The sequence below is a fragment of the Perca fluviatilis genome, chromosome 5, assembly GCF_010015445.1.
Source record: "Perca fluviatilis chromosome 5, GENO_Pfluv_1.0, whole genome shotgun sequence".
In the NCBI taxonomy this organism is placed as follows: Eukaryota; Metazoa; Chordata; class Actinopteri; order Perciformes; family Percidae; genus Perca; species Perca fluviatilis.
The window spans coordinates 34071328-34132226 of NC_053116.1; the positions used below are offsets into that span (position 1 = coordinate 34071328).

General features: G+C 41.4%; 3 protein-coding genes across 3 annotated transcripts; all 3 read left to right on the forward strand.

Moving 5' to 3' along the window:
• The first annotated feature begins 7463 nt into the window (after window positions 1-7463).
• nsfl1c (NSFL1 (p97) cofactor (p47)) lies at window positions 7464-21781 on the forward strand. The gene is made up of 9 exons (XM_039801553.1): window positions 7464-7630; window positions 8395-8495; window positions 8720-8797; window positions 10389-10554; window positions 11570-11665; window positions 13863-13972; window positions 14125-14262; window positions 16766-16936; window positions 20589-21781. The coding sequence occupies exons 1-9, from the start codon at window positions 7529-7531 to the stop codon at window positions 20749-20751; spliced, it is 1125 nt and encodes a 374-aa protein (XP_039657487.1). The 5' UTR covers window positions 7464-7528; the 3' UTR covers window positions 20752-21781.
• Window positions 21782-26288: 4507 nt separating this feature from the next.
• fkbp1ab (FKBP prolyl isomerase 1Ab) lies at window positions 26289-35980 on the forward strand. The gene is made up of 5 exons (XM_039801753.1): window positions 26289-26457; window positions 26639-26686; window positions 31048-31160; window positions 32136-32298; window positions 34565-35980. Exons 1-4 carry the CDS (start codon window positions 26421-26423, stop codon window positions 32262-32264), a joined length of 327 nt encoding a protein of 108 aa, XP_039657687.1. The 5' UTR covers window positions 26289-26420; the 3' UTR covers window positions 32265-32298; window positions 34565-35980.
• Window positions 35981-36693: 713 nt separating this feature from the next.
• Window positions 36694-56168, forward strand: sdcbp2 (syndecan binding protein (syntenin) 2). Its single transcript, XM_039800762.1, has 9 exons — window positions 36694-36849; window positions 41980-42031; window positions 43690-43786; window positions 47009-47109; window positions 49430-49594; window positions 51021-51196; window positions 51978-52149; window positions 52682-52773; window positions 54412-56168. Exons 2-9 carry the CDS (start codon window positions 41981-41983, stop codon window positions 54464-54466), a joined length of 909 nt encoding a protein of 302 aa, XP_039656696.1. The 5' UTR covers window positions 36694-36849; window position 41980; the 3' UTR covers window positions 54467-56168.
• Window positions 56169-60899: the final 4731 nt, after the last annotated feature.

The following is a 60899-nucleotide window of genomic DNA, read 5'->3' on the forward strand; positions in this document are numbered from 1 at the left end:
CACCAGACACACCAGAAAAAAAAATCAGAAAGGCATACTTGTCTACTGACAATGGGAGAGACAATGGTTTAGGCAGAAGACGTTGAGATTTGGTCTGAAGTGAAGTACATAAATCCCCTTTTATGAAATGTTATGAAAGCAAAACTAATGACAAAAGGCACAACTCCAGCCATCGTCACTGGATTTTTTGATATGTGAGCGTGCGCACGTAGACATAGCACATAGCGTTACGTTGCACATTATGGCAAAGGGCAGGGGACATGCAGCATCTGTATGTATTATGCAGAATTGTGTCTTCTGTTTTATATGTATTCCATATCTTTATATCTTGTTTTGCTTATTAAACGAAAGTTATAATACAATATAAGTAATAATAAAATGACAAGAAAAAACAACATTACAACATCAGATGTTGTGTTAGGTTTCATTAGCTGCTTGCACCAGAAGATGTTGTTATAAACCTGATGAAACCCTTTAATGCACATGGGCTAAATATATTAAAACATTCTTTATTCAAGAGTTAAATTCACACATCTGCTCTGTCCACTGTAAATAAGTCAATTAAACACAAATTACAAAGAGTGGCCCTCTATCCACGTTACCTGATTTCGACTTGAAAGTGCACAAGACAGCACATTCAGTAGGCTATATTTTCTATTTAATAAACTACATTGATTATTTCCCTCTACATCTTTCACTGCCTTCATTTGCAGCTGGTCTGTCAGCTGTAAATCATTGTGGGTTTAATTAAAACTTTTTCGCTGGTGTGTCTGTGTGTGTGTGTGTGTGTGTGTGTGTGTGTGTGTGTGTGTGTGTGTGTGTGTGTGTGTGTGTGTGTGTGTGTGTGTGTGTGTGTGTGTGTCCCTCCGTTACATGGAGGGAGTGGTGGGTGCTTGACCCTGAGTGACACTGGGATGTGGAGGGATAAGAATGCACAGATTAAAAAGAGGAAATGTAGTCAGGAAAAAGGGAGAAAGGAAGAGACAAAGGTGTGAATATAAAGGAAGAGGACATAGAGAGGAATTGGGAGGCAGCTTGCTGGTTGTAGTAAATCTCTCTCTGGCAGTGGAGAAAGGAGAGAGCCATGTCCAGATTTATGGCTGCCTGCTGGGTAATAAGAGAATGGATTGGATCCTTTTCAATTGCCCCCTTCACAGCGTTGTAGTGCCTGCAGCCTGTATAAGAGCAACCTCACTGCTGCTATGATGATCTACAGGTATATACTCTATGATCTGCTACAATATGCAGACCATTTAATCCAAGGTAATTTACAGTGGATACACTCTTGTCATATGTAGGTCAGTGGCTCCTGTCTGGTCCCCACAGACCCGGTTCTGCCAACTCTATCAGAGGATTGTCTGCTGTCATGGAGATAGAAATGGAGCTGGCTCTGGTTTTTTGGAGAGAGAGACAGGCAGACTGACAGTTTTCAAGTATGTGCACGTGCAGAGAAGCACCTTTTGAGATGCAGGCAACACTAATGGGCTAGTTAAACAGAGTAATGGCAACAGAGATAAAAAAGTCGCTTCCTCTTTCCTTCTTCCTGTTGATACCAGACTGTTTTTCCTCCCCTCACTGTACAGCCTCATGGGCTAAAGCATAACACACAGAGATAGAAGTAGAGATGATATTGTCTGGATGTCTGCCCTGCCCTGTGTAACTCAAGGGAAAACTCAGAGTGATGATTGAGAATGTAGATATAATTTGCCTACAGCTGCAGCCTTGGGTTATTGTGATGGAAAGTATTTGTTACATTTATTAAAGTACACCTGCATCATTTTTTGGCCACTTTTAAGTGGATATGGCAAACTTGTTAGCAAACAATTATCAATTACGCATCTAGCAGATACAGAGCAACAATAGAATTAATTCAGAGTTGTTTTTCTGGGCATCTGACAAGTGTAAAGCATGATTTATGCTTCTGCGTTAAATCTACGCCATGGCTACGCACATAGGTACGTAACTTTTTTCTGCTACAGATTTTCCGCCGTGGTCAGAAAGCACAGGGGAGACACTTTGTTTCTCTCACTCCCTCTAGAGTCAGTACTCGCGCTAATTGCCGTCACTCGCTCTACCGCACGCTCACACACACACACACACACCCACACATGCCTGCTGTTCTCTTAAAGCGATTGATGCACACACAAACGCACAACTATAAACTTCAGGCCACTTACGTAGGCTACGGCGAAAGTTCTGCGTGGAGCCTCCGCAGGACCATAAATCACGCTTTAGTCTATTCCTTCTCTTTTCAGCTCTGTTTTGGTCTCTACCAACTCTCGAGGGAAGTATCTGGTTCTTTAGCTGCTAAATGCTCCACTACGTTCACCAGCTAGTCTCTAACTGGGTCTGTGTCTCGGAAACAACACTGATGAGAGCTGTGAGAGTAAACCGAAAAACAGTAAAGTTGCAGCGTGGAAAGCCAATGATTTTTTATTATTATTATTATGAATTCAAATTCAAATAAACTTGAAATCAAAAGGTGACTAATGCAACACAGGAATGAACTGTAGCTACAAATCCAAAAGTCTATTAAGCCTAAACCAGAACCTGCGCCGCATAATCAGACGTATCGTCCTGATGTTGTTGAGAGTAGTGTTAGAATGTGAACATAACTTTTGTTTGTTTAGACAAAACTCACCTTTAAGTAAAGTTTTGAATGCAGGACTTTTACTTGTAATGTAGTATTTGTACACTGTGGTAAGATGAAGGATCTGAGTACTTCTCCTACCACTGTAAATTGATGTCGTCCTGTTTTGAGACGCAAATAGCTACCGCTCATCTAGTCAAGTGTGTGAATCTGTTTAGGAATCAGGAATTAATCTTAGTCAAAAAAACAACAACACGACCTGCAGCTCTTTGGTTCTCCCATGTTGTTTCTCATCTGTTTTCAAGACTCTTTGGTTGTTGTTACTGCAGATATGATTGGTCTATGATAACATCACATGAAGGTTGAACCACCACAACCACCTTCTTCTAGGGCCCCTTTGTCAATACTAAATTACTTTCCTGCATGTTTAACCCATTACAGAATGATGTAAGGTATGTCCCAGTCGTATTATGTCAACCAGATCCTAAGAAATAGTTCTGACAGTTTGTAATTATGGTTAGGCTTTTGATGGGTGGGAACAAAGCCCCACGTTGACAGTGACCCTCAGGGCAGCCATTGTTGGAGCTGACTTCACCTGGACTTCAATGGTTGGGTTTGTCTGGTGGTCTAAAAGGTTCTCCCAAAGGGAAATACCGATGTAACATTGTGAAAGCACTAGTGGTTTCAACAGACTAAAGCACTGGTGTAGATGACATTGATACAAGCAGAATCATAGTATCATAACACGGTGTCTGAGACTCCTCTGGCTCTTTGTGACTACATATAACACCAAGATCATAACAGCCCGTTGGCTACAAATTCTGTGGTGAAGTGAAAGCATGAATATGATGATCTATGTTTGGAGAAGAAAACTCAAAAAGTTGTGTTGCATGATACAAATTTAATTATGAGGCAACACAGATAGCCAATTGGATTAGGAGTTATTGTCAAACATGTTGTTCTATTACAGTTAAAGGCCAGCATCACCCATGTGTGCTTCCCATACATCATGTGCAGTCTGGTTTTGGGATTCCTCTCTACAGGACCAGTGGTTTGTGACACTGTTGACCTTTAGCAGGGTAGTTAAGTTAACGCAAGGCCTTGACCCCTCAGACAGCATCGTCACTCTTACTGCCTGCCTCGAGGCGAGGGAGATATATACTGTTCTGCTGCACTCCTGCAGCAGGAGGAGGACAAACAAGAGAAGGAGAATAACAAGTCAAACAGCAAAGGGGACCAGGTTTAGTGTAAGTAAGTCAGTATCAATCAACAGTTGTGGTGATGCATGCTCAGGTCAGAGCGACGCCACGCATTTCATTATATAAGCAAGAGATAAACTTGACTTATTATAATGAGGCTCCTATGTGTCCTCCTTCCCCCTTTGCTTTCCATAAAGTATTATTCTAAAGTGCCCTTTGGTCAAAAGGTTAGATGCTTTCCTGAAACTGACAAGCTGTGATCGTGGTGGAGTGAGACTAGGGCTGCAACTATCGATTTATCTGTCAATTATTTTCTTGATTTATCTATTGGTTGTTTGGTCTGTAAAAGACATATTCAGTTTGCTGCCATAGAGGAGTGAAGAAACTAAAAACACAGATTAATCGATTATCAGAATAGTAGGCGATTCATTTAATAGTTGACAACTAACTGATTAATCGATTAATGTTGGCAGCGCTATAGGTGAGACCCAGCCTTTACTAACTAACTGTTAGGAGTCATAAACAATGCTGTGTTCCTCTTTACGACATGGTACCGTTGCCTGAGGGACAACTTGTGTGTATGCAATTTAGAGGGGTGGGGGACAGGGAGGTGGTGGGATATTGTCGGGTCTTAGGGGTTTATGGATGCTTGTCCTAATCGACCTTCTCCAACAGCTTCACTTTTATGAGCCGTCATTTCACCTGACTGTCACGGCGCTCTGATGGTCATTGACCTCCAGCAGGTTAAATAATCGTGCTAGGCTGCGTGAGGTATCTTAGAACAGGAGTGTGTTTTTCTTCTAATCTCAAAGTGCAAGAGGTTAGATAATCTGAATACTCACGCAAGATGTGCTCTCCTTTTCTTACATTTTGAAACAAGTTGGATTTTCAAATAATCTTAAACCTACATTGTGTAATTTTTTGAGTTGATTCTTAGGAAAAAAACCTTTGTTCTTTCACAAATGTGCTCATTCATGTGTAATTACTTCCACCAACTAATCAAAGTATTCTCGTAAGCGTAGAATCAGAATCATTCAGAATACATAGGAGCGACTCGCTCGAATGATGCCAGCCATGTAGCGCCTCCATCTTTAAAATACATTAGCCAAAGAGGGACGTACCTCTGCATTTCGCCCTCTTACACCTATTGGCACCGTGACAAATGCCAGGGGGAGACTACTCGCCAGGGAAGTGAAAAAGAGAATTAAAACGACAACGTGACAGGCAAAGCAACAAGACCAAAGTTAATACTGGAGTGGCTAGAACAGCTGCGTGTAAACGATGGAGAGAGCTAATTTCGGGTTCGGCCACCGTAGGAGGAAGGGCTAGATTTATTTATTTTTTTCTCTCCATATGATTAAACTGTTTTCTACTACTTGTATTTGCATTTGTAATTTTGGGAAAGACCCTTATTTTACATGTGTGCACTAACTATGGGGCTGGAGGCGATTAGCTTAGCATAGAGACTGGAAGTAGGAGGTAAAAGCTAACCTGGCTAATGCTCCGATCACACTGTGACGCGTTGCTAGAAACGCGTCTCCCCGTAAAGAAAGGAGTTAAATATTTGTAACAACAAATCTTTTATGACGAAAAACGAAAGCTGAAAGGTTGAATATCCTGTAAACAATGCCTGTAGATTTCTGAGATCTCCTACTTTTAAGGTAGTTAAAAAATGAATTGGACATCTTTCTTAAATCCTGAGACAGGCTTATTAACAGAAAAAAACTTAATTTATTATCTTACCTCTTAATGTAATTCTTAATTTGCTTTTATCAGTATTTGTGGCAGTCATGTCTGAATGTTACAAAGATTTGGAAGTGAACGACCAAGCGTTCGGCAACTTGTGGACCTTTCGCGCTTTACGCTAAAACCGCACTGTGCTTCCATTTTCCATTACAGATTTTAGTACCGCCTCAGTACCATATAATGGAAGAGCGCCATTAGTGTCCACTGTCTGCTTCTAACCTATTGTAACTATACACTGGTTGTAATATTACACTACAAAAACACCAGCCTCGTGGGAAGATAAAGTAGGCTTACACACATACATCAACACACATATGCCTTCTGGGTATCCTGAGGCGACATTTAATGCTGTCAACCTGTCACCTGGGTTATGGATGTCTTACTGTGACTCTTGTGTTTTGTCCTCTCTCATAACTTACAGTATTAGTATGTGACAGGCTTCAGGTACACAGTTGCTGCACAATAACCTATTTCCGGATTGTCACTTTTGCTTTTAGTGCTTTGTCTCGTTTCTTTCTCAATTTCTCTCACATACACACCTTTTCTTGCTCCTAAAGTGTCTATCTGTAGGTTTAAACACATTTCTCTTCTTGCCATTGCCTTCGTTGTCTCTTTCACTCTCTTGCCCCGTATCTGGGTGCTGTTGCCTCATCCTACAGACCCTGAAGCTAAAAACATCCAAAGGGGAAACAATATATGATTACCGCCACTTAGACCTCCTCAGTGTAATACACTGCATTTTTCGCTGGTTTTTAGCATGTTGTTTGTGTGCATCTGAGGAGAGATGGGGGTTGTGCTTTACGAGGTGAGGTGACAACATGGTTTTCTCACTTTGCTACAGATTAATTAGCCTTGAAGATCAAACACCCCCTCCCCCCCTCCCCAAGAAACAATTAAGACACTCCCAATCTGTCTATTACTTTGTGCCATCTGATGACCAGCCTGCCAATAGACACCTTAGCGGGGATACAAATGTATCTCCCATGGGAATATTCTCTCCATCTGCTTATTACTGAAATCAGAGGCACATGTTTACTAGAACAGTTTTGTCAAAGGTGAGGTGTCCCACACTTAAATCAGCAGTAGGCTTGCCCTAGAAGACAAACTAGAGATAGGAGCTATAAACAAAGTGGGATGAAATGCAAATTAAGATCGTATTGCTGTATAAGAAGCTCTGTGGATTCACACTGAGGTGTCACATCTTAATGCGATTGTATCGGATCAGATTAATGAGATGAGATGAGATAAAACCATAGTAATGGCTATAAGCAGCCTCCGACTGAATGAAAAAGAACCTAGAAATCATTAGAGAAAACAGACTCGGTAGATAGTGAAAGTAGATGATGAAACTATAAATAAAGTAGTTATATTTTTGAGTGGATTAGCAACATCAATAGTATTAGCCATTATCAACTGGACAATAACCCAAGCAAAGGTGCTAACCAGTGTTGTCATTTGTTACATAATTTAGCTGTAATACAAAGCTATACATTATTGGCTCTTCACCATCCCTTGTGTCAAAAATATAGGCCCACAAAACATACAGAAAAGTAAGTCTTATGTAGTCCTATGCACCCAGACATACTGACACATCTTCCTCTATGATCCATTAGTGAATAGTTAAAACCTTTGTTCCAAACCATAGATGCACACAGACAATGTTCATTAGTTAGGCTACTAGGCTACTGTAGTTTTGTGTAACCTGTGGATACATTGCCACCTAGTGGTCAAAACAATGTTAGCACTAAGCAGTACAGCACAGTACAAAGTTCATTATCAAAATTAAACTGACTGTAGAGCATTAAGATTAAATATAGTCGCGCATAATCCTTAATAATACACGCATTTTAAACTGAAAGTTAGCCTGTTTATTTCATTCGAAGAAGACTGTCTTGTCTTGTCTCTGTCGTTGGTTTGGAACCAGATAGGAACCATCATCTGTTGGTTGTTTCCCCAGGTGGAGGCGGACGAGTCACTGAAGGAGCAAATCAAAATGGCGAGCCAAGAGGAGTCTGTGAGGGAGTTCGTAGCTGTTACTGATGTGGATGAGGAAAGGGCCCGGTTTTTCCTGGAGTCCGCCGGCTGGAATTTGCAGGTACGTCTTTTCTGCGTTTTCCCGTTGAGTCGCAGCGTACTGCACGATGGGAAATCCAAAGGAAACAGCGGTGACATGACATGTGTTTGACGAATATAGCTTGCGGGCTAACGTTAGCCTGTGTTGCCGGTAATTTGTGCAAGTCACCCTTTGACAATGGCCTGACCACTCTCTGTCACCAAACAGCACGGCCGTTTACAGCTAGTTATCATGTACAGCCACTGTTACTAAAAGGTCCATTCCTGATGGCTCGTCACAGGGCGGGTTGCCGTTAACGTTACGCTAGTCTGCTGAGGAGTCCATTGAGCCGTGCTAGCTAGCGTTAGCCCGTAACGAGTTAACGTTATTAGATTGATGTTAGTTAACCTGGTAAAGACCATTGGTTAGCTTCTGAAGCTGCAGTATCAGTTGCCCCGTTGAAGTTCGTGGTTAGGAAAACGTAAATGAACGCCTATCCACTCTATTTGTAGACCCACATAAAGAAAATGAAACTGAATGACTGTTATGATTCGAGTTTTCTCACTCGGCTAGCGCTTCCACTATTGCACGTTAATAGAGAAAGAGACAATACACCTAACAGCTGGGATGCTCTGGTGTCACTATGGATTTCAGACGAAAAGACCTCAGATGTGGACCGAGTCGAGTTATCTAGCTCTTAACTGAGATGTTGTCTGAAAAGTCCTGTGACACTTGTTAGTTAGTTAGTTGCCGTCGATAAGCTGTCTAGCAGGGTTTCTTTGTGACATTATTTCGCCTCCTCCCAGCTTGCACTCGCCAGTTTCTTTGAGGATGGAGCCGATGACGACATAGTGACTCTTCCTCAACCTGAGGGAGGCTCCTCGGTGTCCCGGTCTGCTGGGCCAAGGTAATGCTTACACCCTGCTACTGTTTTTATTTAATACCATAAATAGGAAAATGTATTGTCACACATATAAAACTGCAGTTCAATGTCCATAATTGGCTGTAATTCTACATAGCTGTGTTCACAGCTGCACACCTTTTAAAGACTCATTGTTCATCAATTTTAATTTCGTAATAAACAATTGCTATATAGAGTTAAACAACCCTGCATTTTTTCTTTGTCATCAGCACTCAGCCCAGAGTCACATCCTTCAGAGATCTGATGCATGAGGCAGAGGAGGAGAGTGATGAGGAGGAAGGCCAAAGGTAATTTTATTCCCAGTTTTGTCTGTTTATCTATCTTTAGTGAATGTGTCACTCACTTTTACAGTGCCAGATGAAAAAATAAGGCAATCTTAGATACCAGAGTTTTAAAGTTTGATACAATAGTAGTATAAAAAAACAATACTTTTTCCTCTTTCCTTTTTCAATACCACGGCAAAATGGGGGAATGTCTGAGACACACAACATATATTATCAACCTGCACACAGTGCTGGTACAGAAAAAGTCCCTTCTAGAAGGCGGAGCGTTACTTTACGAGTTGCACCTGAATGCACCATGAAGTCCCATCGGTACGCTTTACCATTCATTGTTTGTTTACATAACTCACTGGGAAAGCAAAATGTTGTCACACCAGTGACTTCAGGGAAGCAGGAGCATTTTCCAGTTCTGTTTCTCCATCTTCTCACCTCTGACTCTGAAAGTGGTGTCTGGAAAGTGCCGCAATAATATCGTATCGTGACATAGGTATCGTGATGATATCGTGATGATATCGTATCGTGAGGCCTCTGGTGATTCCCACCCCTAAATCAAGGAGGAAAATATGAACGTTCTCTAAATGTGAACATAGCAGAGCTGCTGTAAGACAGACAGCTTCATTTGTAAGATCGGCCGAGAGACGCTCGAGAAACAGCAATTTAACTTAATTAGGATTATTTCAGAATCTAAAGGTCTAGTTCTGTTCACTCTGTCCAGTCTATAACTACAGTTAGTTTTGCTGCTTAAATATCCGACGATATCAGCTGCAGAGGCAGTTCTGTGCGCATGGAAACTTTTACAAACAGCATCTCTGATCATTAAAGTAAAAAAAACACTTAAATACATTAATACAATAGGCTACATCATTTAAAAAGCAACGGAGCCTGCAGAGACTGCCAGGGTCAATGCAGGTCTCTAAATCGGAGAAAATAATTCGTTCTGGTGGGTAGAAGGTGGTAGATGTTAAGCTTATTCGGACAAAGAGCCGATCGACGCAGATAGTGTGTTTCTGTTCATATAATATATGCCTATCCTTTATATTTGTATAGTTCTACAACATTTTTTTGTGTTTTACACTAAATACATAGCCACTATTAAAATAGCCCCACATCATCTCATAGCCTTCACCATACCTAGAGATTGGCATGGTTTTTATTTCAGTTAGCCTAATATCTGGTTTGATTTGCATTGAGAGATGATTTTATGGAAAGTACCCCATGCCAATCTCTAGGTATGGTGAAGGGTATGTGATGATGTGGGGGGGCTATTTTAATTCCAAAGGCCAAGGGAACTTTATCAGGATGCATAGTATCCTGGATACATCATTTTAAAAATAAAAATCTGCCTGCCTCTATGGGAATTTAACATAGGGGTGTACTTACTTATGCCCCCTGTATTTTAAGCAAGAACATTTATTTAGTTACGATACATTATTCATTCACAAAGACAATTGGTGTCCTTAAAGGTTGGCTTTTTCCTCATTTTTTTACTTAAGGCATTAAGATCAATTTCCAAAAGATAATTGTTGCACCTTTTTGTTTGCTGGTTTACTGACATTGTGGAAGAATGACTTACTATCTTTTATTGACACCCTGCCAGGTTTTTTGCGGGGGGATCAGAGCGCAGTGGGCAACAGATTGTTGGGCCTCCCAAGAAGAAGAGTCCCAATGAAGTGGTGGAGGATTTGTTCAAGGGGGCAAGGGAACATGGGGCTGTGCCCCTGGACCGGCCTGGGAGAGGGCCAGGAGAGCACAGCAAAGCCAAGGTAAGGTGAAACTCAAAAGATGTTTCCCATTAATTACCTGGACTGTGGCTGCCCGGCGTCTAATTTCTCCACAGTTCAACATTGACCGAAAGGTATTTGGTAACACTTTACTTGAAGGTATCTACATGAGTGACATGACACATGACACATGAACCCTAACCTGCTAACCTAACTAACTTGTCATGACAAAAACCGAATGCATTATGTCATAAACGTTTATGACTTGTTTATAATGTTTATGACACGTTCATGCCAGTGTCATGTCACTCTTACGTAGATACCTTCAAGTAAAGTGTAACCAAATATTTTTACCCTTCCCATAGTAACATCAAAATCTCTAACGTTGTGTTTTGCGCCGTTGCTTCAGCAAAAGCATTTCTCACTCCCAGTCAGCTTTGTGGGCATGACTTTTTTTAGCCATGTCATCACCATTTATGTGTTTATGCAGGGTCCAACAATAGAGGTCACCTGATGGCTTGGCCTGGGGCCAGTAAAAAGTTACGTCAGGCCAGTCAATACAATCAGCCTGTTGCTCTATCGGGCCAGTGCTCCAATAAGTACAAACAATCATTTCATTTAAATACTTTTCAAGACATTGCTTCACGTTTTAAGTTAATACGTCTGCTCTACTTGCCTAGACTTCGCTCTGCTCCGAAGGTGTCTGTCTCAATTTTAGCGGCGGCTGGTTTGACCCGTAAACCGTCTTTTTGCCTGTCTGTGCTTCACGGGTGGTATAAATTAAGAAATCCCACTGAATTGTGAGGGAATTATACACGTATATTTTTAATATGCATATTTCAGGATCAATAAAATGGCTTACAGTAGTTGAGTGTTAGCTTTTCCTGCCTCTTATTACTGACCGAGTCAAGGCTCAGGCGGATGGGAGGGGGATTTGTTATTGCTCAAACAGGTGGGTCAGCAGTTTCATCAGCTTCTTTTTGTGTTTGTAATTCGTCGTCCTCTTGGTGAGTCTGTTGTCTATAATTAGTTTTTACTCTCTCCTCTCACCATTTAGGCCTTCATCGGCGGAGGCTACAAGCTAGGCGCCGCTCCTGAGGAGCAGTCAGCCTATGTGGCTGGAGAGAAGCGTGGCTCCAAAAGCCAGCAGGATGTGAGTACAGATCCTGAAGGATCCTCCTTCTTTTTTTTTTTTGCACTTCTTGCTTTGTTTCTGGCATCGTTGGTACTAGTCAATAGAGCTGAAGATCTTTGCCTGTACCCAAAGGGACCCGACGGGTTCGGTCTTAATTTCTATCATTTTACACAGGCTCGGGCTTGCGCCCCAGGTTGCGCAGTAAATGAGCGGTCGATGGATGCTGAGGAGGTGAAACGGAGGCTGGCCTCTGGAGGACTTATTTCATTTCTTTGTTCCAACTTCCAAGTGGCCTATAGCCTACGTTAGTCATGAATAAATTATGTTAAAAATGTATAAATGACTCATTCTTGGCAAAAGAGCTGTGGGCGTGTGCACATTTGAATAATGTCGGAATGTAAACGGGTTCGGGCTTTTAAAAAGCTGTCCATCAAATTGTACTGCTCGGGCTGAATTCTGTCGGGCCTAACTTTTAAGGCCTGATTACAGCTCTACTAGTCAAGCCCTCTAGGTGGCTCCTCAACCTAATTTTCTGCTTCCTTTATTTTTTGAGCTCATCATGGTGAGTCAGGATGTTTTAACTTAAACAAATGTGTATTTCTGTATATCAGTTTTTGTCAAACACTGTGATAGTTATGGCAGCCACTGTTATCATGCTGTTTTTTATATTGATGGGGATGTTAACATTTAACCGTTAACAGACAATGATTTTTACCGATTTAATACTCAGTTAAACTGTTAAAATGAATATTAATAATAAAAAAAAAAGGTTGTCCCATGGTAAAAGAAGTCTATACAATCTATTAACTGCTAGTAAACTTGCTAGTGCAAAATTGTAAGGTCTTTCCTGCTCAGGCGTGGCTCTCACGTCTCCCAGGCGGGTTAAATCGGCCACCCTACACACAGAGTAGTCAGGCAGACCCAGCGCGGACAACCTCGCAGCTGAACTAATTGATGCGGTGAGACGGGCCCGGATATACGCAGCGTGTCCGGACAGCTTTCGTCTTGTAGCTACCGGTCGTGCAGACACACAAGTGGTTCCATACTAGGAAAGTGGCAGCATGAGTCCACAAAAATGCACGCAACATCGTGGCTGCACGACTGGTACAAGTCTACAGCGTCTCTTGGACGCAGAAATGTCCGAGCCTCCCTTTCAGTCTACAAGAGAGCAGGACACGCTAACTGTATTGGTTTGTATTGCGTGGAAGTACATGAATTTATGCCTTGTTATTTTACAAAAATATTAAGTTCCAGGCTACATAAAGCTGGTAACTTACAAAATCACGCAGCGTACGGGCAGCGATATTTTCCCCCCCACTATGGCCACGCCAAGACCCGCCCTTCAATAGCTACTATTGGCCAGGCGTCCATGCTTACGCAAGGTAACGTAACCTGATTTGTTCAGATCCTATCCCCTGACCAATCCGCTATCCTAACCTTAATGCCTAACCCCAACCAATCGACCACGTAGTGGGATTCGTAATTTTGCGTACGGGCAGCGGTTCGGCACGTACAGGAAGTGTCGAGGGCAGTGAACAAGTGCGAGGCTGTGGCTATTTCTTTGTAATGCTAAGTATCCGTACCGACTAGGGTTGCACGTTATTGACAAATGTGATATTGCGATATCGATTATGAATATTGCAATATCGATATTAATTTCGATATTTTTAAACCTCCTGTAAAATTACAAAAATCATGGGAAACTGATCAAAATAGATTCATAACAAATAACACAAGGTTTATTTCAACTATCAGTCATATTGGACTGGTCCAACATGAATAAATAAATAAGGACCATGTCTACAGAACAGGACAGAATGTTTTACTGGTGGTACAGTATAAAATAAATAAAGACAACAGGACACAACTTTTCTTTCTCTTCTCTGACTCATTCCGTTTTGTTGTCTCGATCTATTTCTTCACTTACACTGTCACTCTGTCGAAAATATGCGGACCCGTGCGCTGACATGTGCAAGTGGCCTGGTAACTGGCCAATGACATGATGATCATTATAGCATTTCAAGCGGGCTCTAAATCAAACACAACTTAGCCACACAGCCAACGGACGGGACGCAGCGCTCCACAAAATATTGCATACTTACACTTTTGATATAATATTGCGCAACGTGATATTGCGATGTTGAGTCGATACATCATACACCCCTACCGACCCAGGACGAAAAGATTTATTAAAGTGTGTGTGTGTGTGTGTTAGGTACACGTGGTGCTGAAGCTGTGGAAGACGGGGTTCAGTCTGGATAATGGTGAGCTCAGAAACTACAGCGATCCTGGAAATGCCAACTTCCTTGAGGCAATCAGAAGGGGGTGAGTCTAACTAGTCTGTTAACTTACTCTGAGTTACATATAGCTTCGAAATAGGTCCATACGCTGTCCTTAATGTTTGAAATGTAAATCTGTATAGCGGCGTTGAGAGCTCAATTTTCCACCCTGTTAAGCTGTTGATTGTCACCCTGCAGGGAGATTCCCCTCGAGCTGAGGCAGCGTTCTCGAGGGGGCCAGGTCAACCTAGACATGGAGGACCACAGGGACGAGGACTTCTCCAAACCCAAGGTGGCCTTCAGGGCCTTTGGAGGGGAAGGACAGAAGTTGGGAAGGTGAGATTGATGAGAAGCCTTGTGGTTTTATTTAACATGTTTTCTGTATCGTTTCTCCTCAGCAAAATGTTACCGATCAAAAACCAGCAACTGAATTCAATGCAAGGTCTAACTGAAGGCTGGTAAACCTTCTTACTGGTTCAACATGGGAATTCATGATTAGATTAGATAGACTTTATTGATCCCAAATTGGGAAATTTCAGTGTTACAGCAGCGAAATGTAAGACCCACATCAGCACACATACAGAAAATACAAGAAATGGGGTGCATGGGTAGCTCACCTGGTAGAGTGCGACGCAGCAGCCGCAAGTTTGACTCCGACCTGCAGCCCTTTGCTGCATGTCGTTCCCCCTCTCTCCCCCTTCATGTCTATACAAATAAACACCTAAAATGCCCAAATGATAATCTTTAAAAAAAAAGAACATACAATAAATAGGATAGAATACAAGAACAACTATTCAAAAATGAAAATAGTCTGGGTATTGACTTTGAGCCCGGGCTCTTGTACCTGTAGCTGAAACTGTCAATACTGTTGCTTCAGTAGTGAGAATGCTCACCGTTTCATAATGGCCAAGTGTCAATTTTTAGCATTAAATGAAATTAATGAAATGTAATTGTTTAATCCATCCATTCATTTTCTGCTGCTTCGCCAGGTCAGTAATTTGGTATTCTGCAAAACATATTGTCAGTGCCCAGTAAAAACCCTGTATCTCTCTATTTCATGATTTTTGTTTTCAAATAAATTGAAGGTTTAAGTGTTTCTTAATAATAATAATAATAATAATAATAATAATAAAATAATAATAAAATTACTGATAATAGACTTACCTTTACACAGCACTTTTCAAAACAAGTCATTTTGATAATTACTTTTCAAAAAAGGTTATTAAAGTGCCCATATTATGAAAAAAACACTTTTTCTGGTATTTGGGGTGTTCTTTTGTGTCTCTGGTGCTTCCACACACATACAAACTTTGAAATAAATCCATCCATGCTGTTTTGAGAGAGATATGGTTTCTGAATGTGTCCTGCCTTCAGTCTCCTAGTGAGCTGTTCAAAATCGGCTCGGACTGTGACGTCACAATCCGAAATGAGCTGGCTAACCGCAACCGTTAGCTCATAGCGTTAGCATTAGCATGCTAACACTAGCATGGTACCTCGTTCTCAATAGCAAAGCACTGCTACAACACACACAAGTTCACCATACAAAAGAACTACTTACATGTGCGCCCTTATTTAGAAGTCTCCCAGCTAATCCTGCCTTGTAACTGACTGAAGTTGGAGAAACAGCCTGTCTTTTACTTCTATGGAGCTAGCTAGCTGACATGATCTACATCTGAGCTACTGAGCATGTGCGAGTGCAATCAAAGATAGTACAGAAGAAGATGAAAAGAGGTCTCACTCTGTAGCTAAAACAGAAACCAGGTGAAAAGAGGATCTACAGCAGGTAGAGAGAGCTGTGCAGTACAACAAAAATATGGTGTTTTTTGAAAATTAAACCATGTCAACCTATTCTGATACAACCTTAAAATACAATTATGAATCTGAAAATGAGTATAATATGGGCGCTTTAAGTGCTTTTAAAACAAAGTAAAAGAAAAAGAGCAATGTATATTAAAGTGCAAAAAGTTACATATATATTTATAACCTAAACAAATATGTTGTAAACTTACAACTTAAAGGAACACGCCGACTTATTGGGACTTTGTCTTATTCCCCCAGAGTTAGATAAGTCCATACGTACCCTTCTCATCTCCGTGCGTGTCCTAACTCTGACGCACCCACCGCTAGCCTAGCTTAGCACAGATCCTGGAGGTAACCGGCTCCATCTAGCCTACTGCTCCCAATTTGCTCGCAGCTCCCGAGAAGCCCCTTGGCGAGGTTACAGAGAGTTCGCCTGGAGTTCGCTTAATCACTCCGCCTAAGTAGGAGTGCTTCGCCTTCTGAGAATATAGTTCCCAGTATGTATACGGTTAGAAGATGGCTGTCTCATGTGACATTGTTATTTGTACACGCAGTGACTATACATATCACAACACGTAAATAGGAACACGTTGGCGTTATTTTGTCACTTATTGGGAGTATGTATGGACTTATCTAACTCTGGGGGATATGGTGAATATGACAAAGTCCCAATAAGTCTGTGTGTTCCTTTAAAGGCAGAGAAAGTCGCATACTTATGAAGCTAAACAAACTAATTAATAATTAATAGTAAATGGTTGAAATGAGAAGAAAAAGAACCAAACTGGAGCAGGAAAACAGTTCTGCTGGTAGAAGAGGAAATCTGATAAATCAAGTGCAAACAAAATCAGTGCCAGCTTTACTCTTGTTCTTTGGACCCTTGATGCCAAAAAAGTGGTGTAACATCCTGGCAAATAGGGTAAAACTACCCTTTTATTGAATTTTACAGATCATCTCAGCTAACTGCCTCAGTATAGTATGACCACAATTTGACAATGTATCGATACAGTGTAAATTATCATCCGTTTTCATCCTGCCCTAGTGCCACCCCAGAGTTGGTTTCCGCTCCGGCCACCTCTCAGCAAGACCAGGCAGCAAGTGAGGCCCAAGCCAGCACCACTGTGTCCCTCGACTCCTCCCAGCCGGTCACCAACATTCAAATCCGCCTGGCTGATGGGAGCAGGCTGGTCCAAAGGTTCAACCATACCCACAGGTAATTGATGAGCTCTTTTCAATTTGAAGGTAGCATGCACACAAACCTAGATTAGACGGCTACAGTTGTCTTAAGTTTCTGCAGGTCTGTATACATGTTTACTGGCCTAATTAAGACCGTAGACTTACATGTGTTTAGTTATTGAACCTAAAAGGCCTCATAGATGTGTACCTGGTGAGAGTCCAAGTTAAATTCACCGAGCTGTGTGAGCCTCCGGATGATGTTATGAACCCAGACACAATGTTTTTGGTTTTTTTTTCTTTCTTTTTTTTAAATATCATTTTTTAAATATCATTTTTTGGGCACTTTAGGCCTTTATTTATATGGGACAGCTGACAACATCAAAGGGGAGGGAGGGGAGGGAATGACATGCAACAAAGGGCCGCAGGGCGGAGTCTAACCTGCGGCCGCTGTGTTGAAGAGTAAACCTCTATATATGGGTTTTTCTGACGTATCTGGGACGTTCATAACAGAGTGCGGATCGGGCCACATTTTTCTGTCCGAGCCCGGCCTGCGTCCGTCAGAGCAGTAACCGGACCCGGCCCAAGCCCGACAGGCATTAAGATATTTATGCCCGACCCGGACATAAATATCTCTCTCTCTCTTTTTTTTTTTATACTAATAACACGTACGTTTGTTTGTGTGGAAAGCTCGCTTTTATTAAGCTACTGTAGGAAGGCATTCGGAAATGTCAACAGATGAGCGCATCAGCGCACACGGGGCAACAAGTGCACATTAACACAGGCGCGCACCTACATAATAACCTGTTTTAAATTTAAAATGTTCAATGCCTTATTGCGCTGATGTGACCGAGCCCGAACCCGAACATCATTTCTGAATATATGTCCGAACCCAGCCCGGCCCGTCGGGTCCCGACGGGCTCGGTTCGGGTATCCATCCTCTAGTTCACAACAGGTACAAAGCAGCAATAGTGGTTATTTTGGTCATGGACGATAGGTAAAAAAAGAAAAAGTTATTGGTGCATACAGTTCGGTTTGAGACATAGAATTAGACCAGCTAGGTCAATGCCCGTTCAAAATGGGCCCGCTTGGAATGGGCCGATTTGGTCCTTGGCCGGTGGATTTTGCTGCTTGTAGCTTTCTCCAGAACCGTTGTACCTAAGGTTGGGTACCGAAACTCGGTGCCAATAGGGAACTGGTGCCGACGTAAACGGTAGTAACGAGACCGAATAAGAACGAAAGTTTCGGTGCTTGACTTTACACTACACCTGACAGCATGTAACGTTAGCCTACCTTTAGCTAGCAGCTGGATTAAACACCGGTAAAATGCTGACAGCTAACGTTAAACAGTGTAAAGTGTGACTGTATTTCACTGTGGAGGACTTCAACAGCGGGATGTAACAGTCTGCACTGCAGCGCAGCAGCAGCTGCCGTTGTCGGAATTCATAGATATACAGTAGTGGTACTAGTAGTACTATGTTTATATGGTCGGAATTAAACAACACAGACGGTGCATTCACTTAAAACAGGTAGCCTCGTGGTGCATTCACAGTAATTGTAAAATACCCTTTTCCCATCTGGGGTTCAACAGCAATATACTGGTGAAATAAGTTATTGTTATAGTTATTACATTATTATTAAATCTTTAATTTTGACCATGGCCTTAGCAATAAACAAGTCACTGACTATTGTTTACTACCCTTATTTTTTTTCTTCTTTTTTTTTTTACTTTATTGAAAAGTACCGGTTTAGGCACCGGCACCGTTTTAAAAGTATCGATTTAGCACCGGAATCGAAAAAAAAACCAAACCATACCCAACCCTAGTTGTACCCCAAAATTACTTACAGAAGGACCCCAAAGAACTTAATATGCAACACCACCGTATAGCCTACTACTGACTTACTGTGTACTCCTACACCTTAAGCAATTCCCTCCGAAGATACGCCCCAAGATAACTGTCAGCCTCTCCGGCAAACAATTTTCATTTCTCTGTGGAATCAGCTCTAGGAGTAGCAGCACTGTGTAATGTTCTTCATTCCAAATCTGTTTTCCTGAGCTCTATGGACACGCCCACTTTTAGCTGCCGCTGGTCTCTGATAGCCAGTAGTGGGTGTCACAGCAGATGGTCTAGTGGGCCAGAGTCTTTTTTTTGGGGTAAATGCATAGTTTGGAATTAGGCTCAGCCAACAACTGCCTTGGCTAGATTGTTTACAGTCTTTGCAACTTGTTTAAATTACACACAGCGCTATTATTTGCTGTTTCTCGTTTTATAAAAGTCCAGTTCCGCTGAGCATGCAGCAGCATTAAAACCCCAGAAAGTTCAGGTTTAGTGTCAGATGCTAATTGACCACACAACAGCCCCATAGTGGGGTCAGCTACATTGAAACACAAAATAAAGGATCATAGAGAGAGCATGAGGCAAAGGTACTTTGTGAGGTGAAAGGGACAGGTTCATGCCAGTGTTCTAAAACAACAGGACTATAGTTATTGTATTTTGGCCCCCAGCTGCAGCAGAGGCTCTGACACACATTTCAAGGAGGGAACGATGGTACTTTAAAACCTTTTTAGTGCCCGATTTTTACAATTTACGCCAAAAGTCAAACTCATCTGAACCATAACTCAAATACGATTTAGCTTCAGTGTGACTTACACTTCTGAGGATATTGTATATGTCCATTGCAAATAAACGTCCATAAATCAGTGGATAAAATGTCTAATACTTAAAACCAATTTCCAAGTTATTCATTTTTTTGGATCAGCTAATGTTGACCACATTTCATCCTGTCACACGCTAGGGCTGGGCAATATATTCATATTATATCGAGATTGTGATATAAGGCTTGGTATCGTCTTAGATTTTGGATATTGTAATATGAAGTTTTGTCTTTTCCTGGTTTTAAAGGCTACATTACAGTAAAGTAATGTCATTTTCTAAACTTACCAGACTGTTCTAGCTGTTCCGTTTTCCTTTACTAACTTAAAGGTCCCATGGCATGAACATTTCACTTAATGAGGTTTTTTAACATTGATATGCGTCCCCCCCCCAGCCTGCCTATGGTCCCCCAGTGGCTAGAGATGGTGATAGGTGTAACCCGAGCCCTGGGTATCCTGCTCTGCCTTTGAGAAAATGAAAGCTCAGATGGGCCGATCTGGAATCTTCCCTTTATGACGTCATAAAGGGGAAAGGTTACCTCCCCTTTCTCTGCTTTGCCCGCCCAGAGAATTTGGCCCACCCATGATAGAGACATAATGGCTTTCAAACAAGCAAAGTGGCAGTTGGTCAAGGCCATACCCCCACCCTCCACCTTGTCCCCCGCTCTCCTCCTCAATAGCATTTAAAGCTACAGACACAGAAATGGCACATCCTAAGGAAAGCTCATTGTGGGACTGGCTCTAGTGTCTGTAATTCTGCACCAAGGCTGAATTTCGGGAAAGAGTCTTCAGATACAGTATTAGGGGACCACTGAGGCCTATATAAAAGCATTCAAAAAGCAGCATGTCATAGGACCTTTAAGTCATTGTGTTAATATTTTGTGAAAGCACCATTTCTCAACCCGAAAATATCGCCGCAATAGCGATATCGAGGCATTTGGTCGAAAAATATCGTGATATCTGAATTTCTCCACATCGCCCAGCTCTATCACACACAAACATAATGAAAACCGATATTTCCTGTTGCTGTGTCCCTCAGGGTGTCTGACCTGCGCCAGTTTGTGGTGGGGGCCCGGCCTGCCATGGCTGCCAGAGAGTTTGTCCTCATGACTACCTTCCCCAACAAGGAGCTGTCGGACGAGAGCCAGACGCTGGAGCAGGCCAACCTCCTCAACGCCGTCATTGTCCAGCGGCTAAATTAAGGGGGGGAGAGTGGTTAATCAGCCTTCCCCGTGGCGTGGCTGAGTAACTGCAGCCCTGTGAAACCTGCTGCCCCTTCCGAGGGAGGAGAAAACACAGACTTATGTATGGACTTCTAATTTCTGATTTTTGTTTTTCTAAAGTGAAACATAACATTCTGCTCCACAGACCCTTTCCCTCCCCCCCCCCCCCTTCTCTCTCAACCTCCCCCCCCCCCTCTGTGGTCTCTGAAGGGCGCTAATGAGGGGGAAACTAAAGGCTTATAAATGCTGTTTAACTGTGGTTTTGATGGGGGAAGTGTTTACCTGACAGCAGTAGATGGTTTAACCCCCACAACACGGCAGCAGTCCAGCTTTCTGCAGAGCAGCTTGGTTGCACAGATGTTCATTAAGCTGGCTCTTTTTTTCCTTCTTAAACTTGCTCCCTACTTTTCCTCTTTTATTAACCTTTATTCAGCCCTTCAGCTTTGTTTACCATCAGGTGCTGGGGCCTCACTAGAACCATGTAGCGGCACACTCCCAGTTTGTTTGTCTTAACAGCACAAACTAGAACCACATAAGGAATACTAGTCTTACTAAGGTAAACGTACACGTTGATAATGCAGTTGTGTACACGGAGAGAGAGTGTACTAGTGTAAGAAAACACTGAGGGGATTTTTCTCCGACCAACCTATACCAGTAGCCTTATGCTCCTTTTCACCTCAAGAACCAACCCTGTCCCTTTGTCCAAATGAAGATGGAATTATTTTTTTAAACTGCCTTTCCCCTTCTACCTTCTTTTCTTTTACAGACTGTAGGATTGTCCCAGTTAGACAGTGGCATTTTGATATTGTGTAACATGAAAACAGTTACACATAGCTTTATTGTTTAACCAACGGTTGAGCAAAAGGACTTTATAGATTGTAAACACTGGCTTGTAAAAGTGAAAGTTGAATTCCTACACACTGACATATTCTATGCATCCTGGGGCAACACAGAAATATGTTTGGCCATCTGGTAAAATAAATCCATTTTAAGGTTGATGTATAAAGAACTTAATGTCTTGTGCTGTTATTTTATGTGGGAAAAGGGATATTGAGCCGAGAAACATGAATTCTAGTGAGAATGTCAACTTGGATTGATTTCTAAAAGATAGATAGATAGATAGATAGATAGATAGATAGATAGATAGATAGATAGATACAGGAGATGGATACAGGAGATATATGTATTTCTGTGCAAAAGTCTTAGGCAGGTGTGGAAAAAATGCTATAAATTAAGAATGCTTTCAAAAATATAAATAATTGTTTATTTTTATCAATTTACATAATGCAAAGTGAGCGGCCAAAAAAACATCTAAATCACATCAATATTTGGTGTTACTACCCTTTTCCTTCAAACCAGCATCAGTTCTTATAGGTACACTTGCAAAAAGTCAGGGAACGTTGAGGATCGTAGACACAGTGGTCTTCGTGGAAGAGGTGCAGCCAAAAAGCCGTACCTCCGACATAGAAACAAGGCCAAGCGACTCAACTATACCCGAAAACATAGGAACTGGGGTGCAGAAAAATGGCAGCAGGTGCTCTGGACTGAGGAGTCAAAATCTGAAATATTTGGCTGTAGCAGAAGGCCGGTTGTTCGCCGAAGGGCTGTAGAGCGGTACAATAATGAGTGTCTGCAGGCAACAGTGAAGCATGGTGGAGGTTCCTTGCAAGTGTGGGGCTGCATTTCTGCAAATGGAGTTGGAGATTTGGTCAGGATTAATGGTGTCCTCAATGCTGAGAAATACAGGCAGATACTTCTCCATCATGCAATACCGTCAGGGAGGCGTATGCTTGGGCCCCAAATTTATTCTGCAGCAGGACAACAACCCCCAAAACACAGCCAAGGTCATTAAGAACCATCTTCAGTGTAAAGAACAAGAAGTCCTGGAAGTGATGGCATGGCCCACACAGAGCCCTGATCTCAGCATCATCCAGTCTGTCTGGGATAACATGAAGAGACTGAAGGATCTGAGGAAGACTACATCCACAGAAGGTCTGTGGTTAGTTCTCCAAGACGTTTGGAACGACCTACCAGCCGAGTTCCTTCAAAACCTGTGTGCAAGTGTACCTAGAAGAATTGATGCTGCCTTGAAGGCAAAGGGTGGTCGCACCAAATATTGATTTTAGATTTCTCTTCTGTTCATTCACTGCGTTTTGTTAATCGATGAAAATAAACTATTAACACTTCCATTTTTGAAAGCATTCGGAGTTTACAGCATTTTTTTTTTTCATACCTGCCTAAAACTTTTGCACAGTACTGACTGAAATACTGAAAATGTCCAAATGTCTTGGTGTCAGTATTTCAGTCAGAACACCTTTATCATTATTCAGTGCGTTTACATGAGCTACACCAATCAGAAATTATAAATGAAGGTATTTTTCACTGTAAAAAAGTATCGAACAAGAAAAGGAGTATTAGGTATAAATACATTTTATGTTCTTTATTTGAAAGTCCGGTCCCCGGAGTGTCTGCTTAGAAAAATTCTGGCCCTTGGAAAAATGTAGACTAAAAAAATAAGTCCATTGTTCTATCACACTCTTTTGTTGACACACACATACAGTTGCATAGTTGCAGCACATGTATACTCTGTGAGTAACACATAGTGTTAATATAAAAAAAAACAACATCTTGCACATTACATGCAACCATCAACTGTTTCCTGTCAAACTTTATATAATCTTATGCTATTGGTCATCCTTTTGTTTCTGGTCCTCTTTTAATTGTATTGACTCCATCACACCAAAAGTGACTCGCTGTGTTTGTTTCTAAGAAGCCAAATAATCTGCAGTCCTGGTTGCAATTTATTGTATTTTTTTTAACCAACATGTATTTTTGTGGCCTTGCATGCCCACGTGGACACTCCATGGCATGCACTTAGAGCCAATGATCTGTTCTTGTGATCTCAGCATAACTCCCCCAAAAACTATTGAGCTGCAATTTGATGAGTCATGAAGAATTTTAGAAAATCAAAAACTTAAAGCTACCCATTGTGTAAGAATTTCTCCCATCTAGCGGTGAAATTGTATATGACAGCCAACTGAATATTACTTTCTTGCCCCTCCAATTCCGAGCGCGTTTTAACTCCTACGGTGGTATGACTTCGTCCGTTCTGTATATTGTACGAGATTAATAGTGTAAGGCAATGTTTACAGCATAGGCTACATATTTTTCTCCGTGAGCGGAGTTGATGCGACGGAGGTGCGAGGGAAATATTGTAAAGAAAAACCAAAAGACAGAGGCAGTGGATCGGTGAGGCCGCCTAGGCAAAGAAGAACTAAAGAGACACTCTCCAAAGATGACGAGGCGACTCCGTTAAAATCTCACTTTATTAGTTTTTTTTAACATTAATATGAGTTCCCCCAGCCTGCCTATGGTCCCCCAGTGGCTAGAGATGGTGATAGGTGTAAACCGAGCCCTGGGTATCCTGCTCTGCCTTTGAGAAAATGAAAGCTCAGATGGGCCGATCTGGAATCTTCTCCTTATGAGGTCATAAGGAGCAAGGTTACCTCCCCTTTCTCTGCTTTGCCCGCCCAGAGAATTTGGCCAACCCATGAGAGAGAGAGAGAGAGAGACATCATGGCTTTCAAACGAGAAAAGTGGCAGTTGGTCAACACCACACCCCCACCCTCCACTTTGTCCCCCCTCTCTCCTCCTCAATAGCTACAGACACAGAAATGGCACATACTAAGGAAAGCTCATTGTGGGACTGGCTCTAGTGGCTGTAATTCAGCACCAAGGCTGAATTTTGGGAAAGAGACTTCAGATACAGTATTAGGAGACCACTAAGGCCTATATAAAAGCATCCAAAAAGCACCATGTCATGGGACCTTTAAAGATGGAGGCGCAACATGGCTGCCACCATTCGAGCGACACGCTCATGTGTATTCTTGAACGATTCTGAATGTCAGATTCTACGCGTACGAGAATACTTTGATTAGTTGGTGGAAGTAATTACACATGAATGAGCACATGTATTTGTGAAAGAACAAAGGTTTTTTTTTTGCTAAGAATCAACTCTGAAAATTACACAGTGGAGCTTTAAAAGTAAACATACACAGATTTTTCTGTTAGGATAAAATTGGATTTAAAAATGGTGATCATAATGCAACTAATACTCTAGCAGTTTTTAATCTCTCGCTACATTAAAGTTGTTCCCGTGGCAATTAGAAGCACTTGCTTTTATTGCTATTGGTTTCTACAGAAAGGAAGATGAGGGCGTTGCTATGGATGCAGATTTGCTGTGGAGACATGAGCAGGAGTGTCTGCTGGGACAGTAGGATGCTTTGACTCAGAGCCGCTCCTAAATTAGTCCCATCTCTCACTACGACTTCATTAGGTTTACACTGCAGGGGAGGCCTAAAGCAAACTACAGCCAGTGAACTGTTATCTGTGTTTATTTATGATAAAAAAAAGTATGAATATGGTTCTGAAGTGTGACAATAAATCAGTGATATTATTTTTTTTTAATTCATTTGATTTGACTGAAACCTCAGAGCGACACACACACACACACACACACACACACACACACACACACACACACACACACACACACACACACACACACACACACACACACACACACACACACACACACACACAGTTTACCAGAGGTTAAGTTAATCAGATACACGAAAAACACCATACTTAATGTTCCTTCAAAATAAATGCATTTTTTCTCACCTAATTCTCAGTGCTCCATGTCTGCCCCAATATGCATAGAATTTGAATTAAACCGAGAAATGCTGCCTCTTTTGTATGATTTTAGGCTAAGAAATGGTGCCTTTCTTTTGCTATATTTTGGAGAAGGATGACCATCTACTGATCGTTTTGTGCTTGCTTTGTATAGATCTGGTGTGTTTTCATTGAGCCACACTGAGCCGTGCTGTTACAGAAATACTGAAATAGCCTAGTGTAGTTCAGAAAAAAAAAAACTATTATCCACTTATGAAAAAAATGGGAGGAGGGTTTTGTGTATGGAGACAGCCGTCAGTAAAGTTACACTCATACTATTAATCTTTAGCTCCCTTTTCCCCAAAATGGAGCTAAATCCATGCCACATTAGAAAAGCATAGGGTTAAATAAAAAAAGAAATAAAAAGAAATCAACGATGACTGACTTCCATATAGCTGCTTCAGGTTTAGGGTCGGGTCCTGGTATTGTTCTCACTGTCACACTGTCATGGATTGCTACTAGTCACTCAAATACATATTGGACCGAGCCATACATATTATTATATTAGATTATCCAAACTAATTTCAGTATGGTATGTTGAAATTATGGTTCCAAGCTTTCGACATATCGATGGTCTTTCCCAATCAGTATTTGATGGTGTTTTAGAGAAGTATTGATGTTATTGTGGGCATGCGTTATGGCCGCCAGGGGGACCCGCGTTACAGTCTGAAATCCCCTCTGTGCGGGTTTTTCCTTTCACTGTCTATGGTTTTATTTTGGAGGTTGCGGGCGGAAGTGTTGTTGTATAATATAAATAATTGACACTGGACCTCCCTGTAGAGAGACAGAAAGAGAGAGAGAGAGAGACAGACAGCTGAGAACATCCGCTGGAGGAGCAGACAGACAGACTGCGGGAAGAAGAGCGTAGCCGGGCGCAGGGACATCTCCGGAACACACCGCAAAAAAAGAAAGAAATGGGAGTCGAAATCGAGACTATAACCCCGGGCGACGGTAAAGCGACTGCACGAAGAGGAAACGTTGTTTGTGCGAATTACAAAGTGCATGTTTCGCACTTATCTGTTATGCATATATATATATATATATATATATATATATAATACAGCCGCAGAAACACCGCCTTAATCGCGTAGTACACCCGTGATATTAAGCGCCTCTTTGGTTTCTTCCACAGGAAGGACTTTCCCCAAAAAAGGACAGACGTGTGTGGTGCATTATGTTGGTGAGTTTTAAATAAGAAAACTTATTACGCCTGCACGCACGGGCACATTCTGCACATTTCGCTGCTCCAGTGGGGTTATTTGTAGGCTACTCATGAAGGCCGTCCGTACAAGTGGATAGACGGCTGTGAGCAACTGTCTACTACACCCGTATGAAAAATAGCCATGCATGGTAATCATGTTGTATCACAGCAGCAAACACTGTAACTCCCCACAGGAACGTTATTATAGCGACGAAGAGCACTTTGTGAAATGCTGTGGAGCGCGTTAAACTAGGCACAGCTGACATTTTTTTTTGTACCCTCAAACCTTCCAGGCAGTGGTTTATCAGTAGGGCAAAGAGGCATGACTGTCAGTCACCGACTGGGCTGCATGAGAAATTTAACCCCTTCGCCACATTTTTCACTCCCTGGTCGGATGTGATCGTGTTGATAGCAGGAGTAGTGGCTGTATGTCCCGGGGACAGCGCACTGGATTCATCACTGCGTAAAATAATGCGCGCTCTAGTTTGGAACCGAGCGGTCCATTACAATCTCATCAAGATCAGTGGATAATGTGGTAATTTGTCTTGTCTGGAGAATTAACCCCCAAAAAAAAAAAAAAAAAAGGAGACGCAGACGGATTCCGCCGCAGGGTTCACTCAGTGGCCCAGACAGACAGACTAGACAGCGGGGTTTTAAAATCCCGTCTGATTTCCAGCGCTTTTCTGTCTTTGTTGGAGTTTCTGGGGGGGGTGGGGGGTGGGGGTTAGTTGAGCGGATTATAACCGTCTGGGCACTGCAATAACCAACTATTATTCTTGTAATATTTTATCCAGAGACGCACAATGTTTGAATAACACCAAATAGCCTATATGAAGTATTCCCAATTATTCCTACTATATGACTATATTTTAATTCTTTGCGTAACCATGATAGGGCTAATGTAGCCTACAGTAAATTATATCTAGGACTGCTAATGATGATTTTCATTATTGATTAATGCACCAATTCACAATTTGATCTATAGAATGTTAGTTGACTTCTTAAAATCTAGGGCTGCTCGATTATGGAAAAAATCCAAATCACTATTATTTTGGTCAATATTGAAATCACGATTATTTAACAGGAGTACTCATTGACTTTTGGAAAGATGTTGCATTTATTGAACTTAATCAACAGTGAAAACATTTTAAACTGTGACATTTCCCTTAATACTTTTCCCAACTAATTTTTTTCATTCAGAACCAAAGACAAAATACGAGTTTACTAGCAAAACCTGATCAAAATTCTATTGATTGCGCAGCCCTATAAAAATGTCTTGTTTTGATAAGCAGTCCAAAACTATAGACTGTATAGGAAGATCCAAATATATATTCAGATTACTATTATAAAAGCCTGGAGAAAATATTCACATTAGAGAAGCAGGAACCAGTGAGTTTTACCCATTTTTGCTTGAAAATCTATTTAAAGGATTAAAAGATTTTCAAATTAGTTACAGATTAATTTTCTGCTGATCAACTAATCGATTAATCATTTCAGCTCTAGTTAAATCCCAACAAGACCAAAGCCTCCTACACACGAGCCGCGGCAAAACTGTGCTGGCAGTTCCATTGTTTTCCTATGGGGAGAGAGCGGTGCCACCCAACTAGGCAAAACGCCTGAATTGTCGCCAAGCTCTGCACTCAAAGTTTAAATTATTTCAACTTTGACCTCGTTGCCGCTGATCTTGTTAGATGCAACCAATTTCATAAAGTATACCTGCGCAAATCTGCAAGTAATACGCTCCACTTCAGAATGCACCCAGTGTGGTATGACGCATAGCGGAGGACGGAACAAAACCACGGCGCAACTGAAATGTGCTGCATCTGCGCCTGATGGAATCCCAAAGAGTGCACTGCAGTGCTTTAAAGGACAAATCAGGCACAAAATGAACCTAGGGGGTAATAACACGTGTACCGAGTCGACCGTTCTCTGGGATTTGTTTTCATTGCTAATCGAATGTGACCAAACCTCAAATTAGCTTATAACGAACGCCGTGCTTGAGCTACGTTACTGGTTACTGGTTACACGGCGTTCGTCGTTTGACTGGTCGTGACTGTTATTCCAAGATGGTGCCTGCCTGTATGTATATGTGAACGGTACTGTCTTTATAAACTATCTTTTTAATAAACTGTCTGTACACTTACAAAGTTCTCAATGCTTTGGTTTACATGTAGGGACCCTCATCATGCTACCGTGGAAGTGTGGTGCTATTTTGAGCCTTGTTAGTGGTATAAAATAGCGATTTATAAGCTAATTAGCGGTTTGCGCTAAAACTGGTCACATTCGATTAGCATGAAAACAAATCCCAGAGAACGGTCGACTCGGTACACGTGTTATTAACCCTTAGGTTCATTTTGCGCCAGATTTGTCCTTTAAGGTAAATGCTAATGTCAGCATGCTAACATGCTCACAATGCTAACAGGATGATGTTTAGCAGGTATAATTTTTACCGTGTTAGCCATCTTAGTTTTGCGTGTTAGCTTATTAGCACTATGCTGAAAGTAGTTGTAGGAATGTCATTAGGTTCACAGGTATTAGACAAATTCATCATCTGGGGAACATGAATATATGTACAAATATGGCAACCAATTAAATAGCTGTTGAGATATTTCAGTATGGACCAAAGTGGTGTACAGACAGACAGACAGACAGACAGACAGGCAGAGAGACAGACAGACAGACGGATGGATCTATATTCACAGTCACACTGCTGGAATGGCTGAGATTACAATTTTAAACAGTACAAGCAATGAAACACAACAAAAAAACAACAACAAAATGAGAATTTAGGTGGATTTTGCTTTCCACTGTGCTGGACTATACATTTTCCTGCACTTAGCAAAGCTGGTCCCAGTCCTCTTGCCTGGTAAGACAGACATAACTCTCTGTAATACAAGCCTCTTTGCTTCAAAATTATGTAACAAGACCTGATTTGGGCCTCACAGGGAAGTCTTTTTTTTCTTTTTCTATCACACAAACTACAGGATTTCCTCTCTGGGCGGTCTCCCTTCCTGTCAGTACCGAGTAGCTTTAAAATGCGACATGAAACAGGATATACACAAGCCTTTTTAAATGCAGATGTCCAAGTAAAGATCAAAACTTTAATTTGCTGGGTTTTTGTAAAGGCTCTGCCTGCAGGAAATAGTCAGTGTTTGAAGACGTCAACACTGTGTGGTTTGGTGGTGAAATGTGAACATGCATTGGCATTATTGTATTGGCTTTGATACTTGGATAGGACCTTTTAGATCTTATAGATAATTCCATTAGGGTGCTATCTCGATGTCCATAAGAGGACAGGACACCAGAAGACTCGACTGCCTGGATTACAGGCTGCATCTTGCGCCCAGCAAAGTTGCACCTTCTCCCACACGCACACGCACACACACACACACACACACACACACACACACACACACACACACACACACACACACACACACACACACACACACACACACACACACACACACACACACACATACGTTTGTTTCACTGTCTTTATGGGGACCGTCATTGACATAATGCATTCCCTAGCCCCTTACCCTAACCTTAACCATCACAACTGAATGCCTAACCTTAACCCTAACCCTTATTCTAACCCTAATCCTAAAACCAAGTCTTAAACCTCAAACAGCCCTTTAACCTTGTGGGGTCCAGCATTTTGGGCCCCACAAGGCTGTTCAGACCCCACAAGTATACTGTATTCCCCAGTTTTTGGACCCCATGAATATAGTAAAAGAAGCCCATACACACACACACACACACACACACACACACACACACACACACACACACACACATGCTGCCTTGCTGGTGCTAATAACAGTAATAGCACTGACGTAAATAGTCTTGGAGGGGTGCTACTGTGCGGATTGATGCTTTTCCTGACTGTCACACTGAAACCCACCCCGCAGACAGCTGCAGCCGCTATTTCTGAAATCCTTAGAATCCCTTTATTTGCATTCCTAATATACACACAGCAGGGAAGATGGATGTCAGACATATTTGTTTCCAATGGTTTTATGATATTATAAATACAGTTTTTTCATGCTGAATGTTGCTGCACAGGGAGCCAGTATGTTTCCATCATTATCTGGTCTGCATGTTTTTGCAACAGGAATTCCAGTGTTTCCTTTAGGATTTTTTTTAGCAGTGGGGGCAGGTCCAAACACTGTCAAATCAACATAGAGGAAACACTGAATTCTCTTAGTGATAAATCCTGTAATGTGCATGTTCAGACACTCATAGTTGGGTCTTTTACCCATGTGGTAAGGTTGTGCATTGGCAGCTGCCTCACTTTCTTTCTGACTCTGTGCCTCTCTCCATCTCCCATTTCGCAGGCTCCCTGACAGATGGACGTAAGTTTGACTCGTCTCGTGATAGGGACAAGCCTTTCAGGTTCAAGATTGGCAAACAGGAAGTGATCCGAGGCTGGGAAGAGGGTGTAGTGCAGGTAGGCTGGAGAACTGAATATATACTGCACAAAATATGCACTTTCTCTGGACTGGGTCCCTCATACCTACATTTTCTTCCTGTTTTGAATGGCATTATTTCTGTCAATTTAGGGGTGGTTGGGTAGGTGGGTGAATGGGGTCGTGTGTGTGTGTTTGTGTGAGGGGGGTGTATGAAGCACTTTGTGCTACATTTTTATGTATGAAAGTGCTATATAAATAAAGTCTGATTGATTCATTTAAGGCAGTCTTTAAATATTAGCTTGGTGAAATGCTGCAAATTCTGCAGGTCGCACTCATTCATCCCTTCAGAACAGGGTCTACTTGACATGCTGCAGTGTATTTAATAATGCCATTGGAACGACCAATTCCAAGAAAAAGTCATGCTAACTAAGCAGCTTCAACACACATGATTCAGAGGCAAAAACAATTCCGATTGCAAGACAGAAAACACATTTTGTGCACAAGCTGATAACGTCGTTAGTTTATCTGCTGAAATACATTCATTTATTGTTCCATTATCGAGTTTTCACCCACCAGGGTTTCCATTACAGCAGACAGCACCACAAACAGTGGGTCAATGCAGCAAGGACGCAGCTCTTTAGCTCACACACTCAGCCCTGCAGCATTTGGATGAGGTGGCTAGTGAATGGTGCGGCCTGTGTGCATGTCCTGTAGCTTCATGTTCTCTGTGTACTGTGTGTTGTGGGTTAGAGCGTCAGCCTTTATCTCAATAGGGCATCTGTTTAAAAAGCGTTTGATGATGGCAACATCATATATTGTGGTTGAGTGGATAAGATTCAGGAGGATCATTAGTAAGAGATGTGTTTTCACTTTGACTTTGGTTTATTTTCCAACCTCGACTGCATTGTGATCTAATTAGCTGCATCGTATGTTGCAGACTAGCTGGTCCTCATGGCCCCTGTTGTCTCTTTCTCTCTCCTCTGTTTGTATCGTCCGTCTCCTCATACCTCCAGATGAGTGTTGGTCAAAGGGCCAAGTTGACCTGCTCACCTGAATACGCTTATGGAAACAAAGGCCACCCGGGCATCATTCCTCCTAACGCCACCCTCATCTTTGACGTTGAGCTGCTGGGTTTGGAATGAAACAGATTCACCACCTGTTTTTTTTTTGTTCTGTGTAAGTAATCTGCAACAAACTACTATCTGCTGGCTACTGTTGGTTTTACAAGTTTTAAGCTACATTCACATTCTTCCTGTGGCACAGTGAAAGTCTAACATCAGCTAACATGCTGTAGCTTGATGTCAATGAGTTTAGACAGACTCCACTGAAACTGGCTTATTAACCCTTGTGTCTGTTTTGCACATATATGAAGCATGAAGTATAAACTATCACCCAATTCTGTGTTACATCTTCTTAGCCAACTTCATTCCAACGTATTAGCACTAGTTTTACACTTATTGTTGGATTTAATTAGGGCTGCAACAACGAATCGATAAAATCGATAAAATTCGATTACTAAAAAAGTTGGCAATGAATTTCATTATCGATTCGTTGTGTCGCGCAACTATTTCGCCACTCAGTCGCGGAGAAAAACATTTTTTTTAGTTGAGCGCAGAGAGAAGCAGCGCAGAGAGAAGCAGCGCAGAGAGAAGCAGTACGACCTAAGTCATCCAAGGTGTGGGAGCATTTCACACTAAATAAATCAAAAACATGTTAATTGCAAGATAAGCAAAAGCGACACGGCATGGCACGGGCGCACCACGGTGATGAGTCAGCCCCTAAAACGTAAACATTGGAGTCCTTGACAAGGAGGAAGGGAGTTCAACAGCACGGTAAAGTCACTACACAATCCTACTTCTGTTCCGTTTCGAAGTGAGGAACGTACCGTCCCTCCAGTAGCTCTTCTGGTGCTGGTGTTTACTCGTTATCCAGCTGACTAGCATGACAAGCTAGCGTTAGCTCGTTAATAACAGTAATAAAGCAGGGGTGCTATAGTTTGCAAGACTAAAGACACGTTTTTATTCACCCGCCTTTTTTGGCCCATTCATTTTTCAATCTGTTGTCATATATATTCTGTGCTTTGTCCCATATCAGTTATTGTTGACAAATATATTAGTGTGTGGTGTATAAATGAACTTAACTTGCACTTACTACAATGATGGTAATAATTTAATGAATAAGTGTGTGTGTCTGTCTGTCTGTCTGTCTGTCTGTGTCTTCTCTGTATCTGCTATTTGGGTTACTTACCTTTACACAACTATTAACTAAAACAACAAGTATGTATGTATTGAGTTGATGTAAATTAATGCTTTTTTGTTTTTTTTATCCGATTCATCGATTAATCGAAAAAATAATCGACAGATTAATCGATTATTAAAATAATCGTTAGTTGCAGCCCTAGATTTAATGCTCAATAAACCAAATTCATAATAAATGATATAATATTTGAGTTAAAAACCCCAGAAATGGGCACCTGGGTAACTCAATTGGTAGAGCGCTCGCCCATATACGGAGGTTTACGGCCTTTGCTGCATGTCATTCCCCCTATCTGTCTCTCCTTTCGTGTCTTCAGCTGATCTATAAATAAAGGCTTAAAATAAAATAAAATAATCTTTAAAAAACAAACAGACATTATGAATAATTTTGACTAATAGTTAAGATCAGAGAAACATATGTTGATAGATAATCACAGCCTGTTCTGTGTCTTGAACCATCCATGTTATTTTTGGGAGAAGAATCCCATATTTTTGATATAGAAACTTTGAAAAAGGGTCAAATTTGACCCGAGGACAACAGGAGGGTTAAGCAACCCCTGTGTTGTGTTGTGTTGTGTCGTGTTGTGTTGTGTTGGTCGGGAGAGAATGATGTACAGGAGGCCTTCATCTATTTCTGTTTGGATGTTTATTGTCTGGGTAGAAACAGAATATATGTACCGTTCAGCCAACAGGTTCATTTGGATACAATGTATATCTAGCTTGTTTGCCATGCACATAAATGCAGATCATAAATGCACACATTATGCACTGTGAAATGCATTACATTCAAGACATTAGACTTAGTAGTGGCATTTCAAGTCACACTGCTAACATGTTCATGCAGAGAACATTGATCAGAACAGCATCAAAACGCTTTATCCATAGAGAAATGCACACAGCCCGTATTTAGAAAAACGGTGCCTTTAAATGAGCCGTCAGTTCTGATGTCACAACTATAGTATATATAGGCAGACAGTGCCGTTACAGTTATCCCCTGTCTGCAATGACGGTGCAGAGACGCCAAGAGTGCAGATGCAGAAGACCCGGAAACTAAAATAAAAGTATGAACCGGAAAATTAGCATAATATGGGACTAAGTTTAGGGTTAGTAGTGTGAGCACTGAGTTACACCTGAGGCATGCTGTTATTTCTGCTTTATCCTGAATCTCCCTCTTGTTGTCTTCACAGGTGACTTCCTACCTGGATGACCTGGAGAGAAGCTAGGAGAGTCTGCACTTGATTCTATAAGAGGCTTGAGTCTATAGTTCCACTACTTTTTTCATCCAAATATGACAGTTTGTGTTATTTTGTCTCTGTGACTGAGTGAATTATATTTTTCAGCATATTCTTCCTCCTAAAAAACCATGGGCCATAACCTTTCAAACCTCCATGTTCCTAATCTTGAATTCTTTTGAACTGCGCTTTACTTTTCTTTGTTTTCTGAAAATGTTGGTTGTGCATGGTTACGCTGAGAAGTACAAAATACCAATGAACCACTAGTAGTGACATTCATCTCTTATGAGTCAATGCGTACTAGTATTATAATGATCGAGAGCTGGTGCTTGTTATATTAGAGAAACAAAAACGTGTACAAAAGAAAATGAAAAGCACACATTTGTATCCCTATCCAGTTGAAAATCAGAACAAATGAGACGTGTTTCTGCTAGAGAGACACAGTAAGGCGTAGTGTTGAATTTAGTGGCTACCTGTGGGGAAATGTCAAGTGACAGGGAGGCCTTCATGGTGCAACACAGGAATTAAGTTTGCTACGTTAAATGCCCATGTTTATATAGTGTCACTGTATTTAAATTGTTAACTGAAGCGTGAGCTCGAAAGGGGTAATTGGCCCAAAGGAGAACCAATCACAGTTGTAGATAGTTCTAATGTGTGCCTAAATATTCTCACCAGACACATGGTTACTACCTTGCCCTGTCTGCATGTTCTAGGCCCAAAGGAAACCCTAGTATGTACATGTTAAAGCTTTGCATCCAATTTGCATTATTATCACCTTCTCATCTCGCCAAGTCCTTAAACCCCATTTAAAGCCATAGACAGGTTGAACAGTGCAAAGACAGGATTTGCCTTGATGCACATCAATTGGATTATTTTTTTCTTAGACAAAAAAGGAAATGCTTGAAATTTACAAAAGGGGGTTGAGGAATCAATCAAATTGTGACTTCCCCCATTATTTTGTGTAACAACTTCAATCGTGTATTTTTCAAATGCCAACTTTCTATCTCTGAGAATCAGCAAAGCTTAGCCTATGATGAAAGATAATGTTTTTCAGTTTTTTTTTGCCAGTGTCAGTTAAAGTACCACAATGCCTAACTGAAGTCTGTGTTGTGGTAGAAAAAGAAGCCGACACACGGGCACCCTAGTGGTTTTGTATCTCAAATAAATAGTTTTAAATGGAGTTTAATGAAGGAATATGCTAGCCTGGCTGTCAGATTTTGACAGTGGCCGTCGATGTTACATATTGGCCAAGCTGCAACTGGTGCGGCAGCAGTCCACCTCTGTGCTGTGTAGTTATTTGCTGATACGTTACTGTATGCAGACTAAACCAATGACGACATATTTAAAATAAAAGAAGTGCTCTCCACTTGCCTTTTGTTGTGTGTGTGTGTTTTTTAAAATATATATATATATTTTATAGTTTTTTTACACAACCAAACAAACAAACAGACAGCACAGATATTGCCAAATTGCAAAACACAAATAAACAAATTGGTCAACATACATGGGTTGCTTTTAAGTACCAGTGTATAGCATTTAGGGGGATCTATTCGCAGAAATGAAATTTGATATTAAAAAGTCTGTTTTCATTAGTGTATAATCACCTGAAAATATTAATTTATGTTTTTGAGTCGGTTATATTTACATATACCCGGAGTCGTGTTTCCTGATTCTGATTCAAATGTTTACCTTGTTTAGCTTTAATATCCTTTGATTTTTCCGTATGTTTATTTCTGTGTGAGTGGGCTACTTTGAGAGCAACAAAAAGCCAGAGTCAAATTCTTGTATGTAGTTACACTTTGGCCTATTTGGCCATTTAAGCTGATTCTGATATAGAGGACAGTCACATAGATTAGGCCTGTATACCTGACCCCTGACAGAGTGCAACAGCGGGACACAAGAAAGCAAAGAAGGACACAAAGAAGGTTAATATGCCTACTATTAGGCAGGTCATGACGGTTGTCATAAGTTATGTTAGGTATAAAATGGTCATGATGAGTCTTTGGTCTAAATTCATGTGACCGATACGAGGCGTGGCTTACAACGTCAACATTGATTGACGTGGTTTGCACAACCAGGAAGCCAGCAGTGACATCACTTTCCAGAATTCCCCTTCAGCAACGCGACGAAGAGCCAACAGGAGTGACGAAGAGAGAGAAAAACAGCTGAAAATTAAAGGAGTTTGCTGCTGTCTGAGATTCCTAAGTGTTTAAGCTGATTTTACAGACAAGAAATTAAAGGTGAGACTGTCTCTACCAAACTCTCCGTAGCGGTAACGTTAACTGTTATGTCTAGGTTTCGTTTACCTAACAAGCTAACGATACGGGCTAGCTTTTTGCTTCCCTGCTGTTTATGTCGGAACAAAGACGGGTCTGCTCAGCGACTCCGCTAAAAGACATTCATTTTGTCTTCATTCATCTTTCAAACTGTTGTAATTTCAACTAAGTTAACTATCTAGCTAGCTATTCTACCAGATCTGTCTGCCTGCTTTAACCAGCTAAATAGCGGCTGGTTATTTTGTAATGACTGCAGTGAGCCACCATGCCGTTAGCTAACGTTGATTTGCAACAATTATGTTGTATTACATAAAGGGAAGGATACGTTCTGTTATAACTAAGCTAACGTCAGTTAAGCCCTACGTATTGTCTTTGAGTCTGTGTTGTCATAGCGTCAAAACAGTAGGTTAGCTTATGGTGCCTGTTTATGTGGCCTATTTAGGTGTAGCTACCGTTACAGTAGGAAGGGTGTGGGTCAGTCCATAGCAGTACCGTTACAGACCTCTGTTCCGTTTTACCATGTCAGTCCTCCTCCTCCCTCCCGCTCCCTCTGTCTCTTTTTTTCCCAGCCATGTCAATAGACCGGAATAAGCTGCCAAGAAGACCACATTCTTGTATCTAACCAATTCGTTCAGGCTTACTGAAGTTAGCCCTCCCTTTCCTTTCCAGTTTCCACCAAAGCGTTTGCTTTGCTAGCACTCCTCTCGATAAACCAATGCCTTTTTATAAGCTGTTCTCTTAGCCTGTGTTTATATACAAAGATAATTTCCCTTTACATTTCAAAGAACGTCACTTGTCCACTTCATTTGAACTGCAACGGCAGAAGTGAGTCTAGGATTAGGCTTATGTCATTGCACCGTCAGCCCAAACTCATTTTTTCCAGGCTTATTCACTGATAACTCCGGCCAGCTAGTTCGAATGAGGGAGGAATATAAAGCGGGCAAACAAACACAGCTGTAAAGTAAACACTAGAAAGTATTAAAATGCTCCTCTGTGTCCAACACAATGACGCTCTTGTCTGTGGGGACTGAGAATAACCGAGTAGAGTAGGTGGCTGGAGTAGCTGGGAGAGTGGCAGTAATTTGTTTGTGGTCAGAATACTTTGCTTATTTTAGGGACTTACACCAGTAAGCATTTTTTTTCTTACTAGTTTCAAAATGAATGTTCTACCACTGTGTACACATGGCATATAGGGCTGGGTATCATTAAAAAATGTTCGATACCAATACCGTGACTTCGAAACCTGTTATTAAACAATACTTTTTCCGTAAAGAAATTACAACATTACACATTACGGCACAAATCTTTTTATTTATTTTTAAGCTCCTACTACGTGAGCCCTGTCTCTGGCATGCCTCTACAATGCACTGACGCTGATGTGATTTACTCCATAGGTATTGAAATTAGGTATTGAATGATGAGGCGTTTTTTTCGATACTCGATACGTTCGAGGCAATTCGGTTTGTGCCTAAAAAGTATTGAATTTGGTACCCAGCCCTACATATCAACACATACTCATATTTGTGCTTAATTTATTTTGCTCTTTAAAACATTTGTATAGAGTTTTTTTGTGATTGGTTATTTTGGTGAAGTATGGTGTATTAGGATTTTTTTTATATATTTGTGATGGGGTTAATCAATACAAAAGGAAGTCTTTTTACTTGACTTGATTTTTTAACATATTGCTGTCTTTTGTGTCTGTCATGGCTATCATTAGGCATTTGTCCTTCTGTAGTTGTTTTGTTTTGTTTTTATATAATACTGCCATTCTCCTCACTTTGTTTTCCTGTTCCTTATTGAGTAAGAGATGTGTCCACAGTGTCTTGTGATAGTGACACACAGTTGTCACGGTGTGATGAAGAAAATGTGTAAGAAATCAGCAATGCTTCTGTGACTGGGAAGACTAAAGTGCAGATAATTTTTTTGGCATTTATGCCTTTTTATTTTAGGGAATCCAATACATTGGATTGGTTTCTGAGCCTATAAATACTATAATACTGACCTTATCAAGTCGATCGGGTATTGGCCATGACATAACCAGACCAATCCACATTGAACACAGCCATACTGAGAAATACAGAGAGAGTTGTGTGGAGCTGATGGTCTTAATTAGCTTTGTAGCAACTCATTTGGCAATGACTTGAATGTAACAGATGTTCATTAATATCAAAAAGATACGCACTAAAACTTTAAGTAGTAAATAGTAACTTTTCAAGATAAAAATGTTCAGATTCTAGCTTCTCAAATGTGAAAATGATCAGAGGCCTGTAGTATGAATCAAGATCAACACGCCCTGGATTGATTTCAGTTACCCGGCTTCACCTAACCTAACCACCGCGGTCCTGAATAAGCTGTGTCACGACGGTGGTTATCAACTAGTTCAATCAACCATCAGGGTTTCCCAATCTAGAGACGCGCGCCTTCACATAAAAGAGGCGGTGTTTGCACAGCACGACCAATCGCAAACATCTACAGAGCTGCATAATTTAAATAACAAGAGCAAACTATAATCCTACATAAATATGAAGAAAACCGACACGGCTTTACAGACAAAATGCAACACAGTCGCTGCTTCCTAAAACAGGAAGCAAAGCTGGGGGAAAAAAATTCCGTTGTTGTAAATGCGTAAATCACAACGCTTATCAGTATCACTTCCCCATCAGTCAGGCACAAGCTTTCCATACACTGTTGTTGCTTTAGCCTATTATTTCAGTTGCAACCCTGGCAGTGGGACGCGATCGTGAGAGCAAACAAAAAAATATAAAAACAGAATTCAAACCACCGTGCGCATTGGCAACACACGACTCAACAAGCCGACAAATAGCCTATAGGCTTACATAATTCCCTCTGCTGAAAATCTATATCTTTCATAAAGAAACCCATCAGGGAATGTTAATGGGGTAAACTTTTCTGAGCGCACCTCCCTCTCTCCGCCCACCGAGCTCCACCTGATCTTCTAAGAACGGTGATGCCGTTATCAATGGAGTATTGATTGGTCAGTAGGCGGTGCTTTTACACCTGTTGATCTCTTTTTCTTTTTTAAAGATTATTTTTTGGGGGGCATTTTAGGCCTTTAATTGACAGGACAGATTACGTGAAAGGGGAGAGAGAGAGAGAGAGAGGGGAACGACATGCAGCAAAGGACCGCAGGTCGGAGTCGAACCCGGGCCCACTGCGTCGAGGAGTAAACTTCTATATATGGGCGCCCGCTCTACCAACTGAGCTATCCGGGCGCCCACACCGGTTGATGTCTAATCTCCAACGTAACCTGCTCCCGAGCAGCATAAGGTGTTCAGCATAAGTTACCACGGCGATTTAACCCGGTAACAAGTGATCCACCGTCGTGATACCCAAAACCTTGGGTTGAACGTGAAATTCGTTAACGCCAAATCTTGCTTCGTAGCACAGGCTTCTGGTTTCCGTTGTCTCCTGCGATAGTAACACAGAATATTTGGGTTTTTAAATGTTGAATGTTTTTTTTATTTTTATTTTTTTTAGAACAATTGAGAGAGAGAGAGAAAAAAAACTGGGGATGTTGCTATTTACATTGCAAGCATCTTAAACCACCAGCGTTTGTTTTATGTTAAACACTAGATGTAATCAGTATGCTTAAGAAGCAGCCACTGCCTTTCAAATCACGATAGACACCGGGGGACAGAGAGAAGTGTGAGCATTAGTGTATACCAAGGCAAATGAATGGATGAATTTGATTTATCCAGACACATGTCAGACTCAAACACATTTGTTTTTATTACCTGACCTCCCACTACTGCATGTTTCAGCCGTGTTTAAAAAAAAAAAAAATGTATTTATTTATTTTTACTATCAGGCCGCCATTGTAAATAAGAACCTGTTCTTAATGACTTGCCTGTAAAAAATAAAGGTGAAATGTGCATAGTCACAGTCAGCTGGTTTAATTTCCTCTGCCCACTTCAGGCTGCTATTTTGTAGTACCGTGGCAGTGAGTTCTTCTGAGTCTAGTTTGGTTTGAGTAGACCACCATTATTATCATAATGGTTTACAATATTAAGGGACCCTGTGAGAGCCATTGACCATTTTCTTTGCTTTTATGCTCTTATCTGTTTTTCCATCCACCCCTGTTTACTCATGTATTATGTGTTGTGGCAGCCTGTACTTCACACAAGTCACCTGGATGTGTTTTTCAGTGTGACTGTTTGACCTTCAACAGAAAGCTTTATCATGAAAACAGTGCGCAGCTTGAGTAAATGAATACACTGAAAAGACCTTAAATGTTTGTGACTTTGTTATTTACAGCAGTAAGGCAAAGTCAACACAAATACGCTTGTCAATGCCTGTTAACATTTTTTTTTTTTAAGATTTATTTTTTGAGGGCTTTTCCACCTTTTTAATGGGCAGGACAGCTAGGTGAGAAAGAGGAGAGAGAGGGGGAAGACATGCAGGGAATGGTCACAGGCCGGACTCGAACCCTGGACTTCTGCATCGAGGCATAAACCTCGATGTATACTGTATCTGCTCTACCAACTGAGCTAACCCGGCCGCGCCTATTAACATTTCTGTCTGCTTATGAACTGTATTTGCAATGCAGCCTGATTTTGAGATTTAGCTTGAACGAAATGGCTGTCTTCCCAATCTATAACGAGCATCCTCAGTAGGTGGAGATGTTGTTTGTGCTGCCGGATCCTGAGCAGAACATATGGCTCTCTTTTGACTTTGCTGAATGTTTGATTATCTCTATCTGTCAGTCGCATATGTCATCTCTGTGCCATTTCATGATGCCAGGCAGGTAAGCAGTGTTTTTATGGTTTTGTCATCCAGAAAACTAAAACAATGTACAGGATGTTGCCGAAAGTGACATAGTTGATTTTGATTCTCATTGGAATCATCAGCACCCCATAGCATCCCTTTTACATCACAGGGAGTCATTTAATTCAATCTTATTATAGAGTATGGCTTAATGGAGTGTAAAGGTAATGGATGACATTTGGGTAATATGAGGTTATCCCAGTCAGTAGTCTGGCGAGACTTACTTGGCTGGTTTATTATCTTATACAGCTATGCCATCCTCCCTTCCCCGAGGTCCTCCACTAACAGCTGTTTGTGTTTTCTCCTCAGGATGTCCCTGTATCCATCCCTCGAGGACCTCAAGGTCGACAAGGTTATCAAGGTAAGGGTTAGGGTGAATCGGTTTAGAGAACTTTGCTTGGGTCTTGAGTAGGGCTGGGTATTGCCACTGATTCCGATTCACATAGTCCTGAGTTTTGAGTGACATTTTATTCAGATATCTTAAGGTGAGAGGTCAAGTGACCCCTTTTAAAATGGCCATAGCAGTTTTTCCCCATGCCAAAATATAGCTTATCTCTGGAGCGTTATTTAACCCCCTTCCCGACAAGCTTGCATGACGTGATCGGTACCAACGGATTTCTTAGGTCTTTTAGTTTCCTATGATACAAAGATCGATTCTGGATTTTATGAATCGACATTGGATCTTTTTTTTTTAAGCCCAGCCTTAGTCTTGAGGAGTTGTAGCATTTATTCATCAACAAAGAGCCAAATTGTACACACACTGCACTGCTACGTTCACAGCTGTAACGTTTCTGCTAACTTCATACATACGCTCTCTCTCTTGATCTCTCGACCGTACACAAACTAGGCACTACAAATAATCCCTAAAAGGAGTTTGCTACTTGTTTAACAGATTTGAGTTAAAAAAAAACATCCTAAAAATAAAAGTAAAAAAAATAACAACCTGATTTTATGGTAAATGTAGGATCCAGTGTTTTTGGCACTTGACCCATATTAGGGACCAAAAGTTGGCCTCTGCTGCTTGATTTTGACCACTCTGGGCCCTGTCTTGCAGCGTGGCGCAAAGCCTGATGCAATTGTCTTTGCTATTTTAAGACCGTCCAGCGGCCACGTCGTTTAAATAGCAAATGCACCTGCGCCCATGGGCGTGCTGGTCTTACAGGAAGGTGTGTTCAGTTGAATTCTTGGCGTATTGCTATCTTCAGGCAGCGGGAAGTGATCGTGCCATTGACCAACACAAACCTGGTCTAAAGTCAATTAACGCAGCATTTCATTATTATTTTAACAGGCTTATGCACAGTGCGCACATACTATGCTTATTATACACACACACACACACACACACAGAAGCGCAGCAGCACATAAACATGCAAAAGATTAAAAATATTCCGGTGTAAATCCTCCATCATAATAGCAATGCGCCAAGGTACAAACGCGCCTGGCTTTTAATGAGAATGGGAGATCTCTGATTGGTTTATTGCATGTTACGCCCAAAACACAGCTATGAATTAATGAAGACACTAAGTACAACCCTTTTAAACCACGCGCCTGGTGCACGGACCCTTTTTTCCGCCGCCAAAAGTGGATTTGGACACTAAATGCACCTGCACCATGTGCTTCACGCCGTGCGCTTAGATTGTTAAAATAGGGCCCTCTGTCTTTAATCTGTCTCTTGTGAGTCCCCCATCTTAATTAAAGTCATCAAATAAGTCACTAAGTATTAAATCATGGATTATCCTATAACATTTGCATGTCATTGAAGGTATCGTTTGTTGCCCTGGTACATTGTTGGGGAGGAAGAAGTATTCTGCAATCACTTAATCTGATTACTAATCGTCGTATTCTCACACTCGCTTAAAACCATTCATTCAGGGTTTGAGACTTAATGTTTGTTTTGTTTTTTTGTAAATGGACATTAATTAATGTTTCCTTAACAACCCCACTTCAGTCATTTCCTTGTGTCCAATATTTACCATTTTAAGTCCTTCCAGTTGACTGGTGTGTCTGATTACTTTCTAGGCCCAGGCCCAGTTTGCCCAGTCTGCCACCTCGATGCCAGCTATCACTGAGGGAACCTATCCGCCTCAGCTCGCCACTGCTGGGATGCCAGGATCAAGTGAGTCGCACATATACTGTTGAACGTTTTTAGAGCGTATTTTATCCCTCTATTGTGTTAGGAACTTGTCTACGCCCAGAAAAATCAGTGAAACCCCTCTTTCTCTAAGTTGTAACACCTTCATCTATGTCTGCTTTCCTTTTTTCCTTGTCATTCGGTCCCTGTTTCTTATGCTGGATATTTTGTTGATGTCTGTGTGCGGGGGGTCTGTGGTTCTGAGCCCGTGCTATTCTTTGGAGATGAACAGCTCTGTAGTATTAGGGCTGGATAAAGACGAGTGGAGTGAGAGGACTGGGCTGGGAGGAGGATTTATGGGGTCTTTGGACAATAACGGGAGTAAATGGGGGGCCCCCCCACACCGGCTATGATTTCTCTCCCTTTGTGTTTGTGACTATTTATGTCTTTCTCTCTCATTGTTTTCTGCTCTCGGGAAATGAGTTTGTGTGAAAGTAGACATGAACTTTGCAGTAAACCAGGCTGAGATGGAAGAAAAGAGAAAGAAAGGAGGCATCCATAGAATATCAAAAGTGTGTTAAAAATGGGCAAAGGGCCCTTTTTGCAATCACAAAACACAACCCTTCTTCTTATATTCCATCACCTCACCCCCTTTTCCTATTCTCCCACTCATTTAGTTTCTCTATGGATGCAATGTCCAGTGGTCTTTTGTTTCTACCTCAGTAGAGCTAGTTATGAGTCACCATGGAGACTGGCTCTGGCAGTTATGCTGGGACAGGGGCATGATGGGAGAAAGAGAGAGGAGGAGTTGATTTGAAAAGTAGGGAGGGATTGGGGGGTGTAGAGGGAGCCAGAGGAGAGATGGGAGGAGAAAACGGGAGTTGAAAGGGGACTGATTGACATCAACATTGGACCACAGCCTAGGCAGATATACTAATGCAGTAAATGGTGTCTGCTGCCTTTTTAAATCACCTCAAAAGGACTTTTCTTCTTCCTGTCAACTTTTCTTTTCTCATCCATATAGGAAGAACTCTAAGGGAATAGGAAAATGCATCTGCTTTCTTTAAAGCTGCAAAACAATCTAAATTGTGATTTGAATTGTAGTTGTTTCCTTACCTTAAAGCATCAATAAGACACGTGTGTCTGGTAAATGAAGGGTTACAAATCAGAAAGTGGAATCCAGAATCCTCACTTACGGACTACTCTGGAGATAGAGGTTTAAGGTCAGGGGCTGTTTCCCAAACACTGTAGCTCAAGATAGACTTCTGAGAAGAAAAGGGTTCAGGTGAGAAATTATGTTAGTTGTACAGGATGAATCATGGTCTCTATTATTTGTGCTTTTTATGTTTTGCCAACAAGGTGTGGGTGTTTCTCTCTCTCTCTCTTGTTTTTATTTTCTGTACTATGACTAGAGCTGACACCTGTACCTGTGCAGTGGGTGATTTCTGAGTGCTTGGGTGGAGTGTGTGTACGTGGCTGAAGTGACTTACTCGAACAATAACTCTAGACTTGACCCCACCTGGTACAGTCATTGTTGTCGACAAAAACAAATAATGACACGAGTATCGATTCAGAATCACTTAGCTACTTCCTGGTACTGTCTGTAGGTCTTGATGGTTGATGTGTGTGTTGACGGAGAAGACGAGAGGAGAGGGACGGTAAAACGGGAAGACGGGAAGACCAAGCTTAATCCTAACCCCTATTTTACGTCTGTAATAGAGTTTTAGAATTCAAAGGAGAAAACTGGTTAATCAGTTACTCAGTTTACCTGAGGAAAAATTTAAGAGGCGGCTACCTGACCAGCTGAAGGCCTCGTCACTCATACGCTGCAAGGCATCACTCACTTGCTTTAAAGCTTTGTGTGTGTGTGTATTTATAGATTGATAGATTGACACACACACACACACACACACACAGATCATAGATAACACTTTCCGTCATAGCAAGGAACTGACTACTGATGCCAGCAACATTGCAACACAGAGTGCTCATAATCAGCATTCTTCCAACGGCTCAAGCAGGACCCTACTGTGATGGATGGCATGAATAAGTAAATAAAGTGTAGGAAATGAGAGCGATCAGCAAAAAATACGCTTTAGGTGCGCCTAATATAACAATGTTTGTACACCTTGTGAATTCGGGTGGAGACCAATGGGCATGCCTTGTTTAGTTCAGTTGAATCAAACCCAAAACGGTGGACCCCAACCTCTTGGTGTGGTTTAGAGCTGGGCGATATGGATCAAATATCACAATATTTTTGACCAAATACGTCAGTATTGCAACAATATTGTAGGGTTGACTATTGGTGCTTTCACAAAACATTAACACCATGACATTTTTGATAAATAATCACCAATAATGTGGATACAATCACTAAGTGGGTAAAGGCAAATAATAAAAGTAAGTCTGGAAAATTAAGTCACCTCACTGTAATGCAGCCTTTAAAACCAGAAACAGACAACGCTTGTGTCATATCACGATATTACCAACAAAAAAAACAGACCTAGACCAAAGAACTCTGGTACGCCTCAGTATGGTTCGTTTGTGGTGAGAAGAACGCGATCCGAGCCAACTACCGTGTGCTTCACAAGTTTAAGCTAAACCGCTCCTGTAGTCACGTCTGCTTTGCAATCTGCGCTGCAGCAGAGTATGCAAACTGTAGCAGCGCTCTGTCATTCGCATCTCCGTGGTCACACCAGCTGCAGCTAAAGATGGAGACGGACACAGACCGAGCAGAGTGAAGTCTCAGCAAGTAGACGTAGTAACGTGGCTTGCGAGGCAGTCTGAAAAAATGATTCATATGAAATGAGCTGGTTTGACAATGGAAATGCATGAGACGACTAGCTTGACCATTCTCCTATGGTTTATAGTAATGCATTTTGGTTTGCTTAGATTTTTCTCAGTGTGAAAAGAAACCAAGGGGGAAAAGTTTACAATCATCAACTGATTCGAACCGGAGCAAACAGACTATAGTTGTGAAAACGCCATAAATGGCTTGTCGTCAGTGCTGCGATTTAGTGGAAGTGCTGATAGAAACTCTGGGTAGGAAGCAGAGGTAGGGGGGTAAGCAGGACATGCATATGTATTATCATATGCATTCATGTGTTCATTATGTAACATTTGATATTTTCTCTCTCCCCACCCCCAACCACCTGTCTCTCACTCTACACCTCTCCCACCTGCTCTGCCTCCCTCCATCTTTCTTCGGCTCACTTTTTCACCCATCCTCCCACCTTTCTCCTTCCACCCCTCTCTCTATTCTCCCAGGCTTGTACCCAAACCTAGAGGAGCTCGGAGACTATATGGGTCTAGCCCTCAACAGTGATGAAATTCAAAGGAACCTGGCCCTGATGCCTGTGGCTGACAATGTAAGTAGTTGTGTATGTCCTGGGGATGTGTGTCAACGCATGCAATCGTTTTCTTTTCTTTTTCAAACATGTAGTCTTTAAGAACTCCCAATAGTAAAGAAATGGGAGCGAGAGCTGAGCCCTGAGGGGAATGCAATTAATTGGGAGACAGTTTGGGACAACATTATTATTATTATTTTTTTTTTTAACTGTTCCAAGAACCCAAATCACCAGTATATCCACTTCAACATATGTCATAGGACATATTGGACTCCGCAGAAGAGATACGTCTCTAAAGTCATTCCCACTCCCTATTGCACGTTCTTCCAACCTGAACAAACTGGAACTTTCCTGCATATGGTCTGGGAGTGTGAACAGGTGCATGAGTTTTGGAACAAAAAACCACATTAATAATATCTGATGTGATAGGATGTTGAGTTCCTACTGACCCGATTGTTTTGTTACTTAATGACGACTCTAAATTACACCTGCTTGGGAGACAAAGGAAAATTTGGCCAGCCGGCTCAACTGCAACCAAGAAAATGATAGCTCAACGCCGGCTCCCCCCTCCCCCACTCGCTTTGTATAAAACAGTGGTTGACGTATTTTTTAGACATAGTTATGCTTGAACTCTCTACAGCAAGGATTAACAAAGCCAAGTCATCAACTATCAGCCTATGGGAAAGCGCAGCAGCACAAGTATCAGACCTAATGACCTCAACCCCACAAGAACTAGAGGAGAGTGATTAGGCAAGTTGTGGTGTCTGTTTGTTTGTTTGTTTGTTTATTCTGTTTTCCTCGAGACCGCAGAGGGTGGGAGAGGGTTTTTGTTCTTGTTCAATTTGTGTTTCTCTGTTCTGTGCACCATCTGCTATTACCTGTCACACATTGTGGAATTAGTTTTGTATGTCTGAAGGTGCTAATAAAAAGTTGATCGCAAACCAACAAAAACATGTAGTCTTTAGACCCCACCAACACTGACTCAAGCGACACCACCAAGACTTTCATGTATAGTATCAGTGGAGTTCCCCATTGATATATTCATTCCATCTAAAATCTGTTTTTACAGTGTTGGGTCAAAAAATCGACCCATTTCATAAATAATGACTTCTTAGATTTCAGGTCACACTAAAGTGCTCATATTATGCTTTTTGGTTTTTCCCCTTTCCTTTATTGTGTTATATATCTTTTTGTGCACATTATGGTTTACAAAGTGAAAATGCCCAAAGTCCACCCCAAAGGGACTTACCATCTTCCAGAGAAAACACTGTTAACAAACTGCTCCAAACAGCTCTATTGTAGTCCAGCCTTTACTTCCGTGACGAACGTACGTCACTTTGTAACACACGTTATAATGCTCGCCTAGCTGCTAGCGTGGCACTCCCTCATACTCTGCAACTGACTAGCTAGCAGTACTTAACTGCGCATGTGCGACTCCCAAGAAAGATGGAACAGAAGTGTGATGCCTCACTCTGTAGCTAAAACAGAGAGCTCAACACACAGGGTGAAAAGAGGAGCTGCAGCAATGTGCAGTACAACAAAAATATGGTGTTTTCTGAAAATTAAACCACATAAACCTATTCTGGTACAACCTCTTAATACAATTATGAACCTGAAAATGGGCATAATAGGAGCACTTTAAAGCCTCTCACTTAAAACGATCAGCCCTCTGAATAAAAGCCTGTTTTTAGTAGGTGGAAAGAGCCATGAGCTGTAGGTCTATCAGAGCACAAAACTATTCTGTTCCTGGAGATCCACATTGCTGAGTGACTCACCGTGGGCCTGAGAAGAGTGTGGGAGGGTGTGAGCTCTTCACTACTCTCTCTCTGTGTCTCTCTCTCTCTCTCTCTGTGTCTCTCTCTCTCTCTGTGTCTCTCTCTCTCTCTCTCTCTCTCTCTCTCTCTCTCTCTCTCTCTCTCTCTCTCGGTGTGTGTGTGTCCTGCAGATGCCAAGTCTCTCACAGCACCCTAGCTCGTCAGCTGGCATTTAACCATCTGTGATCTCTGCCACTTGCTGATATCTTCACCTCTACCATTATTTGTCTAGTGTTTTTAGTTTCTTCATTGTTGCAGTGCAGAGCATATTAATGATGAATGTTTTCAAAAGCAGTCAGTGCCTGAAGCACTCCTGATCTCATTCACTGGTGGAGGAGGACATGAAATTGAATCCTCCCACATGCCTCTATTTGATGCAGCGTTCCTGAATTTTAATGTAACATGCCTCTTTAATCCTTTCTTCCTCTCGCCTCTGTCTCACCCCCCACTCAATTTCCCTGGTTCTCTCTCAACCCACCTCTTTTACTTTCTCACCTCCCTTGCTGTCTGGCTCCCCCCCTCCTTAGCAAGTGGCAGTGCCCTCCATTTCAGGTGTCGGGGGGATGGTGCGGCCCGTGACGGGGGCGGACGTCGGCATCAGGAGGGCAGAGATCCGCCCAGGGCTGCGGGAGATTATCCTCTGTAAGGACCAGGAAGGGAAGGTGGGACTCCGGCTCAGGTCCATCGACAATGTGAGTCAGCATCGCAAACTCTTAGACCGGCACTGATGACTTCTTCTTCTCTTCCATCAACGTTTAGCCTGTTTTTACTCCCTATCTGGAGTATCATGATCTGACATAACCAGTAGTAGTACTGACCAGTACTAATTTAGCAACTAATACCTGTTGAGTTTTGCAAAAAGTACTCTGACGACTACTTTTTGGGCTGTTGTGTTATTCATAGGGATATTTATGTATTTATTTAAATCTATTAGATCACTGTTGTGGAACCATGACGTCTGAGTTCTATAGCCAGAGTTTCTCATATCCTATTACTAGTCTTGTGACCAGATACTGATCAGATGGTGGGCAAAATCCACGTCGTCTTTCTATGAAAAAATACATCAAAGTTTAACCAGAGCTAATATGGGCTTTCGGCAATCGTAGTCAATTCAAGTAGGGCTCTTCCTAAGTTTCCGTCTTTTGAGTACAATATACACTTTACGAAGATACATTTTACAGAGTGACAATACAAACATTCGTCAGCTTCATTTTTCCGGGGTTGTAAAGGCGTGCCACTCCCAACACATGTATTATGAAACCCATGCAAAAAGTGTTGTTAGTATGAATAGTAACTATATTTTTAGATTAAGTCGAGCTGCACATTTGAACACACCTGCTTCTGATGTTACAATTTGAGTGTCCCTTGAATTGATGATGATGACGACATGTAACAGACCTGTTTTTATTATCATGTACTATTCCTGGGACATATGTGCATTGGCTATAACAGTACAGTTATTTGACCAGGGTAAAGCTAGCCACTAAAACAGGGACTGGGTGTTTTGTTATCAGTGTTAAGAGCAATGAAGAATTCATTGTAATGTAACATTGTGCTGTAAGAAAAACAAAAACAACTACAAGTGAAATTCGATACTCGCCCAGCTTCTGCGTGGTAACAGCCTCTTGTAGTAGTTAAGAAGTAGTTTATTATTCCGTTTGTGTTGAATTGCACTAATACAGTTGGCAGATGACTGAAAGGAATTGTCAAAAAGAGAATATTCAGTGTATTGATGATCGATGCACTGCTGAGATGACACCACAAACCTGCCTTAACAGGGCGCCGAATCCTCAAAATGAGAGACATCATTCCAATCAAATGATTTAATTATTATGCATGGACATCAAGTTAGAGAGTGTAACTTATTCTTTTTGAAAGAGTCATTTAGACACCAGCAGTCTGTTGGTTCCGCTTGGTTTAATTCCTTTCACTGTTTCAACTATCTAGCAATATCTTTATATCATTATGAACATTTGATCTCCTCTATGTCCTTGCCTCCTTCCTCTTTATTTGCTCTGTTTTCTCTCCACTACCGCTGTCTGTCTTTTGTCTCTTCCCTCGCCATCCATTCCTTGGACTCATTTTGAATGTTTTATCTGTTTATCTGCCCTCTCTCAGGGAGTGTTTATCCAGCTGGTGCAGGCTAACTCTCCTGCGGCCTTGGCCGGGCTGCGTTTTGGGGACCAGGTTCTTCAGATCAACGGGCAGAACTGTGCTGGCTGGAGCGTAGACAAGGCCCACAAGGCCCTGAAGGCTGCCGCGGAGACCCGCATTGAGCTCGTGGTCAGGGACAGGTGAGGAGTTTTTAAATACAGGTTATAACAGTGTGTCCTAAACCTTTTGTCATTTAGTCTAATTTTTTTATGTTTCCTAAGCATTGCGAGGCTACGGCTGTCATCATCTTTGATGTGTACAGCTACCATGGTTACAGGTGTTCTCATCTATCTAAAGGGAAAGGTTTACCTGGTAATACCAGACTGTAATGGTTCACACATACAGTACAGTACAGTACAGTGGCTATGCTGCTATGCAGCATCATAGTATCTGAAAGAAGCTGAAAGCTTTGGCTCCCTCTGCTGGCTGCTTCGTCTTTTGCACTTTGCTGCTCAGCTCCCGTTTTTGTTTTTGTTTTTACGAACATTATCAAATAGTTTCTCGTTATCTTGTATGTTCCCATCACTTTCTGAGTTTTTTATTTTTTATTCATCATGATTATAAATTTACAGATATACTTGTACACTTTCGTTTTTAAATAAAATAGTCTGATTAAAGGGGTCTTTATAACGGAGTGGATTCCTAACCGCTTGTGTGTGTGTTTTTGTTTGTGTGTGTGTGTGTGTGTGTGTGTGTGTGTGTGTGTGTGTGTGTGTGTGTGTGTGTGTGTGTGTGTGTGTGTGTGTGTGTGTGTGTGTGTGTGTGTTTTTGTGTGTGTGTGTGTGTGTGTGTGTGTGTGTGTGGGTGTGTGTGTGTGTGTGTGTGTGTGTGTGTGTGTGTGTGTGTGTGTGTGTGTGTGTGTGTGTGTGTGTGTGTGTGTGTGTGTGTGTGTGTGTGTGTGTGTGTGTGTGTGTGTTGTAGACCATTTCAGCGCACCATCACCATGCACAAAGACAGCTCTGGCCACGTGGGCTTTATCTACAAGTCTGGTAAAATCACCTCGCTGGTCAAGGATGGCTCTGCAGCCCGCAACGGCATGCTGACGGAGCATTTCATCTGTGAAATTAATGGCCAAAACGTTATTGGACTCAAGGTGAGACACTTGTTTCTGTATATAGAGTCTTTTCATCAAATACTCTCAAATATAAACATTTTACTTAGTGCTAATTATATGTAGTAGCTAGTAATGTGTGCGCTGTAAGACAAGATGGGTTCTATTGATCTTGCATTGTTGAAAAACATGGACTAAAAATTATAATAAATACAGAAAATGTGTGCCTATAGAATGTTAAGTTGATGCTAATTTGAATTTTGCATTGGGATGGCTGCGTACATCCTTGCGGAATGTAGTATAACGTGGGAACGTGCAGCGTTTTTAAGTAAGTGCAGCATTCACCAGCTCCACATCTGTACAAATGTGAAGTGAAGTCAAAAGGTCTTTAGTTTGTATCGGCAACGTAGCCATAGTTTGCTTCTAGTCCAATTTATTCTCTGGCAGGTGTGTAGTTCCATTCTGCCCTGTGATGAAGGCTTTGCATGTGCTCTTTAAGAAACCTACAATGTGATGGCAATTCATTAATCCCACGAGGTCCTCACATGAAACTGTCCCTGTGTGAAAATTCCAGGATTCTCAGATCAAGGACATTCTGAGCACCTCTCCGACTGCCATGACCATCACCATCATGCCCAAGTTCATCTATGAACACATGGTTAAGAGGTAGGACTTCAGCATTTCACGGAATCGTTTTCTTTATCATTCATAACTACACATAAGGTGCTGTCAGTCGACAGAATTACACTTTTCCCGCACGGATCCGTGTAGCGCTGATGATGATGAAAAACGTACCAATCAATGAGTTCATATGGCTTCATGTTTGCTCTTATTAGCTCAGTAGTCGCGCCGATGTCCGCTTTCTTTCCGCTTTCTTTTAAACTCCGGTGGATTTGTGAGGACTATGGTTAACTGCTCCTCAGATCTCTGCAGGGTAAATCCAGACAGCTAGCTAGACTATCTGTCCAGTCGTTTTCTTCTCACGCACGACTAAGCGCCTGGTCTGGCAAAGCGAGACTAGCTCAGTAGTAATAAGTCGGTGGGGGCGCAAAGTGGACCACAACATGCGACCAAAAATCTGTAAAGTGCTTCTAAAAACGTTCATTGGTTGCACCGCTGCGCCTGCAGGTCTGTCTCTGTGTGCATGTGTGTAGAGTTGGTTTCAGACAGGAGGCAGAAGCGCTGCCTTACAGACAGCTGTAATGTGTCATTAGCTTGTTGACCGGCGCTTCAGGTGTAAACAGCCAGGCTAACACTCTCCCAGGATCTGACATATCGCATTCCGTTTCCTGAACCATTGCATGTGCTCTGTGCAACGAGCTTGCGATCCTTCAAAAATAATAGACAAATAGACTAGGCGCGTATTTTTAGCGAAGCAGAGAGCTTCTGGTACTTTGGTGGAATCACACTAGAATGGCCACGGTGGAATCCGATAGCTCAAATTTAAGCGAAAATAAGACATGCAACAAATTTAAAGTAATTATTATTATTCAGATATGAATAATATGATATAATTCAATGAGAATTGAGCCTTAACTATGGAATTTGAATTTGTTATTTACGGTAATGTTTTCCCCATTTTTTTTTTTTTCTTCTCAGTTTTTAAAGCCATATTTTCCTGTGGATTTTTACATTAAAACTGTTGTAGTGGAGACAATATCTACTAATGTTTAAAATGTATTTATTGCGGCGGCAAAAGCCATGGTGAAAACGTTTGGGTGCACCTAAATAATGTGCTGGTGCGCCTGTATGAAAAAGGTTAGTCTGGAGCCCTTCAACGTACTTTTGTAGTATGTATATTTCCGGGCGCACTGAGCTGTAATTACCACGTCACTTCCTGAGTGCCTCCCTGCCACCTGGAAACGTTTAACTGTTGTCACCCATGGTAAGCAACTAGTCCAAAATCACAGATTTTTTTATATGTAAAAGTGTAAATTGAAGCGTGATTGTAGTTACAGAGCTGCCTGTTTGGGATATTAATGCCAGCTTAGTGTCCAGTGGTTCACCAGAAATAGAATGCAATTCACGTTCTATTGGTTTCAAACGATTTCAAAAGATCAAAAGATTCGAACATACTAAATAAAAAAACTCACATACTGTTTAAGCCTACTAATTAGCATGTAAGTGTGGAATTTCAGCCGCTGCCAATGTATCATTTCATTCCTTGGTCCAGACCAACTGAACCAAACAACAGATGTGAAAGGGACCTTAAATGAACCCAGAGTGAAAATAGATTTCACATGATGCTGATCACTGACGAGCTGATGGATGTGATTTTTATTTATTTATTTTTTCTTCCTCCAGGATGTCATCCGGTCTCCTGCGGTCAGCCATGGATCACTCTGTCCCAGAGGTGTGAAGACCAGGAGGACTGTAAACTGTCAGGATGTCTACAATACAGCGATATGTCTCTCTTTCTCTTTTCCTCACCCATATATTTGTCTGTCTCTCTCTCTGTCTCTCTCTCTCTCTCTCTCTCTCTCTGTCTCTATTTGCCTTCATACCAAACCACCTCCTGCGTCACAATCATCGTCGCCATTTCTCATCTTTAACATAATCTTAAAATGCCTTCTTTTCTTTTCTTCTATTTTTCCAGTTCAGTAGAGTCTTTACCTTTTCTACATAACCTCATCTCCTTTGACATGTCTAGTACTTTTTGAAGGTTAACCTTTTAGTCTAAGTATTACATCTTTATTTTTCTTGTTTTGTATTTGAGGAATAAGGACAGGAATAAGGACAGTACACAATGTGTTTTTTTTTTTGTTTGTTTTTTAAAGCATGCACACTATCAAGAGTCCAGAGCTTCCTCCTCACTGTGGAGATGAATCATTTGCATGTGACGTTTCATCTTGTCAAAATGCTGTAAAATCCAACGGTCAGTCATCAGAGCCCTACCATGTAGATTACACGGCTGTGCCCCCAGCCCCTGCACTCGGCCCCCTAATGTGTGTACGTAAGTAATCTGAGCTGAATTAACATCTGGGACCTCACATTTGACAAAACGTTTGCTGACTGGATTCCGGATTCCAGTGTCTCTTTTACTTGGCCAGTAAAACTAATAGCGTTGTTTTTAGTTAGTACCATATATTGGTAAAATAAAAATAGTGTAGGTTTTGGCACAGAGATTATTTTTACTTTATTTTTGTAGATACCCAACATTTCTAACATGTACGTGAGAGTTAACGACGTAGCGGTTTCCACCTTCTCCAAGAGATGGCGAGGTATAATTGTACCACACTTAACTGTCTCTGCGGGCAAATGTCATGATGAGGCTCTGATGTGTTGAATTTGTAGGTACTGGGGACACTGTGTGCACATTCCAGGGGACAGTGTAGGGAAAGAGGACGCAGTAGATGTTTGTTGCCCCATGCAGCTGGAACTTAGCCCTGTCCACAAACACCATAGGAGCTGTGAGATGGTGAAAGGCACACGTGAGCAAGATCGCAGTGCGTTGATGCGATTAGCCAGCCGAGGTGTTTTCAAGGAAGTTGTTGGTGTTTGTCTGGACAGGGTCTGTGCTGGGCGGACCCACTAAGTGCACTTTCCACTACCTTTTTTTTAAAAGGTTGTCTTTCCTGTATCCATTTCAACAGTTGTGCTTTTTTTTTTTTAATTATTGTTTGTGGTGCCTCATGTTAACGAGAGAACTCGTGAAAACAAAGTTGTATGTTCACCATAAGAAACTGCTGAAATTTGATGCTGAAAATCATCCGCTCAAATTGAAGGCATTTAAAATTCCACATCATGAGCTCAGCCATTGAACTTGCTCTCCTCTGCTACGTGTCGTTAAAGGACGCCCCTCTGTAATAATCCTTCCTTGACTGATGAGCACATTGAGACTGAGCGGCGCTCACAGTTGTGAATTTCTACTTGTTATATAAAGTTGCTCCTTTTAATGCTGTTCATGTTTGGATGCATGTATTCCTTTTACTTTTCTAGGTATGCAATCTGATAAACATCACTGTCATTCTGTAAGAAAATGCTAGAAAAAAATCTTAAAAGTTTATATACGAATGTAACCAAGATAATATTGTAAAACAAATAAACAGTCTTTCTGTTCACATTGGCTCGGTGGTGTTTGTCTTCCACTCAGGATGGTACGTTTATCTCCATACTGACATATTCTTTAGAATGTTTTACACAGATGATAAGGTTAAGAATTGTGAAACAATTACTATTTCCAATCATAGATTATGCTGATGCAGTATATCAGAACACTACTGAGACCAATCTCAAACCTTTGACTGTTGTTTTTAATAGTATCTGTAGATTTGTATTGAGATGCCCTTACAGAACTCATCATTGTGTCCTGTATTCTTCACTGAATATCTTGTCACCTAATGCTAGGAGACCGTTTCACTGGTTCCAGATTATTTTCAAATGTATATATCTCAATTATCCATCTTATTTGAAACAATACTTAACACCTTACCAAGCAATTCATAGTTTAAGAAGCACTGAATTTTTACCCTTTAAAGTGCCTCGTATTTTCAAAGAAACTGGCAGGCGTTCATTTAAATTTAAAGCTCCCTTCGATTGGAATAGTTTGCCTGGGTCACTAAGATTAATCACGTCTTTGAGATCCTTCAAGACCTCTTTTTTCATTTATTAGCAAACAAGCCATTGTTGTAAATTTACTTAAAACGTGATTGCTTTCTGGTGTAATTGTTTTTTGATTATCAGATTTTTAGTTTTCTATCTTTTGTTCTTAATTACTATTCATACATTTTGTAATGATCATTCTGGTGATGTCTGGGCAGGGGTGTGGGGTGGGGGAGGTTAGTATGTGAGTGAATGTGTATGTTGTACTGTAACGTCTTGTCCTTTGTACTGTCCAGTCCTATCGAGGACCCTCTCGAAAATGAGATGATACATCTCAAGAGGTATTCCTCGTTAAATAAATAAATAAATCGCTGTGGTTTGGGAAAATGGGACGAATAAGAAATCAAGTAAGAAAAACATCCAGAGAGACGAGATTCAGACAAACACACAGATGAAGACAACAGAAAGGTTTGCTCCATGCTGTTTAATATAGGGGCTTTTGGTCTTTCTTTATACAGTGTGGTGAGAGTGTGAATGGAGAAGTAGCCCATTGATGTCTTTAACTGTACACACTACTATTGCCATTAAAATAGTTAATTTACATTATGTTATGTGTAGATATCAATGATGTCAGCTACTTTTTTTTTTAATACAAAGCATTGAATGCCCTCAATGGTAGGATGTTAAAGGACTTGGTATGACCTCTGTATACATTAATTATCGTTACATAGGTTATGGAACACATACTCAGACAATTGGACAAGAATGAAGCATAAAATGATAATACACATTCAAATATTGACACAAAAAGCCAAACACCCCCCCCCCCCAACCTCCTCCTGTCTTCCCCAAGAAACATTCAGCATCATACGTGTTTAAGGATATAGTGTATATAATCACCCCCCCCCCTCCGCTCACATACTGTACACTGTCCCCTCTACAGCAGGACGTTCAGGTGTATTATGGGACAGAAATAGAAAACGGGGTCATTGTGAGATACAACGAGGTCCTTGCAGAGACAGCGTAGGACACTCGGCATAACGGCCTCCTTGGCATTGCAATAATCTTGGAATGGGTTTTGATAAAGTGCTGTATAGTAACGATTGATCCGAAGAAAGTCAGATTAAACTTTTAATGAATCAATCAATCAATCAATCAATCAATCACCACACCCTGAAGAGATTCAAGCCTCTTCTTAACTGAATCCTTTATAACAAGGTTTAGAATCCTAAACAAGGACACTGCAAGCCATATTGTTTGTTACCCATTCAATAGGAAAATGTAGGGGACAAAATGGCTCCAAAGATGTGATTATGTTCACCAGGCCCTATTAGGACAAGTAAGTGGAGGCATAACGGTGTTAACACAGGCCTGTTAGCAACACCAGCATACATTAAACATGTTAAAGCAAAAGACAAAAAGCTATTGAATACGGTGGCCCCCCAAAAAAAAAAATATAGTTTTAAATATAGAGAAAAACATTCATTCTTTTCTTGCGCACACAAATTATTATTTTAATGTGTGCAAACAAGTTAAGAAGATAACTTGTGCACAAAATGTATCGTGTGCACAACATAATATCTTCCGCGGACAAGACAATAACTTGGGTGCACAAGGTATTAAATGAAAACCTGTGTACAAGATATAATGTGTATGATGTATGTATGTATGTATGTATGTATGATGACGGTGGTTATCAACTTAATTTCTAAACGCAGGTTTTTATGGAATGTGATTAACGCAAATAAGCGTCTTAGAGATTAAGTGTTTAGACAACATTGAAATGCGTTTTAACACAGTGTGGTTGTGTTAACTCAATATATTTTTACGTGTCAATGCAACAAAAATTATGGAAGGCAATATTAAGCAAAAAAAACCCGCTTAGAAATGTAATATTTGCACAACATTAAGTATGTGTTAACACATTTTTACGCGTACACCAACAAGATATCTTGTGTGCACAAGATCCAAAGCACTATATACTGTATGTATATATATATATATATATTTAAAAAAGAAAATATTCTCTCAAGGCTTTGGGGGTCTCCGTAATATATTAATAAAAATGCACTACAGTTTAGAAATAAACTCACACATTCACATACATGACCGCATAAGCAGCTAATGTGTAGACTGTTGTGATTAGAGGTAAATTAAGGGGTTTGACATGATTACCCACAACAAGCCTGAATTCCTAAACCTGAACTTGTTAACACAGCATCACAAGTTCACTATATCAACCCTTTCCTTTCCTCCATCACCCTGTGTTGGTTACAATAGCCTGTTTTTAATGCCAGCAGCAGAGTTGGACTGACTGGAATCAGTTACGATGATGATATACAGTAGTTATCAGTCACATGACTTTCATCGTTAAGAGATTTCGTTTCACAAAACATCAATATGTAGAGGAGGAGGCCGCCTCCCGCCTGCTCCCTCGCAGGATTATATGGCTTTTTCTAAAACATAAAATAGTTGTAGCCTCCTAATCCACTTTAGCCAAGCGGCTCACACAGTCAGGAGATGGTAACATGACTAGTGCACAACTCATGGTAATGAGAGTGATGTTCAAGTTATGGATGAGCAAAAGTGGAAGTAGAGAAGAGGCAGTCTCTGCCTTTGTGTCTCTAAAGGCCCTGACACACCAACCTGACGGCCGGCCGTCGGACTGATCAGTCGGCTCCCCGAGGTCCAAAAAGTGCCTCGCAACACACCGAAGCGACGCCGACTTGAGTGTACGTTCTGCGTGTGCGCGAGATGTAACACGTCTCCATAACAGCAGGTGGCGCTAATCTGTATTGTCGCCCCCAAAAAAAATTTAAACCGGAAATGACAAATGCGTCACGTGGGTCTGGCTTCTCCAGCCGAACGTAATGGCGTGTTCGAAATACGATCTCATATTTTTTTACGAGAATAGTAATGTTTCTGAAAACATTTTAAGCAAAAAATAGGCCATGCAGTTGCTGAATCTGTCTTCACTTCAGATCGACAAAGATTTTCATCAGATTTTGAGAGGCGTCCGTCACTCATCCCGCTCGTCATTTCCAGGTTAGCACCCCACCAATCAGATTGGTCACTGAGTCCGACTGCCCGCCCTCCGACCCAGCAAGTCAGGTCGGTCAAAATGAAGGCAGACGGCTCTTCCGATGGACGACGGCACGGAACACACCGAACAGACTCGAGTCACCGACCTCGCCAGACTGTCCGACGGCCGATAATCGGGTTGGTGTGTCAGCGTCTTAAGGGATTCCTTCAAACCTTTCATGGATCACAATGCATTGCAACGGCCGCTGCTTTTGTGGACCCTTTAAATCGATGAAGTGAAAACGCAAACACAGACAGGGGGTTGCCATGATTGTCACTGACGTCTGACAATTACATTATTTGACCACGTAGCATAAACACTGCTTATTCTCTACCAGTGTGTGTTTTTACAACATCATTTAGACTTAAATGTCCATTTATTTTGTATGGCCTGTAGATACATATTGTGGTCAAATGAGAGCTGAGCTCAAAAGTTCTTATCATGGATGAAATTCACAGAAATAATGGCATGGATCTACCTGAAATGTCTAGATTATTTTAGTTAAACCTCTTTCATCTTTGTCTTGAACATGATCAGCACTTTGTCACACTGAATTGACACTGCAGCCCAACAGGACAATCAGTTAGAACTCAGTGGACTATACACTTACTTACAATCTCAACTTCAAGTAATTGCTTAAATTCATAAAGTGAACAATAGTGCAAAATATGTCAACCAAATAGTAAAAAAAGAAAAGAAAAGATTCACGCTGCTTATTTCTTCACCAAAGAACTGAACAATTCAGTTGGCGTCGGACTTTTTTTTTTTTTTTTTTCTTCGGGTGTTCCTCACGAGTCTCTGACGGGAAGCGAGACAGACAAATTTCGATGTGACAGTTGCAGTCGGCTTGTTTGTCCTTATAACACATGGCGTAAAACATCTGCACAAGATCAGCAACAAGAGGGAATTGTCGTCAGGTGCCACTTTCATTAAAGTCCTCTCAAGAAACACACATTCACACAAAATAAACACCCTGATCCTAAATGCGATTACAACCCAGATATCTTATTGATTTACATTTTGAGTGTCGACTAACATGTAGTACTCCATGTCTAGAAATGCTTTGCAGAATGATCCATTAAACAAATCAGGTTGATGGATTTGCAGTGACCGACTAACTCTTGTACAGTGGACTTGAAATACACACTACCAGAGTGACAGTTAAACT

Bases quoted from the DNA above. Each gene is read 5' to 3' on its own strand.
- nsfl1c (XM_039801553.1), top strand. From the start codon at position 7,529: ATGGCGAGCCAAGAGGAGTCTGTGAGGGAGTTCGTAGCTGTTACTGAT. The intron at 14,263-16,765 runs GTGAGATTGATG...ATCCTGCCCTAG, and splicing joins GAAGGACAGAAGTTGGGAAG to TGCCACCCCAGAGTTGGTTT. The intron at 16,937-20,588 runs GTAATTGATGAG...TGTGTCCCTCAG, and splicing joins AGGTTCAACCATACCCACAG to GGTGTCTGACCTGCGCCAGT.
- fkbp1ab (XM_039801753.1), top strand. From the start codon at position 26,421: ATGGGAGTCGAAATCGAGACTATAACCCCGGGCGACG. The intron at 26,687-31,047 runs GTGAGTTTTAAA...CCCATTTCGCAG, and splicing joins GTGTGTGGTGCATTATGTTG to GCTCCCTGACAGATGGACGT. The intron at 31,161-32,135 runs GTAGGCTGGAGA...TCATACCTCCAG, and splicing joins GGGAAGAGGGTGTAGTGCAG to ATGAGTGTTGGTCAAAGGGC.
- sdcbp2 (XM_039800762.1), top strand. From the start codon at position 41,981: ATGTCCCTGTATCCATCCCTCGAGGACCTCAAGGTCGACAAGGTTATC. The intron at 42,032-43,689 runs GTAAGGGTTAGG...ATTACTTTCTAG, and splicing joins AGGTCGACAAGGTTATCAAG to GCCCAGGCCCAGTTTGCCCA. The intron at 49,595-51,020 runs GTGAGTCAGCAT...GCCCTCTCTCAG, and splicing joins GGCTCAGGTCCATCGACAAT to GGAGTGTTTATCCAGCTGGT.